Source organism: Melospiza melodia, chromosome 13 (assembly GCF_035770615.1).
Source record: "Melospiza melodia melodia isolate bMelMel2 chromosome 13, bMelMel2.pri, whole genome shotgun sequence".
In the NCBI taxonomy this organism is placed as follows: domain Eukaryota; kingdom Metazoa; phylum Chordata; class Aves; order Passeriformes; family Passerellidae; genus Melospiza; species Melospiza melodia.
This window is the reverse complement of record NC_086206.1, coordinates 20,387,489-20,459,206: the sequence shown is the minus strand read 5'-3', so window position 1 is coordinate 20,459,206 and position 71,718 is coordinate 20,387,489. Positions and strand designations below refer to the sequence as shown.

Genomic DNA, 71,718 nt, shown 5'->3' with positions numbered 1-71,718 from the left:
CTTTACAATCTGTATGATTTTATGATCTTATGAAATCTTATGATCTTGTGAAGTCTTGTGATGAAAATCTTATGGTTTGGGTTGGAATGGACCTTAAAGATCACATTGCTCCAAAAAGCCAAGCCCAAACAGGGATCGTGGAATGCACAGAATCGTGGAATGGTTTGGGTTGGAACCTTATCTTATGATCTTATGATCTTATGAAATTTTATGATCTTATAAAATCTTGTGATCTTATAAAATCTTGTGATCTTATGGTTTGGGTTTGAATGGACCTTAAAGATCACATTGCTCCAAAAAGCCAAGCCCAAACAGGGATCGTGGAATGCACAGAATCGTGGAATGGTTTGGGTTGGAACCTTATCTTATGATCTTTATGATTTTTGTGATCTTTACCATTTTACGGTCTTATGAAATCTTGTGATAAAAATCTTACGGTTTGGGTTTCCAACCTAAATAATCCTGAGATTCTTTGATTCTGAGTGATTCTTTGATTCCTGTCCTTGTAGATGCTTTTGCCCTGGCATGGCTTGCACTGAGAGATAATTATTGATGGATATTTTAGCTCTGAAGCAAACCTTATTGCCCTGAGAAAATCCAGTCTGTATTTCACCCTGAACTTTTCAGGGTGTGTAGAACCCTGGTGAGTGGGATTGCCACCCAAAACCCCCAATTCCTGATTTACCACTAAACCCGGTGAGTGGGATTGCCACCCAAACCCCCAAAATTCCTGATTTACCACGAGCAGTTTCAGGAAGTGAACTCAGGCCTGAGGGATGAAAAAAGCCGCCTCAGATATGGGATTTACGAGGAGCAGTGATGTCAGGGAGAATTCCTGGTGTTGTACAAGCCCCCAGGGAGGATGTCCACGACGTGGGGCTGACGTGGACACGCCGTCCTGAGCCACGAGGGGCTGAGAACTAATTATAGACTCATTAATGTCATTAGCAGAGCTGCACACCCTGAGAAGTCTTTGTTCCAGATGGAGACCAGCGCTGGCCCCACGCTCAGGATGCCCAGGGGTTCCATGTGTGCCAAGGACAAAGGCTGGCAGGGGATGAAAGGACTCCAGGACTCATTTACTGCTCACATGACGTTGGCGAGGATGGAGGCTGCTGTCATCAGATGGGGTGGACACAATGGTCACAACCCTCTGGATTACTCTTCCACAACCCTCTGGGTTACTCTTTCAGCCCTCGGTGGGTGGGATGCAAGTTTTGGGAGAAAGATGCATTTACCTGTGGTGGGCTTTGAATATTCATGGGATCTTCCATGGGCGATGAAGGTTTTGGTGACCTGCAGAGGGGCAATCAGAGCACCAGGATGATGCTGAGGAGCTGGTGGGAAGGGGGAGGGAGGCAGCTGGCTGAGGAAGCCCCTCTGTAAGCATTTTCCTGCCCTGGGATGACCAACGTACATCCTGAGCAGAGGGCACCGCATTGTGCGCCCCGCGCTCTGCCCATCCTGCCAGGAACAATGAGGAGGCCCTGCAAAACAAGGAAAGGCATTCTCAGGGCTGTGGGAGAGAAAAGCAGGGGCAGATGAGGCGGGAGAAGCAGCCATGTGCCTTGGCTATGTAAGGCCAGGCAGCCTGAACATCCCAAATTTATCCCAAATTTGGTCCAGGCAACTGGGGAGGTAAGAAACCAAGGCCATGGCTGGAGATTTATCTCCAAACCACCTCTGAGGGGCTGTTTAAACCTTCTCCCACTGCTCTGTAAGATGCTGCTTGGGTAGATGATGGCATCTCCTCATTGTTTATGGAATCCTGGAGCTTGTGGAAAGTTGGGGCCAGGTAAAGAGATGGGTGCCCAACCCCAGGTGGCAGCTGTGCCAAGCTTCTCTCCTAACTAAATCCTCCCTCCTGCCTGGCCTTTCTGCTCCTAAAATTCCCTTTTCTTCCCTTCACCTCTCTGGATTCAAATGTTTTTGTGCTGTTGCTCTGACAGAACCTGAGTTTCCCATCAGTGGAGGTTCTTTGAAGCAGGAAGGATTTTGGGGTCTTTCAGGAGCACAGGAGGGTCCTGTGAGCTTCACAGGCCATGCAGGTGAGGGCTGAGGCTTCTCATGGACTTTTTCCAAGCAAGGGAATTTTTTCCACCAGAGTGGTTTTGGATTTCAAGTTTTCCAGCAGCTGAGACTGCATTTACTGCAGTTACAAACCCACACCTGGCTGCAAACTATAAAACTGTAATCCAAGGGAAGATGGAAATGGAATATGTTTGGGTTCTTCCCCAAAACCAAGTGAGGACAGCATTTTACCTGTCAGTACATCCAGATTATTCCAGATTTTCTGTCCCAGTCCAGCCCGGCCATGTGAGAGACACCTGGGTCAGGGTTTGGAGATGGAAAAGTTGTTTTTCTTCTGTTGTGGAGAATCCTGCCCTCCACCTCCCAGCATCCATGGCCTCAGCAGAGGGAGCTTGTCCTCTGTGCTTCAGTGATCCCTAAATCCCACCAGGCTGACAGGGACGGTTTGCAAGGAAAACATCAAATTTTGCTGTCGTTGCCAATTATTCTTTAGAGGTGGTGCTGGCATTCCCGGCTTCTGGCAATTCCCCAGCAGCCTGGAGGTTTAATGTCTTCCTTGGCTGCTTGGGGGAGGGTTTGGTTAATCTGGGATGGGGTTTCCATGAGGTTCTGGCTGTGTTTGCTCCGTGTGCTGCAAACCCTCCGTGTACCTGAGAGGTTTTGGGGAGGAGTTTTCATTTAGGGCTTTTATCCTCCTGAAAAATCTGAGCTGTTCCAGGCAGCAAAAGGAATTGGGGGTTCACTTTCATGTGCAGATGTGGAATTCAGAGCAGCTGAGGGCTGCAAGCTCAGCTTTCCCACGTGGGTCTCCTGAGCTTGGAGAGGATGATGCTGCAGACCATGAATGTGGTTTGAATGGGAATCACAGAATCGTGGGATGGTTTGGGTTGGAAGGGACCTCAAAGCTCATCCAGTTCCATGGGCTGGGACACCTCCCACCGTCCCAGGGTGCTCCAAGGCTCATCCAACCTGGCCTTGGAGCTTCCAGGGATGGGGCAAACACAGTTTCTCTGGGCAAGTTACTATCAATTAACATCAGGATTGCTCCCAACCTGCCCAGCGCAAAATCTGTGACAGGTCCTGCTTAGCAGGATGTTTTCCAGACTTGGTTAAAGTGATTTCCAAATGCACAGGCTGTTTCTGCTGGAATAAACAGCCTTTGCTGGAGCACAGGCCTGATGATTTGAAATCAATTTGCCATGGATGGGTTCAAAGCTGACATTGGCTTCGTTTCCAGGCATCTGCACACTGCCGTCATTTGTTAACGGTGTCACAAACCTTGCTTTCCCCTTTCCTTGCTGCAGCTCCCCTGAATTACAAGAACTCCTTTAATTTCTGCACAATCCCCTCTCTCCCAGGCCCTGCCACCTCAAAGAGCAGCAGGAGCACCTCCCCTGTGCAATTTCCCCTTCCCTCTTAACCTTGACCTGGAATCTGCTGAAAGCTGTTACTGGGAGCTACCTTGATCAGACATGACGTTGGAAAAACTTGCACAACCCCAGACAAAACCCCACCAAGGTAAAAATTCCCAGAGCCAACACTTTGGGGTTGGGGACCTGCTCTGTCCTGGGATGTGGGGCTGGATGCCTCAAGGTAGCAGTGATTAAGGTTTGTTTGCTTTCTTTCAGAGGGGCTGTGCTTTGTTAAAGGGGGAGAAGCCTTGCCCAGAGCCCCCGGGTCCTCCAGGGATTGGGCTTTGTGGTTTCCAGCTCACACCTAAAACTCTGCTGAGGTGGAACGAGCTCCCAACAGCTTGGCTTTGTGGATTGGGGCTTGAAAGGAGACTGAACGCAAGGCTGAGCACCAGTTCTTGTGCAAAACAGGATCTGGATTCCATGATTTGACAAAATGCTTTAAATGTAGAATCTTTATGGGAATTTTTTGCTGATGTCTTTTCCCGGCTGGGTGGCAAGTCCACAGATATATTCCTGGCAGATGACCCAGAAGGTCGTGATGAACATCTGATGATCTGAATCCTTCTCCTCCTCAGCCAAGGGGCATTCGTGTATATTGAATCATCTAAGAGTTAATTTTAGAAAGACCAGAGCCTGGAAATTGAAACAGCTTTAATGGACTCTGCTTGAAGCTTTTATTTACTGCAAGCCGGGGCAGAGAAATCAAGATCCAAAGCTGTTCCTCCTGCAGGCAGTGGAAACAATCTCTTTATTGCAGTGAGACTCCAACCCTTAACTCGTGTCCAACCTGAACTCCTCCAGTCTGCACGCGCTGGCAGGGAATGAACTGCTCTCAGTTTCTGCTCTTGGAGCCTTGGAATTCTTTTTGATCCTGGAGATAAGGAAAAAGGCTCCTAAGCAGATGCGTCATGCCTGCTTCATTTTCCATTAGAGGCAGAGAAGAGGTTTAACTCTCTCCTATCATAGTGTGTGTGTGTGTGTGTGTGTGGAAAAGCTCGGCTTTCCTGGTGCCAAAATCCATCCTGTTAGTGGAGATACTGGGGAGACCTTGGAGTATCCATCCCTGGAAACATCATTAGTCGTGGAAAAGCCATTCATTAGTAACAGGCCATATGTCCTTCTCTCCCCTCCTCTGAAAATAGGCAGTGCTATCTAAATAAGCTGTTTCCTGAGAAGTTACTCAAAGTTACTGCTGGAGCTGCAGGCCAACTCTCCTCCCCCAGGAGCTGGACAGAAACAAAGCTTTTGGAGAGGCAAAAGCTGCCCTTTAGTCCAGCAGTCGGTGCCATTCCTCTGAAGTTCCTCCTTTCAGTTCAGAGCGCTCCCTGCTTGTTTTTTTCCCCTCCTGTTATTTGCCAAACCGTTTCCATGTTTACACACGAGCTGCAGGCACTGCAGCCACTGAACCCCAGCCACTCTGGGTTTGTCCATCATCCTCTTCCATAAAACCATGACTTCCCCAGGCACCTTTGCTCTGGAGCATCCTGGAACCAAGAGCGTGATACTGGAGAGGGAAAATCAGGAACAGCATCTCCAAATGCCTGAGTGGCAGCAAAAAAGTCTTTCCCACTTTGCCTCCTGACAAAGAGGGAGAAGTTTGTGGAATTTGCTCCGGTGGGCTGGTGCAAACCTGCTCTGGTGGGGCTGGAGGGGGCAGTTGGAGGAAGGAGAGTCCTTTTCTGGGAGCTGTGCCCTCTGCTCTGTGTAACCAGCACTTAATTCCACCTTCTCCATTAGAAACACGCCCTTGCCTGCTGCAGTCGCCTTCGGGAGGTGTTTGGGACAGCACGTCAAAGCAGGAAGGACTCTCAGAGCAGAGGGCAGCTGTGGGGACACGGATGGATGTCCCTGTGCTGCTCTCAGGCCAGCCCCACACCAAGCTTTTCATTTTTTAGACTTACAAATTATCTCTGTTTGAAAAAACCCCAATTATGGTGGTCTCTGCACGGTCCATTCCAATGGGAGCGAGTTGTTCTGGCATTTCCTGAATCTGATCTCAGCATCTCCATCCTCCAGCTGCTGTCACACCTCCAGCCTCGTTCCACTGGGAGATTTGTGCTGCCACAGTGACATTCCCTGCTTTGGCTGGGTGACATTTCTGACGTGGTCAGGATTTCCAGGAATACAGAAAATTCCTTCTTTACTGACTTCTCACCAGAGAAACGATGGGAAACAATTGTCCTTGGATCCAATGCACAGCATTGATCCCACATTTACCTATCCCACATTTTCCAGGAGGCATCCAACATTCACCAGGAGGCATCCAACACATCCAAGACCCAAATCCAAGCCGAAGAGGAACAAAATGTATCGGGCCCACCCTTGGAGCGCGGAGCGAAGAGGATTTAGCGTGTATAATAAACTGCCTGCGGATCATTCATCACAGCCCCGCTCTGATTGCCTGCGGGCGATGATGGACACCAGAGGTTGGAAACCCCTAACGACGTGTGGGGAACGGAGCGCAGGTGTCCGTGCGGGAAGAGCAGGAAATCAACCTGACAGCCTTAGGAGAGCGCCTGGCGCTGGAATCCGCGCGGACCCCGGCCCGTGCCCCGCCTGCCTCTCCCCCGCTTTCCCAGCAGGAGGGTTCTGCTGAAAGGCTCCTTTCTTCCTTGCCTGCAGTGGATGATCCCACCTCTTCAGACAGCCTGTGTGTTTTCCTTTGGAGCAGGGAACAGCTGGGGCAGATCTGGCTGCTCCGAGCAGCGCCGGCTGCAGCCCCCCAGCCCACCCTGCACCTTGCTCCTGGGTGGGAGGCAGCAGGGAAGGCTGCGAGAAACCTGACAGCAGGAAAGCCTGCAAGAAACCTGGCATTGCTCCCCAGATCCCCACCACCTCGGGATCACACACGTTCCCACGGGGGTGGCCCCATGCGAGGGGCTCCAGGGAGGAGATTCCAGCTGAGCCCCCTTTCCGCGGCTCCTGGGGCCATCCCTGAGCATCTCCGTTATTGGAGAGCCCCTGACCTCCCCTGACAGGTTTCCCCATTGTCTGCCTGACCTCACCATTATAAAGCATTTCCTACTATTTAGCCTGATGTTTTTCTTTCTTAATTTTAGGCCATTAGTGCTTGTTCTTCCCAAATTTACTGCTGAAAATGACTCTGCCTCCTCCCTTCCTCTGGCTTGACGGATGGCTACGGAGTGACCCTCCAGGATTTATATCCCCAGTGGTGAGCACGACTCCTCTCCTCTCCTAATCCCCTCAAGGCCATAGAAAAATAAAGTTGTTGTCTTTAAATCTGAATCTTACAAGCTCTGCCTCAAAGCAGCGACGTTCCCCAGTTGTATTTGATTCCACTGTTCTGTCTCAGAAAGTCCAGGAATGAACTTTCCAAGATATTTCATTTTTCACCAGGATTTCCCATCTATTTTCTATTATTTTCTTATTTTATTTTATTTTATTTTATTTTATTTTATTTTATTTTATTTTATTTTATTTTATTTTATTTTATTTTATTTTATTTTATTTTATTTTATTTTATTTTATTTTATTTTATTTTATTTTATTCTATTTTATTTTATTTTATTTTATTTTATTTTATTTTATTTTATTTTATTATTTCATTTCATTTCATTTCATTTCACTTCATTTCATTCATATAAAGAAAGGCCATTCACTTTCCAATCAGATGGAGGAGAAAAATGTGTCTTTCCCCTCTTTTCTTTAAACCTAAATGAATAATTCCTTTTGGGGTTTGTTAAAACAGCTTTAAAGAATGAAAAGTAATTTTTCAGAAAAGGAAGCAGTGTGAAGAGCAGAACACTGGTTTTGTTGGTTTTTTGGCTTTGTGGATTATTAATAATTTTAACTTTGGCTGTTAAGCTTTAGAGAAACTCTAAAACTTAATAATACAAATAATATAAAAATAATATAAATATTATAAATCATATGAAATCATCATTCACTGTGAGACTTCGTGGAGTAAATGCTCTTCTCTTCCACGGATATGAAAGACGAAATTGATGCGAATGAAAATTTCCAGGACAAAATTTTCAAAGTTCTGCTGAATTGCGGATGAAATTCCCTGAAAAATAATTTCTCCTGGATGCACATGGAATTCCCACTTGAAAGTGTGGCAGTTGATACCTCCTTTGTTTGTGACCAAGGAAGGTTGTGACCCAGTTGGAGATGTTTGGGGTTATCTGAACAAAAAATATCCTGGGTCCTGCTTGGCTGCTGGGATGGGAAAATTTATCTCTGGGCCTGCAAATCTGGGATGGGCCCGGTGGAAAACTGGTTAATATTAAAAGATGGGGTTAAGCACATGGAAAACAAACTTGAACGTGAGTTTGGGGTGTTTCCTTTGGCACCCTGCCCTCGGCGCGGCTCCCGCGAGGTGGCTGAGTGGCTGCTTCCTACCACGGGCTCCCTCCTGCTCCCAGGCTTTATTTCTGGGATCTGTCAGCCATTCCCCTCCAAGGAGCATTTCCTTCCCGCGTTCCCCTGAGAGGAGCAGGAGGGGAGAGGCTCCAGAGGTGGGTTTCAAAGAGAGCCAGGAGCCTCCTTGGGAGGTTGGAAATGAGGGCGCCGACTCCGGCCACCAAACCCGGACTCGCTGCCAATTTTTGGTGTTTTCCCTTAAAAGTCAAAGATTTAATGGAAAGAGAGGTCAGGCTTTGACCTGAGCACTGAGCAGGGTGACAGAGATGGCTCCTTCATGTCCTCTCCAGGGGTTTGTTAGTCTAAAGTTTAGTCCCCACGTCAGATGATGCATTTTCCAGGGAAGTTAATGGATTCCCTTGCACCGCCACGGAGTGCTTGGCGGGGGTGGGAGGGCGACTCTTTTCGTGAGAGACAAATGACTTCCTCTGGACAAGCAGCTCTGTTTTAACTTGGAAGATGATGGATGAGTCCCAAGGAAAGGCTTTGCACAGGCAAATGGACATGCAAACCTCACGTTGTCAGAGATCCAAAGAGACGACGACAAATCCCAACCGCAGGCGGAGAGCGGAACGCGGCGATGGCGGCAGGGATGGGGATCGGTCTGCAGAGGGAGACTTTGGGCCGGACAAAACCACATCACCACCACGAAATGGGACTGGGAGCTTCCACACAGAGCTTCAGGAGCCTCCACACACAAGTGGGGTTGTGGGTTTGTCCCCCAGGAGGTCCCAGCTCCAGTTAAATCCGAGCCTTCCCACCGCACACGGATCCGCAGCCTTACCCTTCCGCCCCTGCCCTTGTTCCTCCCAGGCTATTGTTTGGATTTTCCTTGGGCCACCATGCTTTGCCAAATGTTTCCCTCGAGTTTTTCTTCTGTGCTTACCTTTACCAGTGACAGTTTTTTTTTTTATTTTTTATTTTTAAATATGTAAATGTAAACACTTGGCAAGTGCTGGGCCCTGCGGCTGCGTCAGAGTTCCTGCTCCTCGAGGCACTTGTGTATCTCACTGCTCCATCTGGAACCCCAAATCCTGACTCCAGATCCCATTTCTCTGGGTGTGGATAGAAGAGATGGAGCAAAGAGCCACAAATAAAGCCTCAAAGTCACCTATTTGGGAATGCAAAGGTGAAAGGTGGTTTTAACCTCCTCTCTTCCCTAATTTTTACCATCAGAGTGAGCCACAAATTTTATATTTTAAAAGTTGGAGTCACAGATAAAAATACAGAGGAAAATAAATTTAATTTTAGGCAACCTGTTTGCCTCCTGCCCTGAGAAACCTTTGCACACAAGACAAGAAACAAGCAGATTGATTTCTGAATATTTCCTTTCCTGCAGAGTTGCTAAGTGGGAATGACCCAGAGAGCTGCTGGAGTGTGACCTTGGAGAAAACATCCTGGAGAGATGAAGATGTAGGGATGATGAGCTGGAAGAAAGACAGATTGTTGCTGCCAGAGTTGGTGACTCCCATCCAGTTGAGGCTGGAGAAACAGCACTGAAACAAGGGATTTGCTCCATCCTGGATAATTTTGGTGCTTGTATAAAACTCCTTTTGTGCTGAAGGGCAAAATCTTAACTTGGGATGTTGTGCAATGTCACAGAGGGAGCAGGAAGAGCCTGTGCCCAAAGGGAATGAGCACATTCCATCATCATGGGCATGGAGAACATTGCCAAGGACAGTCCCTACACATGGATCCCTCTGTCCCTGCATCTCCTCCCCAGCCCCTGATGAAACCTGGGATGTTTGTAGAGCTCAATGCAGCATTTCCCACTGTAGCTGGGTGATCCATGAAGATGGAACCTGCCTGGCTGCCTCTTCTTGGATACTGGAAAAGCTCCACAGCTCAGGCCCTGATGTCTGTGAGGAAATTCCTTTATTATTCCACTGCCAAGGATCCAGTTATCCAACCTATTTATACCAAGGGTTTGATTTATACCTGCAGTGACAGAGGGGAATAAAGAAATATGTCACCTTTTATGACCAAACTGAACCTCATTTAATTTTTTAATTAAAGCCTCTCACCTGCCTGCTTCAAGCCCAGAAATGTCCCTTCAATCCCAAAATAAATTCCTGATATTATTGATTGCAGCCAGGATGGCTGGGACTGGAAGATATTTTCTTGTGCAACCATTCAAGCTTTGCAAGGGAAAGGCAAAAGGCAGTGCTGGAGCTGCAGACTTGATTTATAGATATTAAACATTTTATAGCAATTTTTTATCACTTTCATTCCTCTCCGTTCCTCCTTCAGATGTTGGAATAAGGAGGGTGGAGAGGGACGGGGAGGCAGCAGACTTTAAACTGTCATAGCTCTGGGAGAGTGATGGATTTTGTGGGCTTGGGCAAACCCAATTTTTGGAAAGCTTTGCTTGTGCTCCCTTTTAAAGGGAGGGCAGCTCCTTATCTTCCTCCAGCCAATCTGCCAGCTGTGCATCCCTGCTTGGAGTGGGAAGCCCTGAGCACCCTGTTGGGCATTATCTGCCCTCTGGGGATGGCAGATCCAGCCGCATCCCCATGGAAAGCCTCCGGGAGCCCTGCCAGGACCACCCTGGCCTCCGACCACCCCAAAAAATGCCGAGCATCCCTCCAGCATCACCCCCCTCCCCAGAGCCACCTGCGGCCCGGCCTGGCCTCTCCCAAACACATTTCTCTCTAAAAGCCCAGATTAGCCTGAAATTCTGCAGGAGATAAAGCCCGGCCCGTTATCAGCGCTCGCATCCATCCCCCCCGCGCTGCTGGCGCTCCCGAGCGGGGCTGTTTTCCCAGCAGAGCACCGAATCCATCATCCCGGGGCTTTCCCGGAGCAGGGCGATAAATCCCACCCAGCAGAGGGGAAGGTGAGACCCGAATTCTTCTCCACACGCACTCCCTGGAATGCAGGTCCAACACTGCCTCCTTTCCCAGGCACCGCTCCTCTTTCTCAAGGGGTTCCTGGTCTTTCTGACCATAACTCAATTTTTTTCCCAGCAGCTTTTTTCTTTCTCAAGACGTTCCTCGTCTTCTTGGCAATCATTTCATCTTTTTTTCCTTTCCCCCCCCTTTTTTTTTTGTTTCATTATTCTTCTTCTCTCCCATCTCCTGTTAAGCTGGGCAAACAGGGAGAGGGGATGGAGCTGAATCTCACCTGGGTGACAGATGAAAATATTCCATGGGATTTAGATACAGAGATATTAAATAAATGAATTAATTAAATTAATTACCTAAATTAAAAGAATGAATGAACAACTTTAAAAAGGCATCATTCAAGGTGCTTCGGCTCATGGGAGAAGCTGGAGTGGCAGCCAGGAGACAGTGATGGCTTTGGAAAAGCCAAAATCACTTTGAGCTGGTAGAAAGAGAAATATATTTAAAATTGAGGCTGTTTTTAAAATCTTACAATGGTGGAATCCAGCCTGAACTGGCATATAAATATTAAATATAAAAAATAAGATATGTGCACTTTGTGGCTGGGGAAAGGGATTTGAGACATGGGAATATTCTGCTATGATGGAATAGGAACAGGGGCAGAGCTTTTGAGGCTGGGAAATGGGGGTGTCCCCAAAAATTCTGGATACAACCACGGCCCAAAAAGCAGAGAAAATCTCTCCTACATGGGGTTTAAATACAAAACCTTGCCCGGGTGGTCATTTCTGGCTGATTCCACATCCTTATCAATAACCCCCGTGTGAGATAGCAGCCGCAGCTGAGCTCTGGCAGGGTTATCAGAGGACAGACAGTAGTTCCTGCAGCCAGAACAGCCAAGGTCTCGGGGTTAAAAGCCAAGGGTCAGCCCAGCCACTGCCCTGTGTGGCATGGATTAAATCAAAAATTATCTGCCAGTGGCAAAGCAGCCCAGAGCATCCATCTGGGGGCTCAGCTCTGTGCATAAATCACCTCTGCTGGGCTGGGCTGGGGCTTTCAGGGCTGCCTCGGCTCCTCCAGCTCTGCTCCTCGGTGTTGGTGGTGTAAATGCAGAGTAGGAAATCCAAGTGAGGTGCACTGGGTTAGGGGAAAGTGGATTTTGTTTTTATGGATGAGGTTTTTTATGGCTCTCGCTGGCTGCAGCTGGAAGCGAGGCTTGAAATGCGCTGAAAAATTTTGCTCAGCTCCATGAAAATCAATTTCAGCCCCTGCCATCCCCAGTGTTTTGCTGATCCTTCCCAAATTCACAGCTTTTCCTTTTCAATCAATACATTAATCATGGAGGACGGAGAAGGAAGAGCTAAAGAGCCAAAGATTCATTTAGGTTGGCAAAATGTTCTGGGGTTGCCAAAATCCCAGAACTTCCAAGTCCATCCTAAACCATGACCCTCAAAGGAAGCACCACCTACCAGGGGATAATCCTGACTTTAATTTCAATTATTTCTCCAGGTTTATTTATTTAAAAAAAAATTTTGGGTAGGACCACACTCCTCAGACCACTTTTGCCTCCAAAATTCCACTTGTTCACGACTGTTTTAATGATGAAATTACAGCTGAGAAAGGATTTTATTTAACTTCTGTCTGAATTCCTGGCACTGAAGGAATCCAGCTCAAGAAAAATTCATCAGCTGTCACATAATTTTGTTCTGCGCCTGCAAGAAGCAAGCTGGGCTTAAATTTGTTTCCAGTTAACTGCAAATGAGCAGGAATAAAAAGTCCAAGCAGCTGGAATCGCGTCCGTGGGATGCAGGGAAACGTTTCAAGGCTATTGCCCAAAAACTCCAGCTGGTGGCAGCAGCAATTTCTTTTCCAGCAAAAGTTAAACAGAAAACTAAAAGGAGAGAGAAAAAAATCCCTAGAAAAGGAGAGAGAAAAAAATCCCTAGAAAGGATAAGCACAAGAAATGTTGTGGAAATCTCAGGTGTGCTGCCAGAAAATGAGAAAATGAGATTAAAAATGCTTATTGCTTCCTTAAAAAAAAAAAATTAATATTTTTATGGGAGAAAATGGGAGAAAATTCCCATCCCCGCTGGATGTAAAGCAAGAGCAGAGAGAGCTGATGACAGAGGGTGGATGTGTCTGGGACAGGGCTTGCTGAAAGGGCCCTTGAGAGCCTCCTCGGGGCTATCAGGTGCCAGCAGGGATGGAGTGACCCCGGGGGAAGCAGATTTCCACAGGAACTCCCATCTCCCCTCCCTGCACAGCCCAAACCAGTCTGCTGGGAGAGCCAGATCTGGGGTTTTTAGGATGGATGTGATATAGAGAAATGCAAACCCACGTTTGATTCACAGATTCACAAAGGGCAGCGGCCACAGGATGGGATTTGGAAACAAAAAGGATGAGGAGGAGAGATCCCTGGGATGTCCAGAAAACCACGTGGATGTGACATCTTGAAAATGACATTTTGGCTTTGATCTACACCACCCCCCCCAAGATGTTCCTTCCAAGCAAAACCTCTGCATTTACAATCCCTTCATTTAAAACCCCTTCATTTGAAACCTCTGCATTTACAATCCCTTCAAACCCACCATTTCCCCTCTGTCTCACCTGCAGCATCCCATCCTCCTTGGATCTCCATTCCCATAAATTCCAGCTCTTCCAGGGCTTTCCCTCACCCTCCAGCTACACCTCCATCCCCAAATCCCACCCTGGCATGTTCTCCAAAGCAGCCAGGAAGTCTGGGCAGAACTTTATTCCTGCTGCTTTCCCTCTAATCTTTGCATCCCTTTGGGAATATCTCTGTGGAAAAAAGGAACTCCTCTTTCCCATTGGCACAGCCCCGCTCCCAGAGGAGGTTGGAGGGGATTTTTGGAGCTCTCCAAACATGCAGGCACAATCACGGCTTCTGTGATTGAGTCGTTTCTCTCTAAATAAGTAAATTAACTCTAATACCCTTATTTGCTATCAACCTTATAAAACCTAATCAAAGCCAGATGTCTCTTCCTCAACCTGATGTGCCATGGATGGATTATTTTTTCCAGACTTTAAGAAAGTGATTTTGCTCCCTCTCTCTCTGTGTGCCTTCTGGTGATTTCAGTGCAGGATCTCATGGGAAGAAATTTGGAAATTGGTAAAAAATAGAAAATCTGGATTTTTTTATGGATTCAGGTCCAAACTTCCAGGCTTGTTCTGTGTGTGGGTGGCTTTAGGCCTGAGATGGTCACTCTGAACTCAAGGAGATGGTAAATTATGGAGTGATTTCAGCCCAAAAGGGTCTAAAAGATGCCAAATAAGAGTCCTCACACCGAGAACCTCCTAAACAGCCTGGTTGCATCAGAAAAATCATCCAGAACTGGAGTCACAGAGAGGATTTGGTGTTTGGTGGAGTCACAGAGAGGATTTGGTGTTTGGTGCTTTTGGATGGATTTCAGTGATAGTTTGGTTTGACAAGACAGGAACCAAACACAGCAAAAAATTGCCATTGTCGTTTTCTGTGATTTCCTTTTAGTTTAGATGAGTCCAGCTGAATCACAAGACACTTGCTGAGAGGAAGCTGGACTAAAGGACTAAAGACCTCACTGTGCTTTGTTTTTGGCCCCTTGGTGCTCAAATGCGGCCGCCAATTTCCCTTCAACTCACAGGATCGCTGTTCCACACTAAACCATTCAAACCCTGAAACCTATCCCTGCTTACCTCACAGCCCCACTGTAATTAGGCACAGGGAAAGCCTGAAAAATCTGTAATCACACTTAAAACCGTGCCTTGGGGTTGGGTTTCCTGCACCAAGGCAGGGCAGGAGGGACGGGCAGGCACAGGGGGTGGCAAAGCCACATTGTGGAAATCTCAGGTGTGTTACTTGAAAATGAGATTAAAAGTGGGGAAAAAATGGGGAAAATGGGAAAAAATGGGGGAAAATGGGAACAAATGGGAACAAATGGGAAAAAATGGGGGAAAAAATCCTTAAAATAGGAAAAATAAAAAAAAAAATCCCATCCTTGCTGGATTTAAAGGAATAGCAGAGAGAGCTGGCCTGGTGCTGGCATGGGGATTTCCCTAATTCCAGACATGGAAATGCCTCTCCAGCAACGCAACCTTTGAAACTGGGTTTTGGGATTTTCCTTTTCTTCAAGAACAGGGGAGTGAAAGGAGAGAGGAGCTGGGATATCCTGGATATCCCAGCACTGGGATTGATTTCCATGTGTTTTCTTCCTTTTGTCCTCCACTCCTTCATGGACTCATGGAATTGTTGAGGTTGGAAAATCCCTTCAACATTATGGAGTCCAACCCTCAACTTGGTGGTTCCAAGCCCAGTGTGTAAAATGATCTGATTTTTTCTAATTTTGAGGTTTTGGGATGTTCCTTTCTTCAAGAGCAAGGGAGTGAAAGGAGAAAGGAGATATCCTGGATATTTTTCCAATCTTTGGCTCTTACCTTGAAGCAGAGAAGGGAAATGTAGGAACAAACTCGATTTGTGGTCTTGGGGTTTAGCAAGAAATTTATGCGGATTGTTGTTCCCTAAGTGAGGAACAGTTTGGAATTCATTCCCAGCAAATTTCCTTGCAATCCCAGAGCCTGTCCTTCCTTTGTCCAGATGATTTTCCTACTGATTTCCCTAATTCCAGATGTGGAGTGCCTCTCCATCAAACCGACTTCTGAAATCAGTGAAAAAGGCCAAGAAAACCTCTGTGCTGAAATTAGAGGTATCTCCGTGGGATTACAGAGGAATTAGAGGCTAAATCTGGTGAGTATAGGGAGACACCAAAGGAATTAAAGGCTAAATCTGGTGAGGATAGAGAGACACCAAAAGCCTGAGAAAATCTGTGCTGGATATCAAAGCAATTTGTCCCAAAATCCCAGGATGAGGATGCGCCAATGGAGAATTAGCGGGAATGGGATCTTTTAATCTGTGACCCTTTCCCTCCCTTGAACCACAGGAGGGTCCTGCCGTGCCCGTGGCCTTCAAGCACAACATTTTAAATACAACACTTGAAACACAACATTTGAAACACAACATTTGTTGTCTCTCGGGTAGCTGTTTGTTAATTGCTGCCCCGAGATGTGCAGGGTGTCTCTGTTTCAGCCCGCACAACTGAAGAACGAGTCTGGATTCTTCACTTTTCGGTCTTGAGGTTGTTTATTAATTCTTATCTATAAAATTTTCTTTCTGCCCAGCGGAGATCTGCTCAGCAGGGCAGCCACAGGCACTCTGCGTTGTCCTTTTATACTACAAACTACATATAACATATTTACACTTAATTCCCAACACCCATCACCTATGTTAGACAGTGCACTTCTACTCTAAACCAACCCCAAAGTGCCAACAGCACTGCAGAAAATGGAGAAGAAGAAGAAGAAGAAGAAGGAGAAGAAGAAGAAGAAGAAGAAGAAGAAGAAGAAGAAGAAGAAGAAGAAGAAGAAGAAAGGCTGGACACACCCAAGTTCCTCCATCTCATCCCCATAACCCCCATACCAAAAATCCTAAAATCTACGTTTTCACCCTGTGATCATTTTGTTATTTCACCATTCAAACCTTTTGTATGACTTTGTATGTGTGACTTTCATGTCCTCATACAAAGCTGGCAACTTGCTCCAGGGCTCAAAATCAAATCTCCAGGTGTTCTGGGCTGCGTGCCAGGGTCTCTGAGCCTCTTGGTGCGGTCCTCAGCAACTCTGGACACCCAGAGGGATGCACTGAGCTCCGACAGGGGCTGGGCAGCTCTGGACACCCAGAGGGATGCACTGAGCTCCGGCAGTTGTCCCCCAGCCCCAGACTGGGGGATCCCGGGATGGGCACGGCGCTGCCGCCGGCATCTGGTTCTCATGTTCAACCTCAGCTCTTCCACTCGGGCTCGGGTGACAAGGGAACAATGCTGGCCCTGCAGACTGACTAATTAGGCTGCATCTGGAGCTAATTAAGCATGGAGTCGCGGCCAGGGGAGCGCTCCCCTTATCAAGGCAGCAGCAGGGGTGAGACAGGAGGAAAAATCGCCGCTGATAGGGCTCGGTTGTGCCGTGGAAGCAATTTAAACGGGGCAGTGGAAATCGGAGTTTGATCCCGCGGAAAAAGGGGAGTGGGATTGGTCCCAGGATGATGAACCTGGGCTGGTTTTTTGTTTTATGGAGAGGGGGAAAGGTGGGAGCTGGAGATATTTCAAATAATTAATTAAGATTGGCTTTGAACTCTTGCTTCCGTGCGTAATGTATGGGCATGGAGATGCCTCTTCAGCATTAATATCATTTAATATTTTAGTTTCTGATACTCCTTAGCATTTGTAATTAAATAAACTGACCTTTGATAGGTGAAATACACTCTGATCTCTCATTTTTTCGTGCTATTAAAAGGAATTTCTATTGTTAGATATTCTAATCTTAGTTTTGTTTGGTCAAAACTGGGAGAAATATGGCTTCCATTGCTTTATCAGCCACTAATTAGGATGAGGCTGCACATTTTTTAATAGTTGGACAGTTTTATTTTTTCAGTGAATGAATTCTTGTGGAGGTCCAGAAAATCCAGAGTACAGGGAGTCACAGGAGTTTAAACATGAAGTAGCAGAGTTTATTTTTGATGCCTCTATTTTTCATCGTAACACTTGCAATGCCAATAAACGGAGAGGAATCCTCCAAACTCCACAGATAAATTTGTCATGGCTTGCTTCAGGACAGTAAATTATTTTTAGATGCATTTTAATTCCTTTTTTTCTGACATGGAAATGCTTTATTTCCAGGATGGAAATGGTTTAGCTGCAGTTCTCATCAAAAATAAGTTTTTTGATTGATTTTTTTTTTCTCTTTTTTGCTGTTTTTTTTTTTGCCTAGGAGCCATCCCCAAGAACTGCCTGGGATCATCCAACTGCATCCATGGATTCCTCCAATGCTGGAATTCCCACAGCCCTGGTGTTCCTTAGGGCTCGTTGCTCCTTCCCAACCTGCACCATTTAAACCCATTTTGGTGAGGTGAGATCTGGGTTTCTGCCAAAGCTTTTTCAGGATTTAGAGCTCTTTGTGCCTCCTCCAAATCACCCTCTCCATGCTGGGAGTGTTCATCTTTGAACGTTCCCTATCACGCTGAAGGAAAAGTCCTGGAGACAGAGAAATCCCCCAAAATTTATGATGTTTTCATCTTATATTTATCATATTGTACATCAAACTAATTAATATTAGGAATTTCTATCTCACCAACGGCATCAAGCTCCAGAAATCCTCTGCTCCCAGCCCACCTCTGATCCCAGCACTGGGATTGATTTCCGTGTGTTTTCTTCCTTTTGTCCTTCCCTCCTTCATGGAATCATGGAATTGTTGAGGTTGGAAAATCCCTCCAACATTATTGAGTCCAGCCCTTAACCTGGAGGTTCCAAGGCCACCATGGAACCTTTCCCATGGGATTTTGAAGCAGTTTAAAGTCCAACTCCAGCCTGGGATAAGGAGGGAAAAAAATACTCACAGAGATGATTTGCTTTGCTTTATAAAATGAACTGATCTTTTCTAATTTTGAGGTTTTGGGATGTTCCTTTTCTCTGAGAGCAGGGGAATGAAAGGAGCTGGGATATCCTGGATATTTTTTCAGTCTTTGGCTCTTACCTTGAAGCAGAGAAGGGAAATGTAGGAACAAACTGGATTTGTGGTCTTGGGGTTTAGCAAGGAGCTTATTCAGATTGTTGCTCACCAAGTGGGGGACACGGGCTGGAATTCATTCCCAGCAAATTTCCTTGCAATCCCAGAGTCTGTCAATGTCCAGATTTCAGGATTCTGGTGCAATTTGCCACATTAAACTCTGGATTTTCCTGAGCACAGACCTCAAGGATCAGACAGTTCCATTTCTGGGCGAGTGTGTGTGTGTGGGAGTGAAAGGTCACCTCGGGCTTATCTCTAAATAAACCCAGGAAACTCCAAATCAGTTTCTTTTTTTTTTTCTTTTTTTTTTTTTTTTTGTTATCCCGTGCAGACTGGCAATGGGCAAAGCAGCCTGGACAGTTGTTTTTTTTTTTTTTTTTAATATCCAAATATCCCCCACTGGAGCATGACCTCAAATATTAGCTTTCCACCTAGCAAGACCAGACAGGAGCAGGGCAAAGGCACGTCTGTTCCTTAGCCCTGATGCAGGAAAAACTATTTAGATCTGCTTTTTTTTTCTAATTATTATTTTTTTTCAGCCCCTCCTGGGCGTGTTTACTTTCTTTGGGGGCTCATGAATGGCGGCTTCAGAGCCCCCCTCATTGTGATTTTCCCCAAACATCCCTTTCTCTCCGTGCTTTTCCAAAAAGAGCCTTTTTTTATCGCCCTCCCTCCCCCGTGTTCCTGCGTGTTGTGATTTCACTGAGGCTTCCAATGGTCTTCAACAGTTCATTTATGCTGGGAGCCTTCTATAAACTGTACAGCCATGGTCTCCTCGCACGGCCACCCACCGACCCAGCCTGTCTAAACAGCATCTGTCTCCATCCCAGACACATCCAGCCAGCTCCAAATGGATTGGATCCAGCTTTTTTCCCCCCCCTTTTTTTCCCCCCCTTTTTGTGCCCTCCTGCAAAGCCAGGGTGGGAGTCAAGAAAGGGGCACTGGGGTGGGCTTGGGGTGCTCCTGGTGCTCCCCTGGCTCTGTCTGGGGAGCCCTGCAGGAGCAGCTCCATCCCTCAAGTCCCACCAAATCTCCCCATGGGCAGGCAGATGCATTATTAGTGACGGGAGCCTGTTTAACCTTAATCCCAAATGCATTATCTGGGGAGTTTGGCTTGGCTTTTTGACTTAAGGTATTGGAGGTTATTACCTCTGGAATGCAGGAGTTGCTCTGAAGGATCTCTCCGTTTGGGGAGAGGGCAGGGATGGATGGGTTTTTCCTTGCTCAGGCAATTTGGACACATTTTTGAAAGATTAAGTCAGATCAGCACTTGAAAGGCTCAGTTACCTCTTGAGTGTGACAGCACAAAACCCATTCCCCTTCCCAAGAGCCTTGTTCAGCTCAGAAAAAAAAATTAAAAAATTAAGAGAGGGGTTAATTTTGCTTGGCAGCTTGGAGAGATTTGTGTTTGCTAAACCACAGCTTTCCTCCTATTTACCCTGCAAAATTGTCCAAAAATTCTCCTGCCTGGAGAAAGAAACTGCCCTCTGCAGTCCCTGGGTTTATCCCCATCCCTGTCAACACTTTGGGTGCAGCAAAAAGCAGATTTCCAAGGGCTTGTTTGGCTTTCAGGCCTGGGGAGGTGTCACCTCTCTTAATTAGAGGAGCTCTCACCTCTCTTAATTAGGGGAACTATCATTACAGGTAGGGGCTGTTTTAGGGAGAAAAGGTTCTGGTTCTGGGCTGTCAAGAGCTGGACTCGAAAATAGGAATTGAATTTGTAATTGAGTATGGGAAACATAAAATTCCAGGTTTAAATCTGTTGCAGTGATCAGTCTACCCTCAGTTCAACAGAGCAGGGATATTGTATTTGATGAACATGTCTTAGACAAGCTTCAATTTTCTTTAATTTTAATTTTTGGGGCAAAATGTGAACTTGTAAAGCTTTGCCTTTTGCCAGGTCCCTCTGAAATCAAGCAAATGTGCTGTTTGGTTTATCTACAACCTATTTGAGCTAAGAAAGTAAATGAAGATTAAATGGGAGCAATTGCTTCAGAGTGAAAATACTGATTTTTAATAAACCAGGAAATAAGACATAAATAAAGGACATTAAAAAAAGGAGAAATAAATATTCAATGAAGGGGAAGGGAGGGATGAAGTTTTCCATTTGGAGGGTAGGATTAAATTGGATATTAGGAAGAAATTCTTCCCTGTGAGGGTGGTGAGGCCCCAGCACAGAGAAGCTGTGTCTGCCCCATCCCTGGAAGCGCCCAGGGCCAGGTTGCAAAGGTGTGGAATGAGATGAGCTTTAAGATCCCTTCCAACCCAAACCATTCCACCATTCCACGATCTCTGGGACAGAAGGATGTGCCCAGAGCAAGGTCCTGGGTTTGGAGCTGTCAGCTGAGACAGGCCAGCAGCTCCCAGGAGCTGCTGATCCCCTGCACCACTGTTGACATTCCCATATTTTGAAATTCCCTGATTTATTTCCAATTTCAGGTGCCTAAGGAGGTGCATGTTCTGCTCTCCAGCCTTGTCTCAGCACTGAGGGGATCTGGCTTCAGGAGGAAAATAAGGGGATGTGCTTTCCTGAGCTGACGGCACCTCATTGTTCTCGTGCCTCCTCCGAGCCCAATTCAGATTAGATTCACTATCAGTCATGATTATGGAAAAGAAGTGATAAAACGTGGCTTGGAGAAAAAAAAAAATCGTGTTTGGACAAGAATTTGCTGACATATTGTGGAGTGATAACACGATAGTGAAAATAGCCAGATCCTGCCTGGCCTGGCGTCTGGAATCAGTAAAGGGAGGCAGGCAGGAATATTGTGAGCTGGCTTCTGTTCCCTTTCCAGCACAAAATCAGCACCTTTTGGGATTTTTTTAGAAACCCACCGATAGGATTTGCATGGAAAACTTGCCATTATTCCCAGACTTTGGATTGGATTGCAATCATTTCTCACCAAAGCGCTGGGGGCGTTTCTGGAGGTGTAAAAGGAGGGATGGGCAGCTGGGTTTGCCAATCCCAACTGGATTTGCCAATCCCAACTGGAGCATCCACAGCTGCTGCTGGAGGAATGTTGTTATGTGTGGAGAAGGAGAGCAGGGTGACCATAAAAAATGAGAAAACTGCATGGTTTTAAATGGGATTTAACCTGTGTTAGGTCCTAGGGATGCTGCTGATGGTGCTGCCTCACCCCCTCCACATCTTCTGACTTCCAGGGAAATGGGATGGACAACATTTCCTTCTGAACCCAGCTCGTTCTGGCCAAGGCTAGATAAACACAAGAGCACTTTATTATCATCACAAAGTCCTACAAATCAGGTGAAAATTGGTGTCTGGGGTGAAAAATAACACAGCTGGGAATGCTGCAGAGCCTGGCTGTGGTCAATCTCATCAGGCTGATGGTTGGACACCATGATTCCATAATTCTAGTCTCCTAAAACCTCATTTCCCCATCAAGAAATTAACTCCTCCTTGAAGTCACTTTTCCCTTGGTTATATTTCATACACAAAGAAGGAATATCTGATAGGACCTGGACTCTTCCATGGTAATTCCCAGGCTTTCAGCCACAATCTGGTATTGAATATGAATTTGCACTGAGAATAAGGAAAAAGGTGATGAAGTAGCACAGAAATCAAGAAATGGTTTTAATGATGGCACCGAATGTACAGGATGGGTGGAGGTCTGGTTTTCACTTGCTGAAAGTCGCCATTGTGTTTGGACTGGGTGTCCCCAAAAATTATTCATCAGGTCCTCTACCCCTTCTGCCGACACTGTGATTTGTGCAGTATTGGATCTCTTCAGTAAGAAGGTTTCAGACTCTTTTTTTGGGGGGCTTTGCCACAAAATAAGGATTTTCTTTTGCTTAATTCCCCCCAATCCCTCTTAATTTCATGCCTTTGTATGTCTCAGCACTCACTGCCCTTCCACAGGACGCTGCTCTTCCATGCCTTGAGCAACCTTTGCTTTTATTTGAGTCAAAACCAGAGAAAACTGCCCATTCCAAGAGAGGAGAAGAGAGGGAACAGCTCCTGAGGGGTGGGTGAGGCGTGGGTTTTCCATAAAATGCTATTTCTGTCGTTTTATGGCCTAGAAGAGAACTCTTTCTGCAGAAGGCGAAAATGCCGCGGAACGCCTGGGATCCTCTTGCATCTGGAGGAATGTCCATGTTGCAAGAGACCTCTGTAAATATTTATACCTGATGGCCTCACAGCTGGCTATTAAGTGCCCTGATTGTTCCTGTAACGCCGCTCGCAAATGGAGATGTGGCATTTAAAGGATGCAGCACAAATTGTTCCCTCGGCCCTTCTCTTTTGGTCAGAGAATTTACTCAGGGCTGGTGAGATCACTGGGGAAACATCCTCTCACCCCTTCTTTCCATGCCTGCGCCACGAGCACGGATCTCCCTGGTGGAAAATGGGAGGGAAACTGGGAAAAACGTCCCAAAAAATCCCCTTTTTGGGGCTCTCTGAAGGAAAAATGTGGTTAAGGGGGTGATGCAGGGTCACCTCCTCGTGGTGGGCTGTTGATGGCACTTGGTGTGGGTTGGATGCTGGCCAGGCCACCAGGGCAGAGTGGCCTTGGGGTGATGGTGACTCAGTTTTGCCATGGATCTGCTCCTGACCAAGCCTTGCCTGGGTCAGGGTGGTGTTAACCCCTTGCTGCTTGGCCAGGTGTGTTTTTACAGCTCAGGATTGCTCAGGTGAGGAGGCGACAGCCCAAAGCTGTTCAAGTGTGGGACTGGGATCACTGGGAGAGGAAATACCCACTGGGACAACAGGTGGTTTTTTTTTTGGGGATTCATTACTCCAGGGCAGGGATCAAGGGAAAACTGAAAACAGCCACGTCCTCGTATTATCCATCCTCACTACAAATTGAATCCGACCCCAGGCATGTGAGAACAGCACTTTATCATCACCACAGCCAGTGCCAGTGTCAAGGAGACCTCTGTGGCCTCCTGCTTGATGTAATTTAATAGTTCAGCTGCACCTTTGGCTGCACTAAAATCAATCCTGAGTTTGCGTTGGGCAGCCAGGAGGATTTCAGAGAGGGGACAGAAACCATTAAGAAACCAAACAAACCACAAAGTGCCTCGTCCTGACTTTCTTCTGAAAGGAGCCACTTTCAAACTTCTCCTTTTGAAAAGTTGTCTCATCGTTGGGCTAATTTGGGACTAATGAAAAATAAATTGTCCCTCCCGGGGCCTGCCAGGAGAATCCTGGGTTTCATTCTGCTGGAAATGAAGCAAATAAAACCAAATTAATCTTGAAAAGCTGAAATATTGGCACGGAATCTGTGTTTCTGACTGGTTTTTGGGGACTGAGAGAGCAGGTAATTCTCACTCTGCAGAGCTGTGCCTGGAGAAAATCCACCCCATTTTGCTTTTTATTTATTGGATGCCTCAGAAAAGCTGCAGGCACCATTCAAAGCTGCCACATTGCCTTTGTTTGAGCAGGTTGCTCCTTTAAATTATGTGGATTAATAATTTGGGTGATGTTCTCCTCTCCCTGTGCTCAACCCCTATAAATTCCTACATCACAGCCCTGTAATGAAATCCTTAATGAATCCTTTGGATCCAATGAAATCCTTTGTAGCCTTATGTCCAGTTATGAGAGTCAATGGAAAATAATTTTTCCCAATAATGGATTCCAGGAGTCCCTCCTTTCCTCATTCCCTGCATTTAGGCTCAGTTACCACCTGCTTCCCAGGTAATTATTTTTCTTCCTAATTTTGATTATCCTTTGGGTGTTGGCACTGCCACAACCCAAGCTTAGAGGGGATCCCTTGGGTGGGCTGGGCTGCAGGATGGGCTCAGGCTGTGGTTCACAACCTTGGGATCTTTGCAAGTTTATCTTTGGGACCTTTCAACTTGGGAAGGAAAAAAAATTATATAAAACCTCCCAGCTTGGATTTTAAACAGAAAGGATATGCTGTGCTCGGTGTCAGTAGAATATTTACAGTTCTAAGGCAGGATGATAGATGCCCCTTACAAATAATAAATAAAGGTTGAGTGTTGGGAAGAAGATTCGTAAGGATTAAACTAATAATGGAATAGTCGTTTTTGAGGAAAATGAAGCTGGGACACAAACCCAAAATAAATTTAGAAATGCTGTGGAGTGGTTTAGATATTGTTATAAAATCATTTTTATTGTCTCTAATGAAGATTTGGGTCAGTGGGGCTGGTCCAGGTTTTCTAGGAAATCTCATCCCTAATAACCACAGGGAGGTGCAGACAGCTCCATCAAGGCTGAGGGAAACCCACATTCCTGCAAAACACAGTGATTGTGAGAATGGGGGTGATGAGCTGACCTGGAATTGCCTGGTGCGAACCCACAACCCTGGACATGCCTTAAAACATGTCAGACTGAACCAGGCAGTTTTATATCTGGAGCCGTAAAACAAGGGGCTGGCAGAGATTCCTCAGGTTCCCAGGCTCAGGGGGTCACATCCCTAAATCCCCACATCCCTAGATCCCCACTGCTGAGCTCCCATCCACAGCACAGCCTCAGCTTCAGGCACTGCAAAAGGCAATTCCTCCTCTCCTCGGTGCCACGAGAACGCAGAATAATGCTTTGCATTCAAATCCAGCAAAGGGGGTGGAAGATAAAAGGTGTTGGCTTTGAATGCCTTCAGAAAAGGGGGAAATAAGTTTGGGGTTGTCTCCAAAGTTTATGAGGTTTATTGATTATGGAATCTCTGTGCCAGGAAGAGATGAGGAAAAGCTGCTGAAAGAGTCGTGTGGGATGAGAAGATGGTAATGTGGAAATCAGTCCAAGGGCTGGCATTGGTCCATGCAGGGATGCAGCAGTTCTGGAGAAAAAAAGTAATTTTTATTTTTAGAAAAGTGTTATTCTGGAGGAAAAGGGAAACCTCAATGTTTCCCATGGGTTAATCCTGGTTTAAATAACAGTTTGCTCCACAAAAAGTGGAGTATTCCTGGTGTTGGGGCCTTCCTGATGCTCTTCCCTATAAACCAAGCAGCCGTGGTTCAGAGCTGGCTGTTGCCTGTCTTTAACAGGTGAGATTAAAACTTTTTAAACTCCCAGGACTGGAGCTGTGACCCAGCCCTCACCTGGGGATCCAGGGTGCTCTCAGCAGATGGAAATGCTGGAGGAGGGAATGACACTGAGGGAGGAGGGATGTGGGTGAGGGAAGGCCAAGGACAGCCCCAGCCCCACTTGTGAGCATTTTGGGTTGCATTTGAAGCACCCTGGAGTTTTACACGGCTCCAGGTTTCATCTGAGGGGAATTCAGATTATTTTTTGGGGGGGGGGTGTATTTGTAGGTGTGGATAGGACAGAGGGAATTCTTCCCTGGGAGGGTGGTGAGGCACTGGAAGAGTTTGCCCAGAGAAGCTGAGGGTGTCCCATCCCTGGACATCCCTGGACATCACCCCCAGGGGCCAGGGCCAGGCTGGTTGGAGCTCCTGGGCACCCTGGGACAGTGGAAGGTGTCCCTGCCATGGCAGGGGTGGCACTGGATGAGCTTTAAAGCCCTTTCCAACCCAAACCATTCCATGGTTCTCTGGTTCAATTCTTCGACCACTCTCCAAGGTGTCCCACCTCCATTTCCACAGATTACTCCTTTCCTGGGTCTGGATCAGGCTCAAGTGCTTCATCAAGAGTTTATTTCACTTCAGAGACACATTTCATATTTATTTGCACATTTCCTTTGGCATTGGTGTTTGGGCAAAGCAGGAGAGCACCTCCAGCAGCAGGGTTGAATCCAACCCAATGTGCTTGTCATGGACAAATCTTATGAAAAATATTTTTGCTGGGTTTTTTTCTCCTGAGAAGCTAAGAAGCCTCAGAGGAAAAGAAAAGCAATAATTATCTGCTGCTGTGGAATGCAACAGGGGCGTCTTTGATTGGTCAATGTCAGATGTTTTTACTTGATGCACAACCAAAGTCCAGCTGTCTCGGACTCTCTGGTCAGTCACAAGATTTTATTATCATTCCATTCCTTTCCTTCCTTGCTAGCCTTCTGATGAAACCCTTTATTCTATTCTTTTAGTATAGTTTTAGTATATAATTTTCTTTTAATATAATATATATCATAAAATAATAAAACATGGAGTCGAGATTCTCATCTCTTCCCTCGTCCTGGGACCCTTGTGAACACCACCACATGTGCTAAAGTCCATTTAAAGATTTTGCAGGCCCCAACACCTCCTCTGAAGAGACTAAAGGGTGATTTTTGCCCTGGCAAATTAGCACAACGTGTTCTGATGAGAGAGGGAAACACAATCTTCCTTCCCTGAGCTTACATTGCACAGCCCCACCGCTAAAAGCACGGCCCGAGCCATCAGCAAGGGTGAGAAATCCCTTTTGGAAAGTGTTGTTTGCTCTCCAGGATGCCTGGAAAGGCTTAGGAACGGCGAGAGGCTCAACCTGGTGACCGCAGCTGCCTCCCAGCCCAAGTTTGGAGAGAGGACGGGCTCAGGTATGGCCACAAACAGCAGCAGCACCCCAGGCACGTCCTGCAGCCCTGCCCTGGCACAGCTGCTGCTGGCAGCCAGGAAATGGCCCTGGAGGCAGCAGAAATGCTCTGGGCTGTCAGATGCGTGCAGAACGAAGCCAGGCTTGCAGCAGGAGGACAGCTGGACACAGAGCAGGTTTTCCTTGGCTTGCGCGGTGCCACGGAGCTGCAGGGCTGGGGCAAAACAGCGCTGACATTTGGGATGTGAAGAGAGCACTCAAAATAGCCTGCCTGGGGTGTTTTTTTCCCCTCTCGTGGCACAGGTTTCCTCCTGTTGCCATTTTGATATTGTCCTGTCGTTTTCCCCAGATTTCTGTTTGTATCTCTCCCTACAAACTTTCTCAAAATCCTCTTTGGTGCTGGCGACGTCACCAGATCTTGCACTTTTCTTGTGGAACTCATCAGATATGGCTGAGGGGGCTTCAAGGGTAGGAATTGTTCCCTGAGAGGGTGGAGAGACCCTGGCACAGGTGCCCAGAGCAGCTGTGGATCCCTGGAAGTGTCCAAGGCCAGGCTGGACAGGGCTTGGACCCACCTGGGATAGTGGAAGCTGTCCCTGTCATGGCACTGGATGGCCAAACCATTCTTAAATTCCATTGGAGAATTTCCAGTCCCCTGTTTGCTTTGTTTCTTAAATTTTTAAATTTATTTTTATCATCATGGTTTCTGCTGCAGAAGATTCCTTGAACAAATCAGAGTTTGTGCCACTAGCCAAGGAGCAAAGAAAAAGGGTTGCAAAAGCTTTCCGGGGTGACAAGAAACTGCTGGAACCAGTAGGAAGTAGGGAATTAAAAGGATTGCAAATATTGCAAATATTTTGGGGGGCTGCAAAGCTGAGAATGCTCTTAAAACTTCTGAGGTACTAAAGGGGTCTGTCCCCCAAGTGATGGGGGAACAGAGTGCCATGGGTGTTTGAGGTAATTATTATTTATTGTTACATTTTGCAACCGAGTTAAATAAAAAAAAAAAAGCTGAAAGCTTTATCACTTGCTGGAACTATTTCCTCCCTTTAAACCTTTGAGCAATAGAGATAAAAAGTGAGTGTTACTTGTGATGGTGGGGGAAGGAATGCAATATTCTGTGTGGTACTGTCTGGAAGAGCCCCTCTGCTCTGGCCTTGCTTTCTCCCCCTCAGCCCCAGGCATGGAGACACAAAATCAGCCATTTAAGAAGTGGAGGTCACTCATTTTTATCTTCATATCTTATTTTTTGCCTTTCTCCTTTGGATTGGCGTAGTAGTTTTGGGTTGTTAATTTAGGATTTTTTTAATTTTGAGATTTTTTGGTTAATGTACTGATGAGTGCGGTGGGTTTGGTGTTGGTTAATTACTAACGCACTCACTTGTTTTCTTTAAAAGAAAAGGTCAAGTCCCTGATGGGAGGGATGAAGAGATACCTTAATCTTAGAACTGAAATCTTCTTAGAAATATAAGACAGATTTTTATTCAATTGCAAAAGTAACCAGCGTTTGGCACGGCCAAATCTGTGCTAAAGGTGGAAACACATCTGAAAAAATAGGATGGGCACGAAGCTGCAGCTCTTGCAGTGGAAATTGTTAACTTGGGCTGAACATTTCCCCTCTGCCCCTGGAGTGCTAAGACTCCCCTTCCTCTGGTGGGGCAGTTAAACTGGGGAGCCTGGGAGAGGAGATAAAAGCAGCTCTGCCTTTTGGGAGGCCAAAGATGCACAGCCAGCGTCCCTGGGAGGACGCGGGGATTAGGGGAATACGTCGAATTTCCAAATTTAGAGCGGAGGGCTGGCTTCCCATAAACAAAAGCTGCTTTTTAAAACGAGATGTTAGGGAGATAATGCACCAAAAAAAAAAAAAGGGAAAAAAAGTTTGCCTTTGTGACTAAATTCTGTTATTTTGCAGCCAACCTTCAAATGGGCTGTTGGTGCAAGTGAACAAACGCTTCCTGTCTGTGCGTCCTCATGGGTGGTCGCGTTTTAAAATGAAATATCCAGGCTGACAAATGCCTTTACAAAGGCCAGATTATAAACTGTAAACCTACTGTCAGCTGGGCAGGGAAAAAAAATCCAAATGCCTCTTATACCATTTAAAGATTTAGTTTGGCTTCAACACTAAAGCACTTCATCTTGAAGGAGAAAGGAGCTTAGAGTTTATAAATTGTTGTTTGGGCTCTAGTAAGCTCTGGATAAGGGAATCTCTCTGCTAGGAAACAAATGACCTTCCCAAAATTTAGGGAGCTCTGGGTATTGTTACGAAGACAAAATGCCTTGGAAAAATGTCCCTGGAATACAAAGGGATTTGAGACAGCTCTGTTACTCTTAACATACAGTTCATACAGCTGCAAAGGGCAAATCCTACAGTTCCAGTCTCTGAAAAAGGGTGGAAAAAAGTTAAACATATCAGGGTAATAAAATAAAAGCTGTTTAGATTGTCCTCCTCTGTCTAAATCTGCTCTAGACTTGCTCTTGCACGGGGTTGTCGAACTCAGGGTGAATATTCATTTTTATTTTGGGAAAAAACTCCAAAATTTCTTATATTCTCATCAGTGGTGATTGCAAAGGGAGGTTTTGTGGAAAATACAGTCATTTATGACAATGTGGTTGGCATACTCAGCAATTTGGATCCAAAGTGGAAAAACAAAGAAACTCCAGGAGGAGAAGCCATGGACATTGCACAAGTGAAATCCTTCAGCTCCTTTGTGCTTTCCTGCTCAGTGGCAGTGTTTCCAATTTCCAATCCACCCTGAGCTTGGAATTGCTCTGCAAAGCTCTGGTCCTCTGCTCTCCAAATGCCTTCCATGGTCTCCCTTTCTTCCATGGGTTGTGTTCATGGATTTTGAACTGGCCATAGGGATCACAGGCAGAAAATTGCATTTGCTCTGCAAATTCTTGCTGTGCTCCTCTTGCTGGTTTTATTTTTTATCTTTTCTTTGCCAGGAATGTTGCAGGTCATGCTGCCCTTGCTGGAGGCAAACAGAAATTTTGGTGGAAATCATGATTCAGGAAAGTTTAGGGATGGATGTGCACATTGAGCTGGGTGGGAAACAGAAAGGAAAACACCAATTTCATGGGGTTTATGTTTAATTTTCCTCTCAGTCATCTCATAGCAATCAGAATTAGCCAAGGCTCCACTTCCTGTTCCTTTCTCTGGGGATTTTTATTACTGGTGTCCATCCTGATGAGCACAACTCTTTGACACCCTTTCCTTGGGAAACCACCACCTCCATCGTTCGCGATATCCGCTCTAAATCCTGCAAACCGCATTTTTCTTGTGCCTTTCTCTTTTTGGGAGACTGAAAATCCTGCAGAGCATCAAACCAATTATTTGAGATGGCTCTTGGCAGGTTCCAAAGGGTGTGAGGTAGGAACACGTTCAATTTTCTAAGCCTGTTCAATTTCCTAAGCCTGTTCAATTTCCACGCCAGAGGCTGAAGTTTTGTCGGCACCAAATTCCGCGGGACCTTTGGAAAAGATGACTCTTCCAGTGCCCATCAGATTGTTTTAGGGCTTGAATGTGACTCCTGCTGGGGCTCAGGCCCTCAGCTGTCCCTCCTCTCCTGCCCAGAGGCCTGATGACAGTCGTGCAGCTGCATCCAAAGCCTTTTGGACCACAAGGAGCACAAAGGGAATTGCTGGAAAATCTTCACAGCGGATCTCCCTCCGCCCACGGGGCGGTGGGAATAAACATCACAACTTCAGATCTTGGTGAATGCAGATAAATTGAGGCCGAGCTGATAAGTTAATGACACACCAAAGGCAGATTGCTTCAGGGACTGGAGGGATAAGTGGGCAATGAGCAGAGTGCTGGAATCCTGACAAATCCCAGGATGCTTCGACGTTGTGTCCCCCCTGTGCCAGGACGGAGCTCCTGCAGTGCTGTGTGGTGGCAATCTGGCTCTCAGCACCAGGAAAATCCTCTTTTTAAGTCTTCTTCACCCAAGCATGTCCAAAAGGATCCAGCTCTCCTGGAATGATTTCTCCAGGATGTGCCCTGCCCTGTCCATCCACGCTGCTGGGTCTTTTCCCTTGACTCCCCTTAGCTCATGCCTTCATCCTTGCTATCCCAGGAGATCCCACATCCTCGTGTTCACTCACAAAATAGACTGAAATGAATGAAGAAAGTGCAAAGTTGGGGAAAAACATCTTTAAGAAAATATTTTGCAAATTATTCCTAGCCTGTCTTTCTCAATGGTGCCCCAGGAGATTGATGTGTGCTTACAAATCCTCTCTGGGCTATCTCAGAAGTCTTTTCCAACCTCAACAATTCCATAATTCTATGCTTTTAACATATTAAAGTGAGCATGATATTAAAAAATAAATAATCAAAATGTCTTGAAGACTGATTTTATTCCTGTACAGGCCATGGCAGACTTTGTGCTTCCCTTTGAAAATTATAATAAAGATTTCAGTGCTGAATGACAGCACCTCTGACCCCCAGCCTGAGCTGTGGAATCCAGCTTGATCCTCCTTGTATTCCTGCTGGAATTCCAGCTCTGAAGGGAAGGATCTCCTCAAAACTGTTCCTTGTGCACTTCTGCTGACAAACCAGAGCTGCAAGGTCCTTTTTAATGGGAAAAGTTGGAAATGTTGCATTAAATTCCAACAACACTTTCCTGGAACAATCAGTCTGTGTTTGGACTGGGTGAGGTCCCAGCAGTGGGGACAAGCACTGTGGTTTTAATGGCCATCTCTTGCTTTAGGGACACTGTGGGGTGACATCTCTGTACTTTCCCTTTGTCAGACCCAGGTGATCCCATTCAGGACGGGATGGAATCACAGAGGTTGGTTATTTTCCTGCTGCACCCTGGATTTGGGGCAGCCATGGCTGTAAATAGAAGGTTGTTGCTACTTTGAGGTGCAGCTCTGCAGTTGTGGTGTGTCCTGAGCCCTTCTAGGAAAAACCAGAATCTCTCACCGACTTCCCAGGACTCCCCAGAGCTGCAGGCAGATCCTTTGCTGGTGGAAAATCAATCCAGCAGCACCATGCACCAGCTGAGGATTCCCAGCACTTCTCCAAGCCCTCCAGAAAGAATCTGCAGGAAGAAAACCAATAAAAAAAATGAATCCTCCTCTCCAAAACATTCCTCCAACTGCCCCCATGACTTTATCTGTTTTCTCTCTGCATGGGCAGTTCTCCCCCCACCCCAGTTTTTTTCTTTACAAGCTCTTGCTGCAAAGGCTCTTTCTTTACAGCAAAGGCTCTGTAAGATGAATCTGGGCTGAGACATGGAAATATTTCACATTTCACAGCACTTTCCTCAAAATCCTGGTGTTCTGCAGCCTGTTTGGGATTGCTGGACAAGATGTAGTGCTGAGGATAGCGTGGTGCCTTCCTCCAGCCTCCCGTCACAGCCTGCAGAGGGGTGGGGGGCATTAAGCCAGACTTTTGTTTTAGTCCCCTTTTCAAAGGAGTGCAACTCTTGAGAGAACCCAGGAGTTTGTTTTTTGTTTTGACAGGCCAGCGTTTGTTTTCCTCTTTCCCAAGGCAGCCTGACACCCATGGAAGGAAGATGTCAGTGCTGGGAGCAGGTTGGTGGGGAGGAACAGGAGGAAGCCCTGGTTTATCCCGAGAGCCAAGGCTTGATCCCGCCCGCCTGGGAGAGCTTGGCAGCTCACAGGATCAGTAAATGGGGAATTCATCCAGAGATATCTAGGAAATACAGAGAATAAGCTGCCAACTCGGCTCCCAAAGCCAACAGTTCACTAATTTTAATCAACAGCTGGATATTTTTATAGGGAGTGAAGGGATGGAGGGGTATTATGACAGAACAAGGGAGGTGGGATTAGACTAATCTAGCCCGGGCCAAGTGGGCTCTTCCTGCTCAGCCATGTGGAGTGTCATGACTGTGTGATTTAGACTACTGCGCACTCACCCACACTGATAAGGAGGACAATTATGGGGAATACACAGCTCTTTGTGCAGCCCTCGGCCAGCGCTGCGGATGTCAGCTGGGGATCGTCTCCAGCTCCGAATCAGAGAGGTCCCCATCCCAGGGACACAGCTGTGGCAGGGAGCTGCTGCAGGACAGGGTCCTGGAGCTTGCACGGAGGTCACCTCTGCCCTGTCCCTCTCAAAACTTCAAAGGGACCTTTCTGGTGAGCCCCCGTCTGCGGCGGTGAGGCCTGGTGGGTGGCAGCGTCATTATTCACTCGTCTGGAGAAGGTTCCTCTCTGCTGCGGCTCCGTTGGGTCCCTCAAGGGCAGTTTCCCCGGTGTTAATTGTCGTGTTTCCCCGTTCACTTCTGGTTCTCTCCGTGTCCTTCCTCACCTTCCGCTGACTCACTCCCAGCCCAGCCTCGTGCCAGAGCGGCGCTGCCCAAGCGTGACCCAGGGAAAAGGCAAAACCTGCAGGGCCACCTCCCGTAACCCCCATCCATCCATGACTCCTCCTAGTAGGAAGCATGGGAATAGCTATTCCTAGCCAGGTTTTTCCCCTTTTTTTTTAGATTTTTTTTTTTTTTTTAATTTCTTTTGGAACAAGCCCCTGATTGGCGCAGAGCAGCTTTTGTTGTTGTTTATTTGTGTAGCTTTTCATCTTAACGAGGATGTACGGAAACAATTACCACATGCTTCATTCACAAGATCGACTCAAGCTTTTCCTGTCTGTGCCATGATTGGATGTGGCCACTCAAAATTATTCAGCTTTGCACAAATTGTCCTTTTATTCCATTTTTAAAAAACATTTATTGTACAATAATGAATATTTTTCCCCCTTGCTAAATAAAGCTTGGGCTTTGCACCAGGTGGCTGGAAATGTCGCACAGTTTCTCCCTTTTGGCAGTGGGAAGTCCAAAGTCTTTAAGAAAATGCACATTTTTAGGAGGGCAGAGAGAGGTCACGATGCACTGACTAATTCAAGATTTCCTCCGCTGGTTTCCATAACAAAGAATCATTTTTTTTCTTTATTTAGCTGCACTCACTGGTAGGTTTTCATTTGCATCAAAGCTTTGTTCTGCTCTCATTTGGGCTGCCTCCAGAGACCAAACAACATCACAGGCTACTCCTGGCATGTCCTCCAAAGAAATGGGCCAAATTCTGAGCTGCAAGTTGGCTCCCACGTGTAAACTCTTGCCATAAAGATCCTGCTCAGGGTGAGGGAGGTTTGTGGCAGTCAAAAGAGATTTCCATGGAGTCTTAAAGATAAAACCAGTTGGATTTGGTGCAATCCAGGCAGATGGGGCAGCCATGACTTTTTTAAGTTGATAACAACTCCTGCTCTAAGATTTTTTGTCTTATTCAGAAATGCGTGGAAATTTTACCTCCTTGGGTGACAACCTTCCATGCACACATCCCTTACCCCAGCCTGATTTCATATTCCTTTTTCAGATTCCATATCCCATTATTCTTTGTGGAATTTCAATCCTAATAACTCAGGAAATGGGTCTTCAAGCTCACATCCGAAAACTGCGGCTGGCTTTCCTGCGTGAAATCCTGGCACGGCCGCGCTGTGGAAATGAGCGGGAATTTGGCAGGGATTGGCTTTCCAGAGGCTGTTTGCCCTTTTCCTGTCCCTGCCGAGAGCTGCCCCAGCACAGCAGGGCGATAAGGAGTTGAAAAATTGTGTTTTGCCTGGGAGATCTGCTGGGATTTGACAGCTGACTTCCCTGGAGATGCGGGTTTGGGCTGAGTGTGCTCCAGCCAGGGTCATGGGAGTTTGAGTGGGATTTTCCAAGAGATTCAGGATTCAGGCATGGGACCCAAGAGTGAGGAGATGTTTTTTGGTACCTTTCAATGGTAAATGAGGTGACCTGGCTGTGGTGTGAAGGGTGTGAGAAAAAGGAGTTGCATTAGAAGAAGATAATGGGGAAAGAAAATTGGTAGGCAAAAAGAAAGTAAAAAATGGGAGAGTTTAAATTTGACTGTGGAGGAGATGAGATATTGAGTGAGAGAAGCTAATATTAAAAATAAAAAACAAACTGAAATGATAAATCCAGAACTGGAATGAAGCTTCTGCTCCAAGGACTCAACGTGTTTTGCTGGAGAATTTCAGTGCAAAATTCATCAAGGAATGCCACCCTGAGGACAGAGACATGTCCTTTCCCACTCTGCTGCCATGACCACCAGGGTTATTCCCTGCTTGCTGTGACTCCCATTGAAACCCTTCCATGTTTCTTCTGATCAATCCTGCCTTTTTTTGGGGGATCCAACCATCCACATGGTCATTCTTCCCCACCACTGGAAGTCTCTTCCCAAACTGGTGCTCCCGGGTAATTCCTGAACGCACAATGAGAGACGAGAATTCCCATTTCCATCTTGAAGATCTCCATCCCATCTCCATCTCAGCAAAACCATGGCTGAGGAACTGCTCTCTGCCCTTGATTGGTGATCCCTGGCTGCATTTGGGTTTGTCTGATGCATGGGGACATCTGTTTATCATACATTGCACGTCTGCCGAGCAACCTTTTTCCTCATCCCAAGGCCCGATTAAAGATTCCGATTAATGGAACTCGCTGGAAGGTCCCATAAGGCAGCTCTTAAATCAATGTCATGTAAACTTTGCTGGGTTAATCCTGAACATCTGAATTCAGCTAAAACCCAACACTGCAAGGTCAGGCTGTACAAATTGATGGATTTTTATTCCTTTAACCTCAGAAGTGTTGCAGAGAGGGGAAGAGCAGCAAGAGTTGCTTCTTCCAATTGCTTCTTTTTCCTGCACGAGGAAAGACAGATATTTTCCCTTTTCATATGTGCATATATATAATATATTCATACATATCCATAAGACATATGTTTTTAAAAATGAGAGGTATTTAAATCAGCAAAACACTGCTGCTCGTTTTCATGTTTATCTTGTTGTTCATTTTTCTTGTGCAGTGATTTGATAAGGGAGTAAAGGATTCTGGCATTATAAATCAGGAAGTTAATGAGGAATATCCCTCCTGCCTTTTGAATTTATTTAGTTCTAAAAACAATTATATCTCTAAAGACACCCTAGGGCATTTTGTGGCTCATGAATGATGCAAGAGTAAATTAGCATGAACTTGCAGAAAAAATGCTGTGCAATTTATGGACTTTTCTTGTCTTCCAGGGGAAGATTTTTGCAGAGTCTCTGTGAGACAGGAGTAACAATCTCCTATCAAAGTTCTTTAGTGCCTTTGCACTATCATCAATACATGTAAACAAAGGATAAGGGAGCTAATTCCTTGGGGATAACTTTCTGCAGGGAAATGTAGCCTGTGGAACAGCTTGTGGCAGAAGAGCAGCTTTATCAGCTTTAAACCAAGGAGTGCATTTTATTTATGGAATTCAGCACTGCAGGCATTCTTGGTTCTGTGTGGGAGGATATTTTGTATTTCCCATATCCCATTACTTGGTTTTGTTTGAGCAGAAATGTTGGATAATTGTAAAGACCTGCTGGAGGCACTTTGCTTCTTGGCTTGGTGTCCTGTGGTTTTATTTTCTCTCCTTAAACCTGAGAACTTCCTTGGACTAATGATAATAATAATAATAATAATAATAATAATAATAATAATAATAATAATAATAATAATAATAATAATAATAATAATAATTTACACTAACTGGATCATTTCCCCTGATCTTTATAGCTTTTAAAAAGTTTATTTTTCTTCTCTTTTTAATCTTTCTTCTATTGTTTAATATCAAAAGTTAACACTGGCAGAGATGATTCAGGGAATTCCTCACCCTGGAAAAAGCAACGCTTCCTTTGTGCCATTTTGCCTCTCCAAAGCCAATGGAAAGCAGAAATTTGGATCTTGTTCCCTGCCAATCCCAACAGTCAGCTGTCAGCAGGACCCACCAGGAATGACAACATCCTGCTGAAATCCTACCAGCCTCTACTTTGGAAAACACAGTCCAGGAGATCATGGTTCCTGAGGACAAGGATGTGTCAACACCCTCATCTGTGCCCACATCACTTTTTGGTCCTTCCTCTGCCTCGAGCTCCATCCCACTTTTCTCTGCTCCTGAATGTGGCTGTTTCACCTTTTCCCTTTGTTGTCTGCTGAGGTCCATAAACTTCATCAGGACCAAATGAGCAGAGCCAGGATTTTATCTGGAGCTCCTTCTGCTGGTGGGATGATCCCTTTGCACAGAAAAATTCCCCTGCAAACCCACACAATATCCCTTTCCCCCCCTTTCTCTTTGCATGTCCTTCCCAACAAAGGAATGACATTAATAAAAATAAACATTAAACATTAAGTATTAAACAAAGAATTAACATTGACATGTGTCCATCACTTGTTATCCCAGCGAGAGGCATTTGAGTTCTGTGGCTCATTCTAAAGCTGGATGAATCTTCCATGGGTTTTTTATCAGCTTCAGTGGTTTTGGTACCAATCCAAACGCTCCTCATGGAAGTGCTGGACTCCAGAACTGTGGGAATTCATATTCCAAGTTTCTTGCCCATTATTCCAGGGGCAGCTTTCTCTCTGCTTGACTTCTGTTGGATGATCAATCCTTCTCCTACCAGATACTTCTGTCAGTGACTTCAGCTTGGAAAATGCAAATTCCTGGCAGCCTAATTCCTGACTCTATCTGCCTAGTTATGCTTAAGGATATGGACATTCCTGGACATCTCAGGCACCAGAGATGTCTGTGAGAAGACAAATCCATGTCAGACACCACCCAGCTGCCAGCAGAGCTATAAACTTGTGATTGGGTTGATAATTTTCTGTATTAAACTGCCAAACCCCAGTCCCCCAGCTGGAGAATCCCAGCAGCAGCTCTTCCCTCCCATTTACCTTTGGCTGTGGTTGCCCTGTGAAAATTTAATTTGTGAAGAGCCATTGTGGGATTCCACTGGGCTGCTGGATTCCCCAAACAATATTTAAGTCAAGAGACTGAATATATCAAATGTCCCCATAACTCAAACTGTGAAATGAACTTTTCTGAAGCTGAGCTGGTAGGATCCTAATGGATGCATAGGAATAATGTTTATGCAAAAAAGAGGAAGTGTTCTGCAATCAAAGATTTTTGCTATAAGATCTGGGAATATTCCTAGTCAAGGAATTTTTCCTTTTCCTTTTCCTTTTCCTTTTCCTTTTCCTTTTCCTTTTCCTTTTCCTTTTCCTTTTCCTTTTCCTTTTCCTTTTCCTTTTCCTTTTCCTTCTTTTCCTTTTCCTTTTATTCCTTTTCCTTCTTTTCCTTTTCCTTTTCCTTTTCCTTTTCCTTTTCCTTTTCCTTTTCCTTTTCCTTTTCCTTTTCCTTTTCCTTTTCCTTTTCCTTTTCCTTTTCCTTTTCCTTTTCCTTTTCCTTTTCCTTTTCTTCCTTTTCCTTCTTTTCCTTTTCCTTTTCCTTTTCCTTTTCTTTTCCTTTTCCTTTTCCTTTTCCTTTTCCTTTTCCTTTTTTCCTTTTCCTTTTCCTTTTCCTTTTCCTTTTCCTTTTCCTTTTCCTTTTCCTTTTCCTTTTCCTTTTATTCCTTTTCCTTTTATTCCTTTTCCTTCTTTTCCTTTTCCTTTTCCTTTTCCTTTTCCTTTTCCTTTTCCTTTTCCTTTTCCTTTTCCTTTTCCTTTTCCTTTTCCTTTTCCTTTTCCTTTTCCTTTTCCTTTTCCTTTTCCTTTTCCTTTTATTCCTTTTCCTTCTTTTCCTTTTCCTTTTCCTTTTCCTTTTCCTTTTCCTTTTCCTTTTCCTTTTCCTTTTCCTTTTCCTTTTCCTTTTCCTTTTCCTTTTCCTTTTCCTTTTCCTTTTATTCCTTTTCCTTTTATTCCTTTTCCTTTTCCTTTTCCTTTTCCTTTTCCTTTTCCTTTTCCTTTTCCTTTTCCTTTTCCTTTTCCTTTTCCTTTTCCTTGTCCTTTTCCTTTTCCTTTTCCTTTTTCCTTTTCCTCCTTTCCTTTCCCTTTCCCTCCTTTTCCTTTTCCCTTCCCTTCTCCTGCTGCACTCACTAAAATCCAAGAGTGATCAGAAAAATTATTTTGCAACTTAGAAGTCCAAACTCCTCCAAACCTTGGGTATTTTTGAGTGAAATTAAAGAATAACAGTAAAGTGAGACTAAAATATGGAGTAATCTTCCAACACACCAGGAATGTTTCCATGAGGCCACAGTTCCAGTGAGGTTGGATCTGAGTGTGCAAAAGGGACTCCTTGTTTTCCAGGAATAAAAGGAGACGCTGATCCATGGGTCCCCCTGGGGAAAATGGGAATATTGTTAGGAATTAAACAGACATAAAAGGAGATTTTCCTTTCTGGGATCTGGGGCTGGTGCTAGCAGGTGGACACACATCCTCCTTTCTGGGAATGCTTCCTCCTACCCCCAGCAACACCTGCATCTTGGGGGATCCCTGTTCTTGGCTTGGAGAGGTGATGCCTGGAATTGTCACCGAGTCCGGGCCACCAAACGAGTCCCTGCTGTACACCCCTCACATTTCCCAAGCCTCTCCACAATGGATCAGGAATAAAAGACATTGTCCCTCTCCTCCATCCAGCGAGGAGCTGCTCCTCACCAGGCACGTTTCTCATGGAAGAGCCTCTTGCTGGAGATGGCTCCGTGCCAGCCTTGACCAAGGCTGCGCTTGAACCGGGCGACCCAGAAGTGAAAGGCTCAGTGTCACGCTGCCAGCTCCCCCAGCCATCTGTCCTCCTTCAGTGAGCTTCCTTCCAAATTCCCTGCACACTTCATAAACATCCCAGCCCTCCTCACCCCTCCAGCTGCCCTCTGCCTCTAGAAGAAACAGCAGTTCCAAGGAAATACCACTCTTTTTTTTTTTTAATATATTTTTTTTTTCCAGGCGCATTGAAGCCGACATCTGGGATTTGGCAAAGCGAAAGCCTTTTTCATCCATCCTGCCTTTTAAACCTGGTGCTTTAAACCAACCATCCTGAGGATGGAGAAGCCATGGATAAACTGGTGGAGATGATGTGGTGCACGGTAGCAAAACCCTCTTTGAAGACCAACAATAAAGCAAACTTCCATTTCCTTCCCATAACATGGTCATGTCACAACCCCGAGAGCTCCACCTTCCCTTTCAAGAGGCTCGAAAGTAGGACTTGAGACAAAGAAAAATAGTCTCAGGTGGGTTCACCATGGATCATTTTGACTATAATTTAAACATTTAAATGTCAATGCTTAGTCATAGACAAGACATGATTCTTATCTATCTCCATGTGGCTTCCAGCAAAAAAAAAAATTTGAACCCGTGCCATTTCCTGTTGGAGAGAGCTTAAACACAGGGGTGACAAGGGCACATCTATTTTGGAGCCCTATTTTAAAAGCCTCCGAGATATCACAGAAATCAACTGGCACAAACAGAGGACTCGGAGTTTCTTTCATGGTGGTGGCAAATTCCGTCTATCAATGAAACACATACTTAGCGAAGCGGAAGTGAGCACCAGCAATACTTCAATCAGCCCTGGCAGATGTGTACATTATTCCGTTTGATCTCCTAGGATGCTGGATTTAGATGATATAATACATTCTGGTTATCTTCCTCGAAGTTGGAGGGACGCAAGGAGATATCCACTTTCACAAGATAAAATTAGCACCTCTTTATTTTCCACATAAACATTCCTCCTTTTTATTTTTTTTTTTTTTTGCCCTTTTCTTTTTGCAGGAAAACGCTGATTAGAGTTACAAAGCATACCAAGGGGTATGAGTTTATTCATATTCAACCCAAATCCTATTTATAATATCAAGGAAATAACATTGGTATTACATAGGGCAGCTTGGACAGACGAGATGGGGGAACAGCGAGCTCCGTTCAAGGCAGGTCCCTTCAAAAGCGCCGAAAGTCGTTGTTTTCCAAAGTCATGGTGGGAAAGCAAAGATTTGGCTTAAAACTGAACAATTGCACCAGAAAAACAGTCAGCCCACACTGATTCTGTTATTTTAGCGTATTTTTTGACATCATCATATGGAAGCCATGAGTTTAAGGTACGAAATATGGACTTGAATTTCAGACAACGCGTTTTCTTCTGTACCCCGCGATCTCAGCTATCACCTATCACAAATACCTACAAATACTACCCAGATTTTAATATAAAACTCTTGCTTATGGATAAATTTCATGTTTCCAAGCAGCCCAGTGGAAAGTTCTTTTTGTTAAGGCACAGCATGGACGTCTTGGGCACGGGAAACACGTTCCTGGGTAGATCTGTGTGAATAACAGATTGTTTGGTTCTCTTGCCGCTCTAAACAATTGGGGGAGAAAAATGGCTTCCGTTGGATTGAGCCTTTTGTATGGCATGGAAGGCCTTAATGGACCTTTGAACTTTTTTAAAATAAAGGAATCCATGGCATTATCTGCAATGCTTCCATGAATGTCGAAAAGAAGGTGGTGACCTTCAAAAGGCTTTTGATGGGGAGAACAATTCAGAGAAATCAACACAACTTTTTCCAAATGTTTTGGGCAATTTGAGTCTCTGCTTCGGAATTCGGGAGGAAAAGCGTGGCTGAGGTAATTTTGCTGTTGTGTTTATGAAAAATCATATCGGGGCTTGCTGGGGTGGACTTCATGGTAATGGTTGACTGATTTATGAACACAGCCATGGAATTATGGAATTGTTATGGCTGGAAATGACCTTCGAGATCGTTGAGTCCAAAACTTGGATCTTGTTTGGGAACAGGACTCTAATATTGCTTTAAATCCATGTTATCTCAGAGCTGGTGGTTGAGGTGAGCTCTGAGGTCCCATACCATTCCCTCCTTGGGAAGGGTCCACTCAGCAGCACTGGCTTGGAAACCTGACATCAATTATTGGCAGAAAACATAAATAAAACACACCAATAAATTTCTTACAGCATCCGCAGAAACTTTTCCCTCAGCAAACCCCCCTCAGATTCCATGGCAGATAAGAGCTGAAGCCACAGGAGATAGGATCTGTTGAAATATGATGTGAGGCCTTATCAGGATATGAGTTTGTGCTGCTCTCCAATGTGAAGCTTTCCAGTTTAATGCACGATGACAGAGCGAGATCCTTTTACAGGGAGAAAGACGAGATCGTTTTCAAGACCGAGTTTAGCAACTTCTCAAATGTCTGGAGTTGTCTGTGCCGTTAATTGGCCCCGTGGCTGCAGTTTGTGTGGGCTGCCCATTATAATGTCAATAAATCCAGGGACTGGGAATGAAATTCGATGCAGAAATGAGCTGAGGGGTTTGTTCTGAGAGTTTGGCCCTCTGTGCTGGCCGTGGGATTGGGGTGGACAGCGTGGAATAACCTCACACAGTGGAAAAGTGAAGATTTCTGGAGAAAAATCTTAGCAGCAGCTTTTCTGAATGGGATATTACAAAAAAATGACCATTTCATGGTATCAGCTTTTCCATGGAGAAAAGGCAGCTGGAGAAAGTGACTTTTTCCTCACTCACCTCCATGTTCCTGAGTCACTGAGGGCTCCAGCATTTCTCTGTGTTGAGCTGATTTTCCTGCTGGCATAAAATTTCAGTGGGAAGATCCCATTTTGTGGTGGTCTCAGCATGCAGAGACGCTGGCATGGGGGGCAGAGAGGGAGAAGAGAAGGAATAAATACGATGGGGACAAAATATTGTGTCAGTGAGGAGGGGATTCCCTGCTGAGAGCAGAAGGGTTGGGCCATATCTCACTCATCAATGACATTTCACTTTTGAACCCAACCAGCAAAAAAACCCCAAAACCCAGAAAAACCAGCAGCAAAAAAACAGCCCTAAATTTTACATCATCCCTACGAATCACTGAAAAAATTAATGGCCTGAAAACAACTTCCCTGGAAATGTCAATTAATAGCAGAGATCCCAAGCTCTGGAAGAAGCTGGGAGGTAGCAGAGGGTGATATCAAGCACAGGGACGACTCTTCATGCCACCACTGCATAATTATCAGGGAACACCCACCATGTGCTTCTCTTTCACACCCATATCAAGAATTTGCCTTCAGTTGTCCAAATTTTTGCATTTTTGTCTAAAAATTGCATTTTACAAAGGAGTGCACTGCGGGGGAGACTGGGGGGATGCTTCAGTCACCTTAAAAAATAATGATGAAATCCATGAAAAGAGAAGAAATCAAAACTGCTCTTCAGGCCAGGATCTTGTAAAATCTGCAGATTTATTTCCCCAGAATTAAAAGCAACAATAAATTCAGAATTTCAGTGTCTCTGTGTGAGTGTTTCTATAAGTTTTCAGCCTTTCCATCCCCCCAAGAGCTCAGATTTCCTGGGGACCATGGAGCCCTCCCAGCCCTGAGCCACCACGGGCACAATTAGCTGCAGAAGCCCAATTTGGGGGTTTCCTCATTAACCTGTCATGTCAAATGCTGCATGATAAGATGGTGAAAACTGGGGGGGAGGAGTGGCTGTGGAGGGGTAAAAGTTCATTTTGCCAGGCAAACAAACAGCGAGTCACTTGATTTTACTAATTATCCTCCCCTGTGGCTCTCCCAGCCATTATTTTTCCCCCCCATCAGCGTAAGAAGTGACAAGATAAGATAGGAGCTGGTATTTTCTAAACTATCCTGGCTGAGGGCATAGCCAGATAATATGAGGATTCATTTGAAAGAGCCCACAGAAGATTAATTGATTTTCTTAATGTCGGAGTCATCGCTCATTAGAAAAATAACTGCTGGGATTGTTGGGAATGGGTGTCAGGGCACTCTGGAACGTCCCTCTCCAGGCTGTGTCCTAGGAACAACTTTTGGGGCGAACAAGGGTGATTTATTTGCAATAAAGGGCAAATTATTTATAATAATGTGGAATTATAAATGCCTTGCTATAAATTTTGCGTCTGATTCGCAGCTCGAGGATGTCAGTGGGTGGGTAAGAGTTGGCTCCCCTCGTTTATAGATTTTAATGCTATATTAAATTATGAGCTAACACCTGTGCACCTCTCAGACCTGCAGTTTCACAAAATTATTGGTTGGACATAGGATTGACTGGCCAAAAAATCCTTGAATTTTTTTCCATGCTGATTACTAGATCGTATCCAACCTGTTCTCCCTCTTTTTGAGGTCAAAGAGAATTTTCTTTCCATGCAAAACCCTCAAATCTTATGACAGATGTCCAGTAAGAAATCAATGTCCCAAAGGCAGGGAAAAAAAGGCAAATTTAATGATTCTGTGGTTTGCCAAAGACTTTACATTAAATCAACGAATAAACATGAAATATGTACTGCTTTAAAAAGACAACAGCTTTTTTTTTTCCCACAATTTAATAACTAAATGGATCTTTGAGCATGTGTTACCTTTTTTAATGAGCTTTTAGAGCTTCCAGCCTCACCAGGGCACAGCAACAAGCAGCTCAAAGCCAGCGGGACCATTAAAGACATAAAAATCAGAACTCCCAATATCAAATTTGAACCCAGTAAAACAAGCATTGTGCCAGAACAGATCTATAAAGCACATTTCACCAACAAGTTACAGCTGCTGCTGTGTATTTATAGCTTTGGGACAAAAAAAAAAAAAAAAAAAAAAAAAAAGAGAAAAAATAGAAACCAAAACACAACAGACTGGAAAGAGTAGAAAGGATTGGAAACAGCAAATTTGTCAATGTTTTTCCTCGCTGCTGAGTCGCTGCTGCTTTAGATTAGCCCTGTCCCCTGCAATTTGACAGTAGCGCCGTGAACCTGCGGCGCTGGGATGGCGGGCGAGGATGGGGAGAAGGGAGCAGCAGGAATTTGGGGAATGTTTTCCCTGGGAGCGCGGAGCGGGGCGCGCAGCGCTGGGACCGGCCGGGGCTGCGGTGACAGCGCTAACACTTCCCAGAGCCGAGGACCCCGCCGCCGGAATGGCATTGCCCACCCTGAAAGTGAGAAGGTAAAGTTTATTTTTTCTGCTTTTTTCATCCCCTTTCTCTCATATACAGAAGGGATCGAGACCACCAAGAGCGGCCCTCTTTTTTTTTTCCTCCTCTCTTTTTTTTTTTTTCCAATTTTTTTGCCACGATGATGTACAATTTGCGTTTGTTAATAAAAAAAGTGAATCCTGCCTGAGGTCATCCACCTAGATTTGATTTTTTTTCCTCCTTCTTCTTTTTTTTTTTTCTTTTTTAAACAGGAAACGGGTTTCAGATGTTTGGAGGTTCCAAAGTAAGGCTGCTAATCTGCCTCCCAATTTACCATGCATTTACAACCATCCAATCTTTTCTGGCTTTAGAGCCGAGGGATTGCTTCATATTCTTATTTTTATGTCGTGCAACCCCTCGCTGCTGGGATTTGCTTCCCAATTCCAAGGAAAACTGCCTTGGGAAGAGCAGCCCAGCGTTCACCCCACGGCGACTCACGAGCTGGTTGGGATGAGCTCGCCAAGGAGGGCGTTTGAGGGAAGGGTTGCACAAGGAGTTTGGGGTTGGGTAGGCATGGAAAATGGAACTTTTCACTTCCCAGAGCCTTGGAATAAATCTGCATTTCCAGATTTCCTTAAAACAATCAGCGTTTCCAGATTCCCTTTCTGCTGTCAGCGCCACACGCTCAGAATTCAAATAATCGCCGGTTTTCTTTCCTTCATTTAACTCCATTGGAAAGGCTGATAATATTCCACTAATGTTCTCTAGGAATCCCTCTCTGAGCACTGCAGGTGATTCCTGAGCCTCTGGGAAAGGAGGACTCTGCCTTGCCCAGGATTTCTGCAGGGGTTTGGCACAATGTGGTTTTTCCCATTTCTCACACGGGTGTTATTCCAACTTCTGCTGTGCTTGTTATTCCCATTTCTCATCTCAAATATGCACCAGATTTTTGTGTCTTCTGAAGAACCCAAACCAAGCTCATGATGTTCAACGGGCTTGAGGATAAACTTAAATTAGTGAAGTGCTTCATTAATAAAACAATAAAATTAACAGCTAAATTCTTTCAGTTAATTATCTTCTCTTGCAGATAAATCCTGCGAACTCCAGTGCAGATTTGTCTGGAAAAAATGCTGAAGGATCATTCTGATATTTTATTAAAATCTATTGTTTTGAGAATATTGCTGGACTGTGCATTTATAATTTTAATAACATTTTACTGGGATGTGGAAAACCTGTGTAGATCCGAGTGCTAATGGGGAAGGTTTTGCTATTCCTGCAAAGGCAAGCTGAGCCCCAGAAAATATTTTTCCTTCTGAATTAAAACAACAATTTTCTGAGTTACTTTGTACCCCCTAATAAATGACAGTTTTTCTTTCTAAGCTTTCCAGAAACATAACCTGGCTTCTGACCTGGAATGAAAAGGCAGCACTAATCCAGCATTAAAAATTGATGCTAAACTTACGCAGAATTAAAAATAAATTGAAAGAAATTGGTTTTATTTTTAGCATTTTGGCAACCTCAGAATATGCTTAGCTTTGGTTCTATGAAAAGCTTTGCACTGAAAATATGGTTGGATATTATAAATATAAAATATAAAGATAAAAAATATACAAATATAAAATATTTTCTGGTGATATAAATAGGATTAATTTTTTGTGTGATGATAAATTGGGTTCTTCAAAAAAAAGGTGAAAAACAAAACTGTAAAAGATGTTTAACCCTCACTTTAGGTTAAATATTGTCTGCTTTGTATCAAGAAAAGTGCACCACAAGCATGAGACTGACACCCAGTCTCTGAGCAAAAAAACTCTAATTTGATATAAAATATGGATTTTGTGAATTTTATTAATTCTGTCAATAAACTACCTGGTTCTTTTTAAAATCCAAATTTCTCCAGCGAGTTCCAGACAAAAATTACACCCCCTTATTCCTGGCACATCCCCTGTAACAAATGGGGGAGTTTGCTGATGACCACAAACATATTGGAAAAATGTGTAAACCAAAGGCAGGGATATTTTCCAAGAGAAACACCTGGAAGGTGTAAATCAAAACTCTTGTAAACACGTCAGAGGGAACATACGACAGGCACAGGGCTCGCCGCGCACCCAGCCCACGGAGCTTTGGAAATCCACATGGATAAATCAGGGATCAACCTCGGGCTAATAAACAGCTCTTGTATGAAAAGGAGAGATCCTCTGCCCCTGCAGAGACAGCGCAAGATGGATTTGGTACCTTTGGAGAAATCCGGGAGGTCATTCACAATAATGGGATTTAAAAAAAAAAATCGCTGCTCGAAGAAATTTTCAGAGTCAAGCTTGTGTGGCTTTGTGATTTGTTCAAATCAGCAGCAAAATTAGTACCTTTAATTATTTATTTGCTTTCTTAGAAACGCTTTACAAGCATTTATTTCCCCGATTAAACCTTCTTAATTTTTGATGAAATGTGAAGATCTTTTACACCTACATGATATTTAACATCTACATTGTATTTTACCTCTGCATGACACTTTACATCTACATTATTTTTACATCTTAATTGTATTTCACATTCACGTTGTATTTTCTATCTACATTATATTTGACATCTACATTGTATTTTCTATTTACATTATATTTCACATCTACATTTTACACTTAAACGGTATTTTTTATCTACCTTGTAATTTATATCTACATCATATTTCACATCTATGTAATATTTTACATCTATATTATATTTCACATCTCCATTGTATTTTACACCTACATGTTATTTGTTATCCATGTTATATTTTAAATTTCCATGACCAAAAAATCACAGTGAAGCCAAAGAGACAGAGGAAGAAATTGGGGGAGCAGATGCTGAAAAACCACTGCGCTGAAAACCCTCTAAAATTGGGATTTTCCCTTATGGACTGAAAAAAGCCCTATTAAAATCCTATCTTCTGGAAAGCGTCAGGGAGGCAGGAGGTTGGTAAACATTATAAAAACAACCCCTCATAAAATTTTTATTGCTTTACATTTCTGTACGTTTTACGGCCGGCGCGGGGGAAAGGAGCGACAGCGATTTCTCCGCCTCGAGAGCAGGCAGGAACTTTTTTCCCCCTCACTTTGTGCTCATCCAAATAAATAAAAACGTTGAAGCCTGCTCATTTCTCAGGCATTCGGGGGAATGATTCCACGCTCAGAAGGAGCCAAGGAAAAGCTGAAGGCTAAATGAACCTCACAACATTAATCTGGCTGTTATAAACAAGTATTGTCCTTTTTGGACTCTGTCACATTTTTGCAATTTCATATTCACATGTTTTCTGATTTCCAAAAAATGGGGAAAACACTGTTAGAATTATTAACCCTCGGAATAATTAACTCTTGGTAAAATTATTAAGCCAGGAATTTAAAATTTCTCCCCAAAATCCAGCGCAGATGTTTGTTTCCTGAGGAAGTATTTTTAGCTTCTGAATGAAACAAGTCACGGACAAAAAAAAGGTAATTGTGCTTGCAAGTAAGTACTTAAATATTTACATTTGAAATATATTTGCTGCCAGCTTCTGTTAGCGAGAAGAAAAGTAATTTGGGAAATTACAACCCTTCCTATTTCCCACATTTTTTAGGATAATAAATGTGGGGCTGAATTTAGCGTGCCCTGGAGCTTGGCTGGCCGGAGTCGGAGGCAGAGAGGGAGCCCAGGATAATTCATGGAGCAAAGATGCTGCTGGGGAGGGAGATCTGCAGAGCTTGGGAGGTGCTGGGGGTGAGGATGGGTTTCCTTTGGGATGGGAATGGATGGCTCAGAGCAGCTGCTCCCAGAATGTGGAGCCAGGCTGTGGCTGATTCCTCATTGCTGACCTCCAGATATGGTGGATCTGCTCATCCTCACAAGCTGGCAGGCTCAGGGCCTGAGTCACGCTCCCCAAGCCCTGCAGCAGGGCAGCACGTGGAGATGATGTTTGGGGTCATGGATGTGCTGGCTCTCCCTGTGTCCAGCCCACAGCCCATGTGAAGCCACGCTGGAAAATCCATGATGCGTTGGGGCGTCAGAGGGATGAGTAAGGAGGGGGTGTCATGACACCAAGGGGAGAAGATTCCTGGAGATCCCAGCCCTGGATCAGGACATCACCCCCAGCACCCTCTGTAGGTGTCACAGATGGCCACCCCCCTGCATATTTGCATAATTGCTAATTTATTTTTATTATTTCTATTGTTTTTCTTTTGGTTTCCTTGACATTTATAGGGGCAGGGGTTTGCAAGGAAAGTTTCTGCCTCCTGAGCAGAATGAGGAAGGAGCTCGTTGTGGTCACAAAAGATTTGAAACCAAAGGGGTGTTTTGGATCCTTCCCAGTGAGGACCTTCACATTTTTCAGATGTCAGGGAGCCACCCAGGTGTCTCCCAAAACAAAGCTCAGGTGTCCAGGTCACACCCCACATGTGCTCTCGCAGGGACTCTCTGTGGCCTGAGTCACCAGCACTGTCACATCTACTGAGCTCTGAGGGGGTTTTGGTAATTCCTGATGCTTCCTTGGACTCAAATACAGTTCTGAGGGAGCTCAGTCCTGCTTGGGTCATTGTCCAAAGCCTTGAATTGCCTGTAACAGTTTCTCCTTCTCCAAGATGTGGGACAGACATGGAATGGGACCCTCCTGTGTGACCGGAGGATAAATGTTTGGGCAGCCTGGTGAGAGCCTCTCATTGGAGCCTCAAGGAGAGTCCAAAGTGTTATCCACATTACTATCCAAACCTGGGCAAAGTAGATTCCATTTTATCCAGGGAAAATGTTTCTTTTATCATCCCTGTCCCAATCAGCCTGCTGGGCTCCTGCTGGTGGCCAGAGGGGACATTTCCATAGACCAACAAGCCAACTTCTCAGTTCTGCCCTTAGTTCTTAGAATCCCAGGATCATTGAGGTTGGAAAAGCCTTCCAAGACCATCAAATCCAAGCTGTGCCCCATCCCCACCTCATCACCAGCCCAGAGCACTGAGTGCCACCTCCTTGGACACCTCCAGGGATGGGCACTGCAGCCCTCCCTGGGCAGTTCCCATCCCTGACCCCCCTTTCCATGGGGAAATTCCTGCAGCTGTCCGAGCTGAGCCTGCCCTGGCCCAGCCTGAGCTGTTCCCTCTGCTCCTGTCCCTGTCCCTGTTCCCTCCTGTCATGGATCTGTGCAGACCAAGAAGATCCCTCCTGATCCTCCTTTCTCCCTCAGCTTCTCCCTCAGGATGGACTCTTGGCTCTTCCCACGCTTTGGACCCTCTTTCCTTGGGCTGCCTCACTGAATTCCTGCAGCCACCCTGGCCAAACAGCGCTGATGACACACTCTGTGGTCACATCTGCTCCCTCACCTTCCTCCTGTGACGCCAGGGAAAAACCCAAGAGCCCTCCGTGATGACGCTCGCCTGCTGTTGATTTAACCGGGTTTGGGTAAATCTGTCCTTCTGCAAATGCTCACCGGGGCAAGCTGTCCCTTCTTGAGCTTGTGCAAATAGAATAAGGATGCAAACATCTCTGCAAACTCTGTAAGCGTGTGGTTCATCCTGACATCAAGTTTCATTCTGTAGCTCAGTTTCAATTTTTGCAGTGTTTAATGGATGGTGTTGTGGGGTTTTTTTATCCCCAGGCTTTTTGTGCCACCAAGGGAAGCCACCAGCTTTACTCTCTTTTTTTAGCTCACAATTAAGAATAATTATTATATTTATATTTATATTTATATTTATATTTATATTTATATTTATATTTATATTTATATTTACATTTATATTTATATCTATATCCATATCTATATCTATATCTATATCTATATCTATATCTATATCTATATCTATATCTATATCTATATCTATATCTATATCTATATCTATTTCTTAGTTTTTATAGTAATAATAATAATTTATTATTACTATTAAACTTTAGAAATAAATAATATAATTATAAATAATATAATTATTTATAAATATTTATTTATAATCTATATATTTTATATATTTATATTCATATTGTATATAATATATAAATATATTTATATATAAATATATAAATATGTAAATATGTAGATATATAATTATATATAATATTTATATTATATAATATTTATATATATTTATATTTTATATTCATTATTCATAAATAATATAATTATCATACAACTTGACGCTGTTAAAATCAGTGACCACTTTCCCACTTTTCAGGCTGGAATTTCAATCTCCCTACTTTACCTTTCCCCCTGTTGCTCCCACTGTGAAAAGCTTTGGTTGGGAATTTACCAAAGCCAGAAAATCAGCCTGACTCTGGAAATTCTGATGTTTACTTTAAAGCACGTTTTGTTTCCATTTTGCTATAAATATGGATGAAGTGAAAATCTGCTGTTGTGGAGGGGCTGCCACTTCAGCGGCAGCTCCAGCAGGGTGTCTCACATGGTCCCTCCAACCCATGGAAAATCACCCTGGGGATGGTGGGCACAGCCCTGGGAGGCACCAGCACATCCTTTGAGTTCCTCTGCAAATCAGTGGGAGCTTAAAATTACTCTGAAAGCAACAAAAAAATGGAATAAAATCTCTCTTCCTCTTGAGAGCAAGTGGAGTGAGTGTCCCACAGGGGCAAAAATTCAGAAAGATGACAAAAATTTGTGTTTTCAGCAAATCCCTTTTATTGCAGTGCAGGTTCACATGAGATGTGTTTAGATATTGGGTCTGGACTCAAAGCTTGGAGTGGAAGGATTAATTTTAATTCATATTTAAATGAAACACAGAAGATGAGCAGAGAAATCAGACTAGTAGGGAAGAAAAACAGAAAATAAATGTAAGCTGCTCACACTCAGCTTCCTGGAAGGGTTTTGTAATACCTTAAGCTCTTGTTTATTCAAATTAAAATGCACTTGATCCTTTGATAAGCAGAACAAGCCAAGCCCCGCTCTCCCCAGCAGGATTGCTTTGGGTCTGTGTCCATAAAGGGTTGGAAGAGGTTTTGGAGAATCCTGAGAGAGGTAATGGGGGATTTTAATTCACTTTCACATCTCCCCAGCCCCTCATTGCAACCTCTGCCCCTGAGAGCACTGAGGACAGAGGTGGCTTTTCAACCCCGAGGATTCCCAGGGCAATATTTTGGAAGTGGGGATCACCTTTCCCAGCCAAATCCCACCTTGCTACCCAAGGTCTGGGATGGAGGAACATTCATCCCCTCACTGCGCAACCTGCCCCAGGCTGGAGTACTTTATTCTGATTTTAAAGGAAAACCTCAGCTTTATGATGCAAATCCCAAACATGTAAAGGACAGGGAAGCTGCGAGGGGGTTTGATCCTTTTCCATGCATTTTCCCCTGGCTGCAGGGGCAGGAACACTGTGCTGAAAGGCACGAGCTCCAGGCTCTGCCGACATCTCCATGAAAAGTTGCTGTTTACAGATCTGTCAGAGATTTAGCTTTGATGATGTAACATTGGCAAATGCCACATGGACCTTCCCTGACACTGTTTTTCTAACAAATGGCTCTTTTTCTCTGCCGTGACTTGGAAAAAAGAAATAAAGGAGTTTGAAAGGGTCCTGAACCTTTAAACCATTGGAGTTTTGTTCAGTGTCTACCAGATTCAGTTTGATAAAATATCTGACTTCCCACTCCAAAGTTATCTCCTGCATTTTCTATCCCAGTGCTCCCACTTACAGGAAAAAAAAAAAACAAACACCTCTTTTATTAAATATTGTGAAACCCTGATTAAAAGTAGAGTTAGATGAGAGCTCTCTGCTGTATTTATAGGGTGGCTGAGGGTCTCAGGATGAGCAGGGATGTTTAGGAAGACCTCAGATATCAAAAACTGTTGTTCAACAGGGAGAAAATTATTATCAAGAAGGGAAAGACACCTCCTAAATGACAGAAGGAGGAATTGAGCCTGGAGCTGTAAAAATCAGTTGAATTTAAGGAATAGGAGCACAGAGGGAGCCAGGTGAGCAGGGAGGGGAAAAAACCCCTAAAATTGTGAGCAGGATGATTTCTCTTATGGTTTAGCATCTCTTATTTTAGAATCCTAAAATTGTGAGCAGGAGGATTTCTCCTAGGATTTAGCACCTCTTATTTTAGAATCCTAAAATTGTGAGCAGGAGGATTTCTCCTAGGGTTTAGCACCTCTTATTTTAGAATCCTAAAATTGTGAGCAGGAGGATTTCTCCTAGGGTTTAGCACCTCTTATTTTAGAAGAGGAGTCAGGGAAATGGGGAAGACACTCTGGATTTCTAGGAAACATCTCCAGCACACAAAATCCCTCTCAGATGCCCATCTGGCATCAATATTTCCTCTGTGTTTTAGGAAATGCCACAACCCAGCTGCTCCCAGCAGTGCCTGGAGAAGGCTGAAGGGTGGGGCAGGTAAATTTTCAGGTAAATTTGGCGGGGCAGGTAAATTTTCAGGTAAATTTTTTGGGTAAATTTGGTGGGAGAGGTGAATTTTCCTCCTTTGCCACCCCTTTGCTGGTGTCACCTCTGCCACCTCACCCTGCCCTGGGTCATTGCTGGAAAATCATCCCAGGGCTTGGAGAGAGAAAGAGGACAATTGGGAATGGAAGGGGTGCCTAATTAATTAAAGATGTGTGTCATTAATTAAGGGCACTAATTAACAGGATGAGTGTCCTGCTGAATTTTTTGGGGTTGCCTGACTGAGCTCAGCAAAGACCAGGTCTGTGGTGGAGGGAAACTCTCTCCCACGGCAACAATTTCATGGATTGCCCACAAAATGCAGCCCAAGGCCAAGAGAAATTCCTCGGTTTTGACCATCTGAGGCTGTAAACGAGCTGTCAACTTCCAAAAATGCATTAATTTATCCCACAAAAATGTGCACTGAGCAATCGAGGAAGGGCAGGAAAACACCTCAGAGGTTGGTGTGGAGCACAGCAAAGCAGCTGGGTCTGGAGGGGTGGGATGATGCTCCAGCAGCATCCAGAGCTCCTCCTTTGGGGGAGAAAATTTAAATCTGGGGGGCAACATGGAGATGCTGAGGTCTCCAATTTTCTTCTGAGTTGTCAGAGAGGTTCAGGCTTGGCTCATGAAGAACAGAACTCAGATTTCTCTGCAGAGATCGATGCATGAGCTTGGTCATCCTCTTTTTTCTTGGATGTGGAGACAGACATAATCCCAAATTCCTCCTAAAAATTTCTAGGTTTTTGCTGGATCTGGCCCCCAATAAACTCAGCACAAAGCAAGAGGTGCTCCCTGCATCCGACCTCTCCCTCTTTACCTGTGCGAGGGAAAATCTCATCCAACCCTCCCTGCCATTCCTCTCCCAAGCAGGAAAGGTCCCCTGGATGTTTTCCAGAGCTGAACTCACTTGGCTCTGACATAAAAAACAGCCAGTCTGGGCTCCAATTTTATTTACCACTCAAGCTCACTCTCTTTAAAAAGCACATTACACTGTGTTTCTGGCCAGTCATCCAATACTTTTTTTTTTTTTTAATTGTCATTATTTTCTCCAGCTCATCAGTCCTGGCAAACAGGAAATCCATTATTCACAGCAAAGCAACAGCAAGATGCAAACACGTCCCTGTCGCTGCTCCAGCTGTGTGTGGGGTGGAAAAGGACTCATTGAGACTTGCTCATAATTAGTCCTTTGCCCTGTCGTGATCTGGATGACCAAAAATTGCCTTGAAAGAACTTTTTTTGATAATTTGGTAATTTAAATGGGATGGCGTAAATGAAGGGAGATGGAAAATTGTAGGGTCGGGTTTATGAGTGACCTCTGATACAAAGTATCGTAATTTCAACACTTAAAAATAGTAAAAATCTGCTTTTTCCAAGCTTGAAGTGTCCAAGACCCAGGAGAGGAAAAGCGTTTTCTGCTGGGAAGTGATGCACACATCTTTCCTCCCCTGTGTTGCAATAAGCTCATTTCTGGCACAGCAGTGGCTGCTCCAGGGCCATCACACCTTCAGATGCCCTCCAAATATCCCAAAGTTCAGTATTTTCCTTCATTTCCCTGCTGCTCCCTAAGCTAAGAAAAGAAAAAAAAAGAAAAAAATCCTGGATAAATACATTTATGACAAATTGGCAGGCTGGTTCTGTTGGTGGAGCCCAGCAGAGGTGGATGGAGATGTGAGGAAGGAGGAGCAGCCCCTGGGATGGGGAATGTTCAAATCCAGCCTCTGATCCATCCCCAGCCATCCCAGCTCACTGAGTGCCACATCCAGCCCTTCCCTGAACATCTCCAGGGGCTCCACCACCTCCTTGGGAAGCCCATCCCAATGTTTAACAGCCCTTTCTGAGAAGAAATTCTCCCTGAATCCATCAGAGAATTTACCTTGGGTGTTGCTGCCCATCCCAACCTGCTGCTGGTGGGGAAAAGGAAAATGGGGACAATAAGGGACAACTCTTAATGGAAATCTCCCAAAAAAATCCACCCCTACTGGGCAGGATTTTCCTCCAACTTTCTGTGTTTCCAAAGGAGAGTTTCTCTGTGTCTCCATGTTTTTCTGGTGCTCTAGGGAAGATGTTGGTGTTAAAAGGAGAACAATTCTCTTCCCTCTGCAAGTGGCCTTTCCATGGTGAGCTCATGCTCTTCCCAAAAGTGCATGTTCACTGCTGCTGGGCCATGGCCAAAGGCAGCCTCCCCTCTCCTTTCTGGAGGTGGCAACAATGCACATGTGTGTCATTTCCTGGCCCCAGTGCAAATTGCAGGATTGATATTCACGGCTGAAAAAAAAAAAGAACGAAAAAAAAAATTAAAAAATCCCATTTGGAAAACCAACGCTCTCTGCCCTCAAAAAAATTCCACTTTCCAGATTGCTTCACTCCTGGGTCAAGCGCCTGGGCACATCTTGCTGTGCATGGCCAGGGCTGTGTCCTCCTCTCTGGTGACTCAGCCCCGCGCTGTCCTGCTGGTCCCCATGGGAGGGGATGGAGCCAAGGCGGCTGCTCGGGGGCAGCTCGTGTTCCCCACCTCCTGCACTCTGCACCATCTCCTGGGGGTCTCCAGGGAGCTGTTCCGTGCCAGACAACAAAGCTGGAACCCAAAATAATCTCTGAGTTATCAAAGTACATCACGGCAGGGCCGCGCATCCCTGGAAGAGGCGCATCTGTAAGGGCTGTCCCGCATCCAAGATTTCCCTCTTCAAATGTGCTCTCACTCAAGAGCAAATCTGCCCCAACAAGGCACAGTGTCTGGGGTATTGAAAACAAGGGAAATCTCCATCTAGCTGTCCGTTTCCCTGCTGGAATTTCTTTGGGAAAAGAGTTTTGCGTGTGGTTATTCAGGGCCGTTGCGCTCCTGGAAAGGCTCCACGCAGTAGGAGCCTGGAGAAGGAAAGCTTGAATCCCTTCCAGTCTCTCTATCTCGTGTTGCTGCATCTTGGCAAAGCCCAGAACAAATGAGTGGCAGAGGCAGATAAACAAGCTTAAGGTAAACACTATCTGCATCTCTCCCCCTGATTTACAACCTACGTGCGTGGCTGAAAAATCGACTCGGGTTTACCGCAGCGCTTGGAGTAATGTTATTAAGAATGTAACTTCTTAGGAAAACTCAGCCTGTTTTTAGCCCAGACATGCAATTAGGGGAATTAGTAACACGATACGTCATCCCCAGGAACACACGGATCCAGTGGGCAGGAGCCTCATGCAGCCCTGGGGAAGGCAGGGCTGCTCCCAGCATGTGGGAGTGCTCTCTCAATCCTCCTAATTCCCACCGAGAAGTTCTGCTCTGAGCCAGCACACAGCCTGCTCCGAGCGCTCTGAGCATGAGGCCATGCAGTGGCCTCTTTTTTCCATGAGGAAAAGGAGAATAAATGGGGCTTCAAAGTGCTCATGCACTGGGGAATCTGTAGGGGAAAGAAGGAGACCTCGTAATTCTTGTAATTCCCAGCTCATGTAGGTGAGATCAGGGTTTGGGTCTCTGATACAAACCCTGGATCAGAGACCAGATTTGGGTCGTGCTCCTTGCACAGATTTTTTGGGTGTGAGGACTGACAGGAAAGTCCAGTGTGAGTTTTGGATGGAGTATAGCAGTGTTGGGTTTGGAGAGCAGCATGATGACTTTGGAATATTTCTGAAACGTAAATCACATCTGAGCCCCCAAACTGTAGCAAACCTTGGCACATCCTCCTCTTTTTTGACCTAAATGAAGGGGTGAAGGCTTGGGAAGACAAGGAAAGGAGAGCATTGACTTCTCCTGCAGCTCCTGCCACCACCATGCAAGGTCTTGGATCATCTCCCAAATCTGCTGCTCTGCATCTCCTCCACCCCATCCCACTGCCATCAGTCTGGGACCATGGAAAATTACAGAAAAAAAAAAAAAAAGGCCAAATCTCTCCATCCTTTCTTCCTTCCAAGAGTTCCAGAAACTCCAGCTGACTTTCACAAATCCAGGAGGCTTTTGGCTGGTTCGCCTGAGCCAGAATCCAAATTTTTGGTGGCTGAACCAATCCCTGAGACGCGGCTTTGAGGTTTTGTATCACTGGCAGCGATCTTTGCTTTTGGTTTTGTTTTGTTTCAGGCCTGTGGTGCTACTGGATGAGGGGCTGATCCTCTGTGGGCCAGCGTGAGGACAGCTGAGAGGATTGGGGTCTTCCCAGCAATCACTGCAAATCATAAAAAACCTCTGCAAAAATGCTGGAAAATATGAAAAGGTCAATGAAGCAGGGAAAGAGAGCCATCCGATGCTTTTTTTGGGTTGTTTTATTTTTCTTCCCTTAAGGAATAATGCATTATCTGGAAATCCCACTTTATAGCTTGGAATTTGTTTTTGTGTTGGTGTCTTTCAGTCACTGAACAAAGTGGGACCACAGAAATTGGACACCAAAGCAGCAGCAGTGGGTGGCAGATTTCTCCCTCACCACAAACATCCTTCCATCCTTGACAGTCCAGACTAAAAATGTTTTCTTGCTGTTGTGCAGTTCATCCTCAAGCAGGCTCAAAGAGAAATGGTCAATTTGATGGGGTTTTGACCCCAAAACATTTTCTTCCTGTTGTACATCTCATCCTCAAGCAGGCTCAAAGAGAAATGGCCAATTTGATGGGATTTAGACTCCAAAACATTGCTGCCTCCTTGTCCCCCCAAATATCAAATTTTCACACATTTTATTTAAATTTAAATTTAAAATTTTCTCAAGTTGCAATGAGAAATAACCAGGAATGTTCTGGTCCATGGAAATGGTTGTGGTCCCTCTCTGTAAGCCAGATTTGAAAGCAGTGTTGGGTCCCTCATGTGGAATTCCTGCAGGATTGGAGTTTCCCAGCCAAAAATGGATTTCTCATCAGCTGGACCCGCCTGAAGAAGGTGAAGTACACCTTCTTTTTTAAACTTCAAAATTTTTGGATTCAAAATTTTTTAAAATTCCAAATTTTTTGGCTGAAAATAGCCCAGTCAAGGAAATATTTCTCCACAGTGAGGCTCCATATCACCCTCAAACACAGATCTGCACCTCCAGCCGTGCGCAGCTGCATCATCCACCACATTTATTTCTGGACTATAAAATGTGGCAGGGAAAGGCTCCTGCCGGGTATCCCCACAACCCCCAGCCCTGATTTGTGTCAGGATTCTTGCAAGGCACGAAAACATCATCCAAAACATCATCCTTGGAGCTCTGCCCACAGCCCCTCGTTTTCGCTGCCCTGTGACAGAAAGCATCTCCCACTGCCACTGCCTCCTGCTCAGCGTCAAGCCTTGCCCTTGGAAAAGCTGCTGCAGGATAAAAAAAGCTGCTGGAGGCCCCAGTTTGTGGCAGGAGCTGTGATCCAGCCCTGCTGCCATGAGCTGTGTGCAATTCCAGTGGATTTTGCTCCAAACATTGGATTTTACGAACCTGACCCCCTGAAGCAGCTCAGTGGGGGCCAAGTGGAGATGACTGAAGGGAAAATAACTTCCCAGAGCACGAGGCTGTTGTTGCTTAATTTGGGATTTTACTGGAGGTGGAGACATTTTATTTGAAATTTGTCCCTTTTCTCTTGATTCGAAAAGTCTCGTTTTTCCTTTGTGGGTTTTGTGTTGAGCTCAAAATTGAATCTGGGTGGTTAAAGATGTAATGGGATATGTGCTGTCCTCAGCTCTTCCCTCGCAGGCTCTCCTGCATTCCCTGGAATTCATGGTGAGAACAGTTTTCAGCTCAATAACATCTCTCTGCAGCCATTTCTGCACGTAATTCCAAAGTGTGCTGGCCCAGCTCTGCAGCTGCTGGGAATTCCTCTTCCTTAGCAAAACTTTGGATTTTCCCAGCTCTCAGGTGGTCCCCTTGTAGTTATTTCTTTTTTTTTTTTTTTTTTTTTGGATGATAGGCAGCTAAATCCGGCACAATAATTTATTTTTCCAGGTGAAATGAACATTTTTGTGGCCCCCCCAGATGAGTCTGGTCTGCCCCTTAAGCACTAAAGGTTTAGCACTATAACATCCCTGGTTGTTTTAATAATCAGCTTAAATCACAATAATAATTTTAAATACCACAGTATGATCTTATTCGTAGCTCTGTGGAGCATGGAAAAGGCTGGAATTTTTACACCAACTTGATTTTGTTGTCTAAACCAGCCAGAAACTCTCCTTGGTCTGGTGTAAGTGCTGTGAGTTGTCTTTAGGGAAGCATCTCCATCCAACAGAAAACATCATTAAGTCAGGATTTTTCCAGAACATTCCATCCTCTTCCTTTCTTGCTGTTTCTCCTCCCATCCAGGATGAGGGCAGGACTGAGCAGGGAGCCCTGGCGTGCTGGGGGTGTGATGTCTCCATCTTCAAAGAGGCCTTTTGGAAGCAGCCCTGCCCTGCTGCCAGGAAAAGCCAGCAGAGCTTTGCGCAAGGCTCCAGCATCAACAGCCTGGGTCAACCCCAGTAATTACCCAAATTAGCCAAATTAGCCTTGCCAGCCCCAGGCTGGGGTGCTCTGCCTCCCTCGGGTCCCAGGGGACAGCAGGGACATTGTGGTCCCCACTTCTGCCATCCACGGATTCCAGCATCCCATTTTGACAGAGGTGTGGAAGAACTCTGTTAATTCCCCTGCCAGTTCAGCCCTTTTTGTTGTTGTTTTCCATGAGAACAGGATATGTTTATCTAGCTTTGATTCCTTTTTTTTCCTTTTTTTTTTTTTTTTAATTTTCTCTTTGTAGCTGAATGAACTGATTATTGCTTTCATCTGCTTCCCTCTGCAGGGTCAGCTGAAGCCCAAATAATCAGATGGGACGTGAGTGTGTGTGTGGATTTGTAATTAATAGGTTGCATACTGAGAGATGTGGGGTCCTGAAGGAACGTGCAAAGGGAAAATGATCTAAAACTTGATCCTGATTTTTGGTTCAACCTCAACAATTTCCTGCGGAGAAGCGGTGAGATAATTTGGGGCAGATCAAACCAAACCCTGATTCTCCCCTGCTTCTCGTGCCAAATGTCATCCCCTTACGATGTGCTTTGCTCCATCTGGTGATTTTGGCTCCCCTGTGCTCCCTGTAAGCCTCTGGACCTTGTGCTGGGATGTTTGTGAGATGACTCAGAGGAACAAACAAAGCAGGCAGGACCTTCACAGGGCCGAGCACAATGCTGGCAGTGAATGGAGCTGGCTCCACCAGAGGGTTCCACAGACACCCCACTAAATCCCAAAAGAGGAGAGAGAAATCAGCAAGTGATACTTTACTTGATTCTTTTCTATTTTAAATTTTTTTTTTTATTTTAATTTTTTTTTTTTAGTTTTTATTTTAGAGAGAAATCAGAGCTGTTTCTCAGCAGAGCCAGAGCCTCTCCATGTTTTCACCAAAACAAACAGAAAGCAGGTGCGTGCTGAAGGGATTTTGGCTGGGAGAGCACAGAGAAGTGCACATGGGCTCTCCTGTGAGAGTCTGCACTCCACGGGCTCGGGTTTGCTCCTGTCAATGCAAGTTTTGCTGCTCCCTTCAGAGAGAGCAGGCACAGCTCTGCAGCCATGGGATTCCTTAGGGAAGAGAGGAAAAGGAGATTTCTGGGAGTCTGTGGGTTCTAAGGCTTGTCACAACCCCATCCAAATCCAGGTGCAAAGGGGTGCTCAGCTTTTATTCAAAAAAATAGAGTTTTTCCTTCTTATTTCTGGTGAGAACAGGAATTAAATGTTATCCCATTGCCACCTTTTTTTGGCAGGGGTTTGGGTTTTGCTTTGCTGATTCGAGGCTGGTGGAAGGTGGTGCCACTCAAAGGTGCCACATGTGGGTTTTCCCAAGGGTTGGAAGCCTCCTCCTGGGAATCCCTTCCTTTCTCCTGTTAAAATTTCCTATAATTTTCCACAGGAACCCAGGACATCTTTGTCACTGCCACAACTACCCCAAGGATGCAAACCTGGAATTAAAAGCCACATTTATTTATTTTTTGGGACAAACCAGGACATCCGTTAGCGGGAAGATGACGGATGGCGCATCCCAAACTTCTGCTTTGTGCCAGCCCCTCTGTGTCCTCTGCAGAGCACCTCTGAGGGATATCTGAGCCAGCACATCCCAATGCACAGAAACCTGGAGTGTTTAAAGCCTCCCTTTTCCATGCCCATAAAAGTCCAGCAATCCTGGGAGCGCGGATGCCTCGCGCATGGGCCTGGCTGGGGACAGGATGCCACTCTGGCACTTGGCAGCTGCTGCCTGACGTGGGCATTTGTCACCCAGAGCCACGTTTGGGATGTGTTTACAGAGCTCCTAAAGCCTGGCAAATGGCTTTTCCTGCAGTGCTCAGAGGGTGGGGATGGGATAGCTGGCACGTGGGGGAGGTGGGGATTGAAAATCCAGCCTTCCCCAGTGGTTTCCTGCAAGAAAAAAAGGATCACTGCCCTTTCCTGGCCCAGTCCTGCCCTCCAGACCATTCCTTGGCCATTCCCACCAGGAAGAGATGGACAAGACCTGGCTCCTGGCCCTGGGAGCCTTTGGGAAAAAAAGGACTCAGAAAATGCTCCAAAAGCAGGAAACAACTCTGTTTTCCACTTTCCCAGGATGGGGTTTATTAAAGAAAGCCCTGGGATGTGAGGAGAGAAGAGCAGCTGGATTTTGGTGCTTTTGAAGGCTTGATTTACCTGCAGGCTTGGAGGAAGCTCTGCACCAGCAGGATCTCAGCTGGCAGAAGATCTGGCTTGGCCAGGTGAATGTTTTGTGGGGGATTTTGTGTTCACCACATCAGGAAAATATCCCTATCCCCACATGTGCCATCCATATTTTATTCCTGTGTTGCTCAGGAACTGGATGAAGGTAAAAAACCTTCAAGTCAGGACCTAATAAACCACGGCCAAACCATAAATTGAGGTTGATTTTATCCTTTTTGCCATCCAGGCAGGTTCTGGAGTGACCTTGCATAACCCAAAACCCAAAACCCCCTTCCAAATCCGCTTCCCCCTTCCCACCTTTAGAACTTGTACTGTTTGGTGTTATTGGATTATTGATAATCCCAGAATTTAGGCTGATATATGACATATATATATATGTAGAAGAATTTACACAGATCCTGTTTGCCCCCTGAACTTCAGCCATAAATATGAAAAATTTTTAAGCACGACAACAAAACCCAACCAGATTTTCCAGCCATGATTTCTAAGCCCTGCTATGGATGCACAAATGCTGTAGATGAAGCAAAAAAATCCCAAATTTGCCAGAGGAGGAGCAGAAATGCCAAAAAATGCTCCAGATGTGACACTGAAATGTTGCTGGAGAGAATCTTATAACCCTGAACGTGTCTTTTCTACCCTTCCAGTTACAGAAATGGGATTATTTACAGGGCTTGGTTGTTCTTGCTTTGGGCAGATTTATTGCTCTTCACCCCTGGAGGATCTGAGCAATTTTCCTGTGGAGAAATCAAAGGGAAGGAAGGCAAATCTGCAAGGGAAAATCAGGCTGCAGCGATGTGCCAAAACTGCTGCTTCTCGAGGGGTTTTTCTGGTTGGATTTGGTGGCACTGGGAGGATTCCAGAGCCAGGGCTCCCATGTGGAGCTGTGGGATGAGCTGGGAGCAAGAGAGAAAATAAAACAGGAATTATTTTGGGTTTGGAGTTGCTCCTTGGACACTCCTGAGCTCGTCCTGCATGGTTTGAATCCCGCAGAGGATCCCAATCCAATTTATTCCTGTCCTCATGGAATTACAGCACTTCTCATCCCTCAGTTCCTGGTGGAAATCCTCCCATCTGATAAGTGAGTGATGTGAGCTCTTTGGTTTGGAAGGGTTTTAAAAAAGCTCAGAAAATCGTGGGTGCAGCCAGCAGAAATCAGATGAACTTTCCTTAAATGGGGAGTGAGGAGGAAGGAACGGGAAAGCAAAAATTGCCGCGGAAGCGGTAACGGGACCTGTCAGGTTTGGCCAAGGGATTTGTGACTTGGGGGATGCTTCCAAGATTCCAAAGGGATTGAAGGCATTTCCTCCCCCCAGGAGTGTGCTGGGGAGGATCAATGTGCAGCCAAACAGGGCTTTAAAATCCTGAAAATAACAGATCCTGGAAGGAAAAGGTGCCAGACCAAAGGGTTTGTAGCTCAGAGGAACTTCCCTCCCTCCTTCCCATCAACAGGTGAATTTTAAGGCTTGAAAGTTCTTTTTAGGAAAGTTTTGAGCATTTTTGTGATGGTTCCTTTTCTCCCTGAGCCATCAAAATGGCTTTAAAAAGTTTAATCCCAAAGTTTAATCCCAAAACCAGGAGCTGATCACCCTCCAGGCTGATCCCACCCATCCCAAATTTCTTCCTGCCTGTTTCACTTCTTCCAGTAAAAGGTAGTCATGCATTCACAGCCACCCCCCACTTTCATTCCTGGACTTTATTTGATGTCACTTTGGATTCTCTCCTTTTGGAAAGTCCCCGCAGAAGCATCGTCCAGGCTGCACAACAACCGGAAACAATAAAATGGAGAAAGATAAAATCAGGAAGAATCAGCTTTTGTTTATAGATGTGAACAGCTCTTCCAGTAAAGCAGCAAGTAAAGGGATGCTTCGGACTTGGGAAGGGCTGAAAATGGGGTGGGTGGGAAATCAACTGGGAAAAATAAGTGATAAAGAAGTGGAAAAAATAAACTGATAAAGTGGAAAAAATAAGTGAGTTTTTCTCCTGAAGAGAATTTTCTTTTGAGAGTATTGAAGGAGAAACAGGACTGAGGTGAAATATCACAGATGTGGCATCACCCTGCCCTGAAGCCTGAAGGGAAAAGGGGGATGATCCATGGAGGCAAAAGTATTTTTGGAAGCTGCTTTTTGCCTCCTTTTGAGCTTGTAAATGATTTCTAGAAGAAGAGGAGCCAAAATTAGGTGGAAAAGCCCACGAGATGTGGTGCGAGTGTGGCTTGGTGGGGATGCAGCTGAACACAGCTGTTGGTATGTGTCTGTCTCAGTGTGAACAAATGAAGAATCAAGGAATGGTTTGGGTGGGAAAGGACCCAAATCCCATCCAGTGCCACCCCTGCCATGGCAGGGACACCTCCCACTGTCCCAGGTGGCTCCAAACCCCAATGTCCAACCTGGCCTTGGGCGCTGCCAGGGATCCAGGGGCAGCCACAGCTGCTCTGGGCACCTCTGCACCCTCCCAGGGGAAAAAATTTTCCTAAAACCCAACATAAATCCACCCTCCAAAAGTCCCTGCAGCTCTTAAAGGCAAGCAGCTCCTTTTCCTTGGAGGCAGGGGCTCCGTGGCTGGTGTTCCCTGGAAGCTCCAGTGAAAATGGGAAAATTCTTCATGGCAGGGAGCTCACCAGGATTTTCTCCAACCAAAATTACCAAAATGAGCTTTCCCCAGCACACTCCCACTAAATCCCTTTTGTTGCAGTTTTTTGACTGCAAGAAGGACCAAGCAGGGCATCCCTAGAGCCTGGAGCATCCCAAACACAAACCTGTTGGATCCCATGAGCTGGACAGAGCTCCCAGCTTGTGCTCCAAGCTCATTCCTGTTGCTTTGTTCTTCTAAAGCTCTTGTAAGCTTTTTGATGCTTTCATTTTTGTAATAGAGTTTCTTGCACACTTTCCATGTAAATAATGATTGTTCTGCATTCATTTCTGGAGGACAGAATTGATGCACTGTTGGTTTGACCAGTGTGGTTGGAGAGGTGAAAATTTCATCCTGCAACCATGGTCACTTTTGGAAATTCTATATTCTATAGATATATATAAATATATCTATAGAATATAGAACTATATCTATAGATTATATATAAATATATACACTATATTCTAGAACCAGAAATAAATGCACCTTTCTTTGCCTTGGATATCTCAGTGGGTGAGTGTTGTTCATTTTGTGTCCTATTGTGACGCATTCCCAGCGCGTTGGTTCAGCTCTGCAGCAAATCTGGGAATTCTTTGTTTTCCCAGCATCTTTTAATCAAGCTGAGCTCTAATCAGCACCAGATTAATAAGTGTGAGCCTCCCCAGTCCCAGCCATGGGAAATGCTGGGTACAGTCATTTTTCCCGTCGGTCTTCCTGCTCCCGAAATCCCCCAGTTTGGGTTTTGCACCAAGACGTGAGTAATGGTCATTGCAGAGTCCTGGTGGCAGGAGAGCTCCAAAACTTCCCTCCCACTCCTGTGACACACTAGGAATGTGGGAATCGCAGCAAAGCCCACGTGTGGAAGCACCAGAGAGCCTCTGGATCCAGGAGCCACCTCTGTGGCACCCACTGCCCTCCTCAGGACACTCAGGCTCAGGACTCCTTTCCTCTCCACCCCAAAAGGGTAGAATTAATGAAATAGTTCATTTTATTAGCTATCAAATCCCCTAATTTTATTAATTTTATAATAAAATTTTAATTTTAAGTTTAAATTTTAACTATTTTCTTTATTTTAGGTTTAAATTGTAATTATTTTTAAATTTTAGGTTTAGATTTTAATGATTTTTAAATTTTCAGTTTAAATTTTAATTATTTAATTAGTTTTCATTAATAATAAATGTAATTAATTTTATAATACTTTTATTAACTATTAAATCCCTTATTTTATCAATTTTATAACTTTTTTAATTTTAATTATTTTAATTAGTTTTAATTAATAACAATAATATTAATTATTATTAATTTTAATTAATTTTATTGATTTTATAATAGCTTTATTAACTATTAAATCTCCTTACTTTCTGGACTTTTAAATCTCTTTTTAAGCGAGTGATCAGCAGCAAGAGCATGGTTTCTTTGTGGGCAGGTAATTCCATGTGCAGATGTAGTGAAAATTCCTCCTCACATCCCAGGAATCATCTGGGGCTGGCTCCTGTCAGCGATTACACAGAACATTTATCTGGCTGAGGAATTTCTGTCATCCCAACTCCATCCTGTCCACAGCATCTCGGGACCTGAGCCTGAACAAACATATTTATTGACTCTTTATTAAATTTACATATTTATTGACTCTTTATTAAATTTACAGGGAGCAGAATGAGAGTAGGAGGGAGAAAATGATGATTTTTCTTTAAGGGTTCAAAAATCTGTGAATTCAAAAAAATGTCCCATTTTTATCATAAAAACATTGTGTTTTAAAAAAACCCACATCATGTTTTTATGTTATAAAATGGAGAATAGAGTGTTAGAAGATGTAAATCCCTTGGCAAGACCTACGGCAGGGCAGAAAAAACGAGTCCTAGCATTCCCTAAAAATGAGTGGAATTTCCTCTGGCAGGATGGCAGGGCAGGAGCTCACTGGGCTGGACGTGGAGCCCAGATTTTGTCCAGTCCTGAGATGTCACCTCAACAAACAGAGACACAAACAACCAGGATTTGAGGGTGGTTACTGCTGGAATTTTGCGCCAATCCATGGAATTCCTCCATCCAGGACAGCCCAAAGAGCCTCTCCCTCCTCCCCACTCAAGCTGGATTCAACCTGACCCTCATCCCTGCCCATTTCTGTGCCACTTTCTCTGTTCTTTGGTTCTCTTTTTCCAGGAAAATGCCATTCCAAGCTGAAATCTGATGCTCCAGCAGCTTTCTGCTGTCCTTGGCTGCTTTGATTCCGTGTCAGGATAATTTCAAAGGATCCTGAGGACTCCCAGTGCCCTGCCTGCCTCATCCCAGCAGCCCGAACTCCACAACCCAGCCCCAAAGGCTTTAAGGGCTTGTTGTTGCTTTTTGTTGTTATTAATATTATCACTCTGCTTATTCTGGCACAAAACCCCTTTTCTATTCTCTTGCCCTGCTTAGGATTTTGGTCAAAGTTTAATTAAATTGAGGAGAGCTGGAAAAACCACATAATTCCAAAATAAATGAAGCACTGCGGGGGGGTGGGTGGACGGGGAGAGGGAAATTTCCTCAGTGAAATTCCCTTGGAAATGTGGATTTTCCTGGCTGGAGGAGGGGGAATGGGTCTAAATGTTCTGTTTGGAGGATGCTGAAGGTGGGGAAGCACTGGCAGAACGAAGTTGTTGTTGCTTTTTGTTATGATTAATATTATCACTCTGCTTATTCTGGCACAAAACCCCTTTTCTATTCTCTTGCCCTGCTTAGGATTTTGGTCAAAGTTTAATTAAATTGAGGAGAGCTGGAAAAAACCACATAATTCCGAAATAAATGAAAGCAGCGCTGGGGGTGGCAGCCCTGGGGATGGGGAGGAGGAAATTTCCTCAGTGAAATTCCTTGGAAATGTGGATTTTCCTGGCTGGAGGAGGGGGAAGGAGGGTGTTTGGAGGATGCTGAAGGTGGGGAAGCACGGGCAGAAACGAAGTTTGTCCTGCCCGTGCGGTCAGGCGCCGTGGGTGGGAGCAGGGGGATCTGTTTTCCCAGGCTCCCTGCCATCAGGAATTACTGAGCTGCCATGAAATGGGAGGAAATATTTCATTATAGGCACATGCGCTTCAATTTCCACGTGATGGAAAGTGGAGGATCAGCTTTCGCCGCCGCCCAGCCCGCCCTCCTTCCCCGCGTGTGCCTCACTCCTGCATCCCGGGCTGGGATAACGCCGCGCATCCCCAGCCTCATCCTCCTCTCTGTGGGGTCCAGGGCATCTTCCTCCCTCCAGCACAGCTCCTCATCCTCAGGGATGCAATCCCCTGTGTGCAAATCCCAGCCTGAGAGCAATTGAAAATAAATTAAATATATGAGGTCTGGCAGAAATGGGGTTTGGGGAGCAAAAGAAGGAAGGGAAATCCCGCTGTGAGGTGAAAAGGAGCTGCAAGCGCCCAGCAAGGACACATCCCCAAGACTCTCGTTCTGTGTTTTTGGGGGGTTTTTTGGTAAAAACCTCTTTATTTTTGCAGTGACATCTGTCAGGGTTGCTGGTGTGGCAAAGCACCGGGGGTTCCTGGGACCCCTCTGCCACCCCACACACAATTCCTGCAGGACAGGATGTGGTGACAAACCCCACAAGCTACCAAACCCAGCCTGGTTGGAATTAACCTTTTTTCCTGCAGATTGTAAATTTTTCTATCCCCAAACTCTCTCTTCTCCCCCATTTAACCACTTTTGTATCCCCAAACTTTATCTTTTCCCCCATTTAAGCCCTTTTCTAATCCCAAACTCCGTCTTCCACATTTAACCACTTTCTTATCCCAAACTCTCACTTCTTCCCCATTTAACCATTTTATATCCCCAGACTTTGTCTTCTCCCCATTTAACCATTTTCTATCCCCAAACTTTTTCTCCCCCATTTAACCACTTTTCTATCCCTAAACTCTTCATTTAACCCATTTTCTATCCCCACCCTCTTCTCCCCCATTTAACCATCTTCCTACCCCAAACTTTCTCTTCTCCCCCATTTAACCCCTTTTTTAATCCCCAAACTCTCTCTGCTTCCCATTTAACCACTTTCCTATCCGCAAACTCTCTCTTCTCCTCATTTAACCACTTTTCTATCCCCAAACTTTGTCTACTTCCCCATTTAACCCCTTTTCTAATCCCAAACTTTGTCTTCCCCCCCATTTAACCATTTTTCTATCCCCAAACCCTTTCTTCTCCCCCATTTAACAACTTTCCTGTCTCCAGACTCTCTCTTCTCTTCATTTAACCCCTTTTCCATCCCCAAACTCTCTCTTCTCCCCCATTTAACCCCTTTTCCATCCCCTAACTGCCTCCTCCTCCTCCTCCTCCCATTCAGACGAACCCCTTCTTCTCTCCGCAAATTGGAGCCAGACCAGGGGAAAAAAAAAAAAAAAAAAAAAAAAAAAAGGAGAAAAACGCAGGGAGGAAAAATAAAGGAAGGAAAGGGACAAATTGTCCTTTTTTGCTCGGTGCGCTGTGCGAGCCCCGAGAAGCGGCGGCGCTCAGGGGCCCCTCCCGGGGGCTCGGCGGCGCCCGCCCGGGGCACGGGGTTAATGCCGGGGTCGGGGCAGCGCCTGGCGCCCGCCCGGGGGTCCCTGCCCGGGACGGCTCCCCGGGACCCCCCCTGCCCCCGGCACAACCGATCCCGCCCCCGCGGGTAGCCCTGAACCCGGGCCGGGCAGTGCGAGGGGTGGGAACGGGGAAAAATGGAGGGGAAATTGGAATAAGGGAATGGGAGTGAGAAACGAGAATGAAGAATGAGAATGAAGAATCGGAATCAGAGTGAAGAATAAGAATAAGAATAAGAATGAGAATAAGAATGAGATAAGAATAAGAATAAGAATAAGAATAAGAATAAGAATAAGAATAAGAATAAGAATAAGAATAAGAATAAGAATAAGAATAAAGAATAAAAATTGGAATAAGAATAAGAATGAAGAATAAGAATGAAGAATAAGAATGAAGAATCAGAATCGGAATCAGAATCAGAGTGAAGAACAGGAATAAGAATAAGAATAAGAATAAGAATAAGAATAAGAATAAGAATAAGAATAAGAATAAGAATAAGAATAAGAATAAGAATAAGAATAAGAATAAGAATAAGAATAAGAATAAGAATAAGAATAAGAATAAGAATAAGAATGAGATTAAGAATAAGGATATGGATATGGATAAGAATAAGGATATGGATAAGGATAAGGATAAGAATGAAGAATAAGAATGAAAAATCAGAATCAGGATCAGAGTGAAGAATCAGAATCAGAATCAGAATAAGAAAAAGAATAAGAAAAAGAATAAGAAAAAGAAGAATGAAGAATCACAATAAGAATAAGAAGAATGATGAATAGGAATCAGAATGAAGAATCACAATCAGAACCAGAATCAATAACAATAAGAAGAATGAGAATAAGAATAAATAAGAATAAAAGTGAAGAATAAGAATGAGAAAAAGAATAAGAATAGAAATATGGGTGAAAGAGGAAAGGAAAGGAAAGGAAAGGAAAGGAAAGGAAAGGAAAGGAAAGGAAAGGAAAGGAAAGGAAAGGAAAGGAAAGGAAAGGAAAGGAAAGGAAAGGAAAGGAAAGGAAAGGAAAGGAAAGGAAAGGAAAGGAAAGGAAAGGAAAGGAAAGGAAAGGAAAGGAAAGGAAAGGAAAGGAAAGGAAAGGAAAGGAAAGGAAAGGAAAGGAAAGGAAAGGAAAGGAAAGGAAAAGGAAAGGAAAGGAAAGGAAAGGAAAGGAAAGGAAAGGAAAGGAAAGGAAAGGAAAGGAAAGGAAAGGAAAGGAAAGGAAAGGAAAGGAAAGGAAAGGAAAAGGAAAAGGACGCTCTTTACACGGCAGGGATAAGCGGGGCAGAGCATCCCCAGTGCCCCAGGGCACCCGCTGGGAGTTGCCCCTTCCAGAGCTATCACTGCCACCTGTCCCCGATTTCATTCCTCTGCCGCAGCTGTAAGAAATAATAATTATTTCTCAATAAAACGCTCGTTTTGCACCCTCTTAGATTCAATATCTTTTTTTTTTTTTTTTCAGCCTTGAAAGCATCGTGCATGCAAAGGCAAAGTCTGGGAGGAATTTTTACAGATGAGTAATAAACCCCTGGGAAAAAAGGAGAAAAAAAAAAAAAAAGATTTATGATGGAAAGCTGACACAACCTTAAGTGGATAATTCAATTTTTACTCTCTTCCTTTGTTCCCTACAGAGGCACTTAGAGCTACAAAGGCCAGGCACACCCGGGGCTGTTGATCCTGAGGCTCGGGAACGTCCCAGAGCTGTTTTTCCAGCCCAGGGAATGCTCTCACTTGAGAAATCCTCACTTGGCTTTCTGGGATTCCCTCTCTTCTTCACACCTCTATGGCTGCTTGGGCTTTGTCTGGATTTTCTTCTAACTGAGTGTTTTAGTTGGGAAAACTCTCTGAACAGGTTCAGGTCTCTGTGTACTTTTCCTAACAAATTCTCAGTAAATTACAGGATGTGAATTTTTGGGTGTTCTGGTTGTAACTAAACTCTGATTTCTATCCCTGTGTATTACTCCTCTTCACCAATTTTCTAAATTTTTTACCAAAGAAAATCTTTCCAACTGGTAGGGATAGAAACCCTCACAAGGGGATTTTTGTTAGAGAAAAACCAAAGTGGTGATCAGAACAAAAAGCAGAAATAGAAGGAAAAAATTCCCTCCATAGATGAAAATCCTGAGTTTTTGTGGGCAACACTTTGTACCCCCTGGAACTTGCTGCGCCATTGCTTTCTGTTAAATTTCTTGTGGGAATAACACCATTCAAAAAGGCAAATATGGAGAAGTGATGGAAAGGAGAAAGCTGTTTCCTAGGAATCCTGTGGCTGAGTGGGATTTCCTCCCAAACTGGCTGACAGGAATGAGATTATTTCCATTACAGCTGCAAAATTTACTGCTTGAATCCAAATTTCATTGCATTGAAAAATTCCATAGCCTGGGCTTATCCACTCAGTCTCAAAGCTGAAGCTAAAAATAGCCTGGAGAAATTCCCACCAGAAAAATGACTGTGGTTGATCCAAAAATCAAATTTATGTTTGTTTAGGGAGTGTGTTTATTAAAGAAGGGAATGATTTGCCTTTTTTATCCTGATTTGATTCTTTTTTTTTAATCAACATCTCAAGCATTCCGCTGGGTCGAGAAATCATTACAGCAGGAATGTGCAATCAGAGCACCCACAAATGTGGAATCACAGAAGAACAATGGAATCATGGCACCAAAAATGGAATCACAGCACAATAATGTAATACCAGCAGGAACGTGCAACCAGAGCACCCACAAACAATGAATCCCAGCAAAATATGGAATTACAGCATCCACACACATGGAATCACAGCACAATAATGGAATCACAGAATCTACAAACATGGAATCACAGGGGAAAAAATGAAATCATGGAACAAAAATGGAATCACAGCACAATAATGGAATCACAGAATCTACAAACATGGAATCACAGGGGAAAAAATGAAATCATGGAACAAAAATGGAATCACAGCACAATAATGGAATCACACCATTCTCGAACATGGAATCCCAGTAAAATATCAAATTACAGCATTCACACACGTGGGATCACAGCACAATAATGGGATCACAGCAGGAATGTGCAATCAGAGCACCCACAAACATGGAATCGTAGAAGAACAATGGTATCCCGGCACAAAAATGGAATCACAGCACAATAATGGAATCAGAGAATTCACACACATGGAATCCCAGTAGGGATGTGCAACCAGGGCACCCACAAACCTGGAATCACAGAAGAACAATGGAATCATGGCACAAAAATGGAGTCACAGCACAATAATGGAATCACAGCATTCTCGAACATGGAATCACAGTAAAAC

At 44.8% G+C, this 71,718-nt stretch overlaps 1 long non-coding RNA gene across 4 annotated transcripts; it reads left to right on the top strand.

Annotated features, from left to right (window-relative positions):
• Nucleotides 1–44,253: 44,253 nt before the first annotated feature.
• Nucleotides 44,254–61,043, top strand: LOC134424395 (uncharacterized). 4 transcript variants are annotated; one of them, XR_010029411.1, is made up of 6 exons: nt 44,254–44,339; nt 47,704–47,771; nt 49,499–49,796; nt 59,376–59,546; nt 59,905–59,987; nt 60,474–61,043. It is a non-coding gene; the product is annotated as an uncharacterized LOC134424395 (long non-coding RNA). The 4 variants fall into 4 exon arrangements; XR_010029408.1 differs by having other exon boundaries at nt 45,395–47,771; XR_010029410.1 differs by having other exon boundaries at nt 45,395–47,771; nt 49,487–49,796.
• The last annotated feature ends 10,675 nt before the right edge of the window (nt 61,044–71,718 follow it).